This window comes from Dasypus novemcinctus, chromosome 12, assembly GCF_030445035.2.
Source record: "Dasypus novemcinctus isolate mDasNov1 chromosome 12, mDasNov1.1.hap2, whole genome shotgun sequence".
NCBI classification, from domain to species: domain Eukaryota; kingdom Metazoa; phylum Chordata; class Mammalia; order Cingulata; family Dasypodidae; genus Dasypus; species Dasypus novemcinctus.
In genome coordinates, this window is record NC_080684.1 from 49,573,166 (window position 1) to 49,645,254 (window position 72,089).

The following is a 72,089-nucleotide window of genomic DNA, read 5'->3' on the forward strand; positions in this document are numbered from 1 at the left end:
TCTCATTTGGGAATATTCATGAGGAAATGCCTGTGTGGTGCCAGAGCTTGCTGAGTAGGGCCCACCCACCATTCACGTCCTCTCAGAACCTCAGAATGAGACCTTGTTTGGAAATAGAGTCTTTGCAGATATAAGTAGTTAAGATGAGGTCCTATAGTATTAGGGTGGGCCCTAAATCCAGTATGACTGGTGTCCTTATAAGAAGAAGGAAATCTGGACACAGACACATGGAGGGAAATGCCATATAACTACAGATGCAGAGCCAAGGAACACCTGGGGCCCACTGCAGCTGGAAGAGGCAGGGGAGGATCCTCTGCTAGAGGCTTCAGAGAGAACATGGCCTGGGTGGTACCTTGATGTCAAACTTCTAGCTTCCAGAACTAAAGAGATACATTTCTGTTGCTTCAAGGCACCCAGTTTACGGTAATTCATTATGGCAGCCCTGGGAGACAAATACAGGGACTTTAGAGAAGTTAAGTACAAGAGAATGGTTAAGAATGCTATTTTGATAACTTGTTAGGGGTGAGTTGTTTAACCTCGCTCTGTCTCCATTTTCTCATTTATAAAATAATAATAGTTAGCTACCTCATAGAGTTGCTGTGAGAATTAAATGAGATACCTTAGCCTTGCTCAGTTCATTATTAGTCCTCAATCCTTGTTAACTATTTAATCTATGGCTCTAACAATTTATAGCTAAAATTATAATAATTTGCCTACAGATATGTAGCAAGAAAAAGTCCTAGTTAATATTTGGACCCAGAGCTGCCTCTTTGCATTTGAGCACATAGGTTCTGAGCGCTGGCTGTACCTACACTTACCTGAGAAGCTGCACACGGATCAAGGAAGGTGAAGACTCCCTAACCCCAATCCTCTACCTTTGAAAATTATGAAGTCAATGATGACCTTTGCCAGCAGGTCTCTGGAGGGTGGAATGCACAGTGGAGAGTTTGAGAAGTGAATGGGACTTGAGTTGAGGGAGTTAAATACTAAGGGTAAACTTTCAGTTTTCTCAGGGAAGAAAGAAGAGGATATAGTAGCTAGAGTGGGATATGGGTAAGGATGGAAATTTAAGACAGACCAAAAGCCTTAACACGCATATAGCCTGCAAGAGCAGAGCAGGAAGAAAGGATGACATTTAACAGGCAGAGAAGACATTACCAGATGAGGTCCCAAATCTGCAGCCAGCAGGTCAGCATTGGGCAGGAGTAGAGAGGGGTCACCTCATCCACTGAGGGCTGGGGAAGGAGATGGGAATACATGCAGAGGTATTGGTACATTGGTGCAGGGCTTTAAAGGGGTTAAGTGTCTAAAAACCTAGTTTTTCAGTAGTCAGAGCTGAGGTTATGTGGAGAGGAGAAGAGGCAGGGCAGGGCTGGAATAATCATAGGGAGGCGTGGGAAAGTACATTGAACCAGAACACGTAGAAGGATGTAAAATCTGGGACTCAAAGACTTAGCTTGTGGCGGCCCCAATCTGCATTGTTTCATGATTTCCACCAGTCTTGCTTAAGAGCCTAATTGAAAAATCAGCAGAGGAGACCTAGTTTTCTTTGTATTCTGTGATATTTCTAAGATATAGCCACTGTTTAAAAAACTTTTTCATAAACAAAAATCTACTGTTTTGCAGGATGATATGCCATACAGACAGTTTATAACACTTCCCTGATGAAAGGCCAAAATTTGAACCTTTTCTTTGCATAAGTGAAATCTAGAAGGTTCTCCAACATGTGTCTTTGACCTCTATCAGTCATCTTTCTTCCAAATTAAAAATGCAACTCAATTCGTAATTAGGTCTCTGTCCAAAACTTTTATTCCATTATTAAGAGATGCAATGAGTTACCTCAGAGAGAATATTGATTACATTTAGATTTGACTAAGAAAAAATTCTTGCCAAAGTATATCTAAAGTGAGTTCCAGAACTAGGTCACCATCCCTCATGAGAAAGCCCTTAGAAACCAAGATAAGGAAGAGAGAAGAAAGTGAGTTCAGGATAAGAAGCAAGGGTCCAGGGAGGTCCTCAGTAGAGGAGAATGAGATTGACAGCTGCTGCTAGAGAAAGTGAAAAAGGTGCAGGGCTCACAGTACTGAGTAGGTTAAGGGGTGGAAAGCTCTGAAAAAAAAAAACTATGAAAGGAATTCTGCAAAGCTCAATCAGATGCTGAAACAGATGACTCATTTTTGAAAACTCAGGGGCTTAGGGACAGAGTGTCTGCTCATTGCTTCCATTTGTTCTATGTGCCTCAAAGTGTTTTCCCTGTGTGGAACCTGCCACTACTCACCAACATGTTGAATTTCGTTCCTTGGTTCTCCATTCATGACAGTTTCTCTCATCTCCACTACGTCATAGCTAGAATACACTGCAATATCCATGCCCGTCATTAATCTGCACATCGCTGTAAAGGCGAGCAGCACCTAGGGGTGTCTCTGTGCATGTACATGGGCTGTACACAGGCAGCGCTCCCCTGTTTCTGAATCTAAAGGACTGGAGGAGGGGAGGCTGGATCAGGTTTTTCCTTCCCTTTATAAACCTGCTTGACTACCAGCAAGGGGCTAACAGATTGCATACTGCCATCATTTAATCTTAAGGCTAAAATTCAATTTTCCTTTCTCAGGATCAGAATTGGGAGCAGGGGGAAGGGTGGTGGTGAACAAAATACCCCGAAGACACAAGGTGACCTGTCTCAGTGGGGTGACCTAGTGCTCACGCCAGCTAATGATGCCCGTCTGTCAGCTGGGCCCCGGGAGCCTGAGCCAGAGGGAGAGGAGAGGATCCTGACAGATGGCGGCGGCTTTGCTGATTACACAGCTCAGTTGGCCTGAAGCTCTATTTTATTCCCTGCACCAAGGTCCCAGTGGAATATGGGCTGTTTACTTAAAACATATTCACTCCTGTGTCTGTTCATCAGATTCGTAGGGTAAAAATGAATAAGGGCAGCTGTTGAATTTTTGTGACCAACTATTCAATTCTGTTCTGTGTTAAGGGAAATGCATAATCCATTTTACCCCATATAATTCTTTGTAAGTGAGAAATCAAATCGGAAGTGGCAACAGAAAGTAGATGCCGGGGAGAGGAAATTCAAACGCACATTGCCTTTGGTTAATGCTATTTCTCTGCATGGGAAATTCAGACTGTTGCATTACCCTGCTAAAAAAAAGAAACCACAACCAAATTTAGTAAGCTGGGGTTTTCAAGCACAAAAGAATGTCAGCCCAGGAGCTTGGCCCTTGCTCTGCCTTGTGCTTGAGAAGTCTCAGCTTTCCTTCCAGGACTAATGAAAAATTGGTGTCAGGATATTAGGCCCCTGAAGTCACATAAATATATATATATGTACATATAAACATTCAAGACTAGGGGGGGCAAATGGCCAGTAGTACATGGACAAGAAGGGTCATGACGAAGGAAAGCAATACTTGAAAAGAATCACAAGCCTCTGCTACCCCAAACCTCAGGGAACAAAAATGTTGTTCCAGACAGCAGCTGTAAATCACAGCATGCCCAAGAACTACCTCAGGCCCCTTCAGGCCAGGCCTCATGCTGTTTGGAAAAGTGACAGGGGTTATATTTTCACACCCAGCTGCTGCTTTCTGGCTTAGTAGGCAAGAAGTTGTGGAAGCTTCTCTAGCTGCCCAGCACTGTGACTTACTTAGAACTCCTGTGGAAGCAAGATCAGAGCAGTGTGCCGAGGTTACTGAAGGAAAGGTGATAGGGCAGGTGTGCTCGGCAGACACATATCTGGAACAAGTTAAAGGGATGCGGTGGGGTATGAGACATAGTCTCATGATCCAAGGAGGAGGCTGGATAATCTGTTGGCCAGCTGTCTTGGTAGCTTCAGATGGCTGCTCCTTTTTGCATAGCCTAGAAAAACAGCCTTTCCATTTTTAAGGATTGCAGAAGGAAAGGCAGAGGAGAGGAAGGAGGGAGCTGCCCTCCAACTTCTTTTCCTAATTGTCATATAGCATAGGCTTTTGTAGATTACGAATGTCCAATAAATCGCATGGTTTCACGGAGAGAGCACTGGAGAGGGAATTTGGAAATCCATATTTTATTCTTGGCTCTGCCATTAACTGTGTGACTTTGGAAACCTTACTTTATCTCTTTGGTCCTCACTTTCAGCAACCGTCAAAAAAGAGAACTGTAGTAGATAATGTCTATTATCTACTAGTTAGGGGTTAGTCTTTCTTGATTCTTTGGTTTATTAATAACAGGGGTTTCCAGCTAACAGAGAAGAAATTAGTGATCCATCTCTAGGCACTAATGATTAATTCCAGAATTAATGGACCTAGAAATCTGTAATTCTGAGGATCTGCCTAGACTGAGAAACTCTGTATTAGGTAACTGCTATTAGGTAACTGTATTAGGTAACGCCATACTTCTTAGAAATAAAGTGTGCACACTTCCCAAATGCAACTGCAGACAGAAAGCCTGTATAGTGGAAATTGTCCTTATATTTCAACATCAATAGCATAACAGAGATCTAGCCAGCATGGTCCAATAGAACTTTCTGTGAAGATGGAAACGTTCAATATCTGCACTGTCCAATCAATAGCCACTTTCCATGCATGATTATTGAGCATTTATATAATCAATATACCTAATGTGGCTAATATGACTGAGGGGCTGAATTTTCAATTTTGTTTAATTTTAATCCACTTAAATTTAAATAGCCACATGTGACTAGTAGCTACCATATTGGACAGAATAACTTCTACTATATTTTACTGCGATAAATTAGCAAGTGGTTTGATACGGTAAAATGAAAAGCTAAACAATGAATAAGGCAGAAAATGTATGTAGTAGAAATTACTCTTTCAAATCTCTTTAATAAGAGAATTTGGGAGGGGTGTTTTATGAAGAGATATGCTGACCTGATTCATTGCTGAAGAAATAACCTGAGTATCAGATAGCTTCAAGGCAAGAATGGAGAAAACTCTGTTTGAAAACAAATACCTGCTTTCTGTTTTATTGCAAGAAAACTAACTAGAAGATTCACAGCATGCAGGCTGCAGGATTATTTTTCATTTAACTTCAAGATACACTTCTTGAAATTTTACAAGCATACAAGATGCTGTCTTTGAGAATGATTAGGTGTATTTCAGCATTTGTTCATTTCTTAATTCAATAGTTAAGTTTTCAAGACAGAGCTGTATTTCAGAGTATAATTCAGTGGTTTTTCAACTACTAGTAGTGTATTTATCTGGATTGTCAGAGCTAATATTTTCTTACTCCTTATCCTTTCAGAAACCAGCTTCTACAAACCTCGACTAGAGATCTGACAAATGCATCCACTGAATGAATGAAATTAATAGTGAGATTTATATAGTATTTTAAATATTCAGTAGAACATTAGAAAGACATCAATGAGTTCTTCACCAATCTATCACCATATGAAGCAGCCGACATTGAACAAGTAATGGGTCTTTCTTGATTGCAGAATCTCTTTGATACATCTCATCAGAGAGTAGGATATCATACTATGCCCCTTTAGAGAACATGTCGCTGGGGAAATATCCTTGAATCCTAACTCTTTATAAGTTAAAAAACTAAAGACCTTTTTTTCCCATCAATCAACAAATATATCCTGACCATATGCATTGGGTAAAGCATTAGTTGGCACTTCTTTTGAGAACAAAAGAGAGTTTGTGTAACCACTCTGTACACTTGAGTGGTTACAGAAGTTTAATATAACCATGAGAATAATACATGTCCTAATAAATTAGGAAAATAGATTATTGATGATTTTGCCCAAGCAGAATCAATTGGTTAGACTTTCCTCTTTCCTTCTTATCCCTGACATTTATTTTTTCAAAATATTTAAACAGAAAGCGATGAAAATATTAGTGGATTTCAACCTTCCATGATTCACTTCAATTAATTAGCCCTCAAGATCTTAATTTTAATTTCCAGGGATTCTTCTGAGATAAGATTCAATCTTCTCATTACTCTACCTAGGAAATGAAATAGCTTAATACTTGAAGTAATTTTTTGACATGTAACCTTGAAAACCTTGAGTAAGTTCACCCCCCAAAGGAAATCGTTGAAGTTGAGATATATGCCCTTGCATATGTATGTTTGTTAATTTATGTGTGTGTGTGTGTGTATGTGTATATATATAGTCAGTAGTTTAGTGTGGATTGATTTTATTCACTTATTTAAATGGTATAACATTAGGTATTTTCTAAAATTTGCTTTTACTTTAAACAGAATGTCTTTGAGACCTTTCAATGTGAGTATACATATGGATATACTTTATTCTCTCATCTAGTATGCAATATTCCATATTCGGATATGCCATAATTTGGTTCCTGGTTCTAGCATTGATGAAGAGTGCTCCTGATATTTCATTAATCAAGTAATCATGAAGTGAGCCTCCTTGTACATGCCTCCTTTTGTACACATACAAATACTTCTCAAGGTAAATGTACATGTTATGCACACCCAAACACACACACCCTTCTTTAATCCACTGAGAATTTATTTTCATGAATGGATAATCAGTTATCCCAACACCATTACTGAGCTGATCATTCCTTCCCCACTGAATTGAAACTCTATTGCTATTGTTTACTAAAATATGTAGTGTAATCCTCTATGTAGGACTGAATTGTATGTATACGTAGTTATATATATGCATCCAACTGGACTTAGTCTGTTTCATGGTTCTATTTATTTAATTTTATGTCAAAAGCACATTGTTTCTCATTACTATATAATACCAGACTTTGAAAACCATCTTAAAAATTTTGTACTTCTATGAGAAATGCTGTAGAAATTTTTATTAGGATTGCATTGCATTTGTAGGTAAGTTTGGAAAGAACTTAACTTACATTTTTACAATATTGAGTCTTTACATCACCATTCTGTTTCTACATTTATTTGAAACCTACTTTTACATCCTTCAACATAATTTTATAGTTTTCTTTATGAAGGTATATCTATTGTTAAGTTTATCTTTGGATATACTTTTTGTTGCTGTGGCTGTTGTGAATTGGAACCCTGGTTTAAAAATTACGTTTTCTAATGCTTATTGCTGCTGTATGGGAAAGCTGCTGCTTTACTGGATGTTGACTGTACATGATACCTCTTTGATGAACACTTTTAAATTGTAATAGCAAGTAAGGTGATTCTCTTAGATTTTCAAGTAGACAATCATATCTTCTGCCAGTTTTGTATCTTCTTCTCCAGTAATTCTATCATTTCTCTTGTCCTATTTTGTTGATGAGGGCCATCAGGACTATGTTAAGTAATAGCATGAGGGCTAACATTGCTGTTTTAAACAAAAATGTTTCTAATATTTCCTTCTTAAGAATTAAGTTTTCTAGAGATGTTTGATATATATATATGTATATATACAGATACACACATATATATGTATATCCAATATTAAGTCAAGGAAATTTCCTTATGGTTCTAGTTCCTAAGTTTTTCCCCTCCCTCCCAAGAATGAGTTTCATATAGGATCCAATACTGTTTTCAGCTTTTCCTAGGACAATCACCTGGTTTTCCTCTTTTAATCCAGTGAATTGCCTTGATATATTTGTTAATGTTGAGGCATGATGTACTTGATAGTGATTTCATAATGTCCTGCTGGATTCAATTTACTTTGTGTTTTTTCTAGGATTTTTACACTAGCCTTTGTACTTTTTAAATAAATGAAGTTGTTTTCTGCCCCAGGGCCTATGTCCTTGCTGGTCCCTCAGCTAAAATGCTCTTCCCTCTATTAAGTTCCTGGTTCCTTCTCTCCATTTAGTTCTTAGTTCAGATCTTGTCTTCTTGCTATCACACTTTACCTTACTGTTTACTACTTCCCCTATCCCTCATTATTCCTTTACATAACTCCTGATTTTTGGAGGGAGAACATTTTTACATTGTAACTCCAGTGATACAATGACAACATTCAAAATCTGAACTCCTGACTCTTTTACGAGTTTATGTTTTTACAGAATGGCTCCTTTTTTAAAGTATTATGCTAAAACACATGCTACTTCATGAGCATTTTCTAACTCCAGCCTTAAGGACTGAATTGTAAAAAAGGACATGGAATTCTGAAATAATTCAACAGATGATCCCCAAATGATTTATTACCACGATTGACAATCTAAGTTGCTCTTTTAAATGTATCGATTCAGAGCCAATTATATATTTCTAGCTGGATAGTCATCTTCAAAGTTGCCTTGAGGGGTCTGAGCACCCCCAGGTTGCCAAGATGCAGGAGATATTTTGATCTTGATTTTCCTGTTTTCTTTCATTCGGTGCCACCTGTTGAGCTCAAGGCTGTACACATGGTCCTAAGTTGCTCCTGGAGGGCAAATTACATTATAATTACTAGCATATTACTGGAAAGTAACTAAGAGCCTAGGTATGGAGTTAAAATACGTCCATAAAGTGACATCACCGTCACACCTTTCTGAATTTAGTGCCTCTTGTCATTGCTTGAAACTCTTAGAAGCATTTGTCTCATACTTTCCAATGGCACAGCTATGCCATAGCTGATCCTAGTGAAAATTAACCATGTGTCAGTTTTCACCAAATGTGCACACACACAAATATGTGATCCTGACTGTCTTTCTACAGGCTGAACAACTGTGCTGGTGCTAAGCTACTTATGTAGGTTGTATTTCAAAAGTGTAAATTGTGCAATCTCTCAGTTTAAGAGATATTTATTTGGAATTAAGGTTTTAAATTGTCTTGAATTGAGGCCCCTTAAAATAGAAACTTCAGCAGCTAATATAGGTCAAGAAACCAGATTGGTTAGGCAATGAAATATTTATAGCGTTTCTCTCCTGTATGAATTCTTGCCTGTTGAAAAAGGTGATGATTGTGGCTGAAGGCTTTCCCACATTTATTACTTTTATAAGGTTTCCTCCAGTGTAAATCTGAATTACATCATGGGAAAACTAGTTTCATGATTCCTTTGGACTATTTGTGGTCTTGAATATGGAAAGTCAATTATTCTATAGCTTATAGCATAATAATCAAGAAAACTGTGTGAAATTTCTTTGCAAACTTTAAAGTGTTACATAAATGTAAGATATTATTGTACAGAATACTATCTTAGCCTGTGAACATGTTCAGGGACAGAACGATGTCTTATTATTCTTTGTACCAGCTCTAGTGCCTTGCACAACATAGGAACCATAAATGTTTTTATATGAAAAAATAAATATTGGAAGTAGTATGGTGATATGTAAAGCTAAAAGAATGCTTAGGAACAACAATTAAAACAAAGGAAGCGTATGTGTCCTAAAAATTTTGTCCATTGAAACTGAGGCTTGGTGCATGGAGAGAATGGATCAGATAGAGAGAACAGGAGGTCCTATAGAGTAGAAAGACATAGTCAGAGGAGACCAAAGTATCAGGTCACTGATGGAGGGTAATCGGTTAATATTCACTTGGTGTCAAGAGATCTAGCAGGAGGGTGGCGGACTTGGCCCAGTGGTTAGGGCGTCCATCTACTACATGGGAGGTCCGCAGTTCAAACCCCAGGCCTCCTTGACCCGTGTGGAGCTGGCCCACGCGCAGTGCTGATGCGCGCAAGGAGTGCAGTGCCACGCAAGGGTGTCCCCGCGTAAGGGAGCCCCACGCGCAAGAAGCGCACCCCGTAAGGAGAGCTGCCCAGCGTGAAAGAAAGTGCAGCCTGCCTAGGAATGGCGCCGCCCACACTAGAAGAAACACAAATTCCCGTGCTGCTGACAACAACAGAAGCAGACAAAGGAGACGCAGCAAATAGACACAGAGAACAGACAACCGGGGTGGAAAAGGGAGAGAAAGAAATAAAATAAATAAATCTAAAAAAAAAGAAAAAATTCAAAAAGAGATCCAGCAGGAGGCTGTGGGGCTTCAGTCAAGGGATCTGAGTTTGGGAGATGTTTACTGTCTCTGAAATGAATAGGAGGGCAAAGCCTGTTCCCAGGTCTCGAAGAACTCACTAATGACCAACAAACCAACACAAGGCAAGTAGAGAGACACAAGACAGAGAGCCAGTGTTTGAACCACCACATAATGGGACTGATTTCCTACAAACCTGCTTCATAAGTTATAGGATGGACGGATGTGCCCCTACCCTAGAAAAAACAGAAATAATGGCAACCGAGAAGTATTCATTCCCTGTGAGAAAGCCCTGAGAACAATGGCTGGAACCTCAGGACCTATAAAGGCCCTCAGTAGGAAGTGCACAGACAACTTGTCTAGTCTTCACTTGTTTCTCAATCTATGGATCTTATATGAACTGTCAGAGTCACCCAGAAGACAGGAAATAGCAAGTGCGAATCTCCCACTGTTGTATTATTAAAAGGCACCAAGCAAAGAACTGATAGATATTTTCCCTTTTATTCATGTATCATTCAGAAGAGTCTCATATTCTGGAATTCCAAATCTCTCAACAATTGCGTTCAAATGCACACCATTTAATAGCATGACATATAAAGTGGTGATAGCTTTGTTTTTTGTTTTTTTTTACTTAAATCAACCTTTGACCTCCTGAGACAACTGACTGTTGGTAGAAGTGCAGAGACTTGTTTTTAAAACTTTTCCATCTCATTTGATTTATGACACAAAAACAAAAGCAGTTCTCTGAGCCAATTGGGATAGAGTTAATATAAGGCATGGTAGCAACTGCTCCTCTCTTCCTGCCAAGTTTATGTGTCCAATAGAGCAAGAGCTGTTACATCATTTATCATATGGAATTATACAAGTAAGAGCATCATCTGGGGACAACGACATGGAACAAATATTTCCCACTTCGGAAATAAATTTCTTGTATTTGCTTGGATGAGTGTGTTGATAAATGATTTTGGACTGTCTAAGGATTTCCCTGCTGATGGGAGGCATTACTTCTTGACAACATTCAATATCATTGACATCATCCCTTGATACCAAGGCATTTGTGTTCTGTGGCAGCCCAGACACTGAAAGTGTGAAGGCACGAGTCACACTCACAACGCCAGTGCAGTTAACCTCTTCAGAGCTTTGCCCTCCTGGAATACTTCTATTCTTAACTACTCATCAGAATTTAATTACTAGAAGGCACTTCATCCTGAAAGTTGCCACAACCAGCTAATTTTAAGAATATAGGAAGCCCTGGCATCATTCAAGAAGGTCATTTAACACAAAGTACTTAAAATAGCTGCAAGATTCTCATATGAATATTCATAGCAAGAGAAAACAGTTCATGGCAACAGTTAAAAGTGGAACCCTGGGAAGCAGACTTGACCCAGTGGTTAGGGCATCCATCTACCACATGGGAGGTTCATGGTTCAAACCCTGGGCCTCCTTGACACAAGTGGAGCTGGCCCATGCGCAGTGCTGATGCGCACAAGGAGTGCCGTGCCACGCAGGGGTGTCCCCTGCGTAGGGGAGCCCCACGGGCAAGGAGTGTGCCCCGTAAGGAGAGCCACCCAGTGCAAAAGAAAGTGCAGCCTGCCCAGGAATGGCACCACACACACAGAGAGCTGACACAACAAGATGACACAACAAAAAGAAACACAGATTCCCATGCCGCTGACAACAATAGAAGCGGACAAAGAAGAATACGCAGCAAATAGACACAGAGAGCAGACAACTGGGGGGGGGGGGAAGGAGGGGAGAGAAATAAATAAAGAAATGTTTAAAAATAAGTAAATAAATAAAAAGTGGAACCCTGAAACCAGCCTCTTGTCCTTGGCACATGATAGCTGTGTGGAAGAGAATGGATGGCTCTTTCTCTCCATTTTGAAAATACTTAGTGCCTGATTACACAGGACTCTTTTTCAGGCTCCAGGTTACAAAGTGCTGGTGGAATAAATGAAAGAATCACTTCCTGACATATTAGGAAGCACCTCAGTTTCACAGGACAGGCTACTGTTGAGACTTATTTCTCCTCTCCAGCAGGACTGTCTCTGTATTGCCTCCCAAAACATACCTTATATTCTCATTTCAGAACATTTGCTTATTTTTATTTCTGCCAAATAAAATGCTTGCTCTGTCACCACCCGACCTTCACCTTTCTAAACCTTACCAACTCTTTGAGTCTCCCATCATGCCTAGCTCCTTCTGAATACCACCACGCAAAGTGTTTGCTTCCCTTTTACGAATACCTCAAGTTCCTATCAACTGGCACCCCCTATGTGATGACTTAGGCCACCATTTGTTCACAGACACAGGCAGTTATCAAGAGTGCTAGCATGGGAAAGTGAAATGTGTACTGTGAAAAGTGTCCTGAGCTCTTGTTTCAATTCTACCACATGTATTACCTTAGGAAACTCATTTAATGTCACCAGGCTTTAGCTCATCTTTAAAATGTGATGATTGGACCAGATAATCTCTTTTTTCCCTTCTAACTTTCGGGTGACATGAATTAGATTTATTAAAGACAAGGAATGCTTTTATCCTCTTATTGTTGCTACAACCCATAATGCTTAATGGTAATCGTTTACATACAGAATGCTTAAAAAATAGCACCTACTATGTGCCAGGCCCTGTTCCTATCCAGTTATACCTTCCAATATTCACTAACTCTTCTCCCCTGTATTATATGTGTTTATTTATTGAAGAGATAGGATGAGTTAAGCTAATATAGAACAACGTTCTGGAGGAATTGAGTTTTGAGATGATTTGTAAGGTAAGATTTGTCAGAGAGGAGTAGGAGACAGGATATCTTCAAAGGAAGGGATGAGCCAATCATATGCTGGGGGACAGACAGCATGCAGACTGGATGGACAGTAGGAGTGAAGGCTGGGGATTTGACAAACACTTTGAATGTCAGGCTACAGAGAGCCTCTTAAGTTTGGAAGGTAAGGGAATAAATATATTTTAAGAATCAGTTACCCCATCACATGATGGAATATCTATTGGAGTGGAAGAGACTAAGGAAGGAAGATGAGATACAAGAATCATGCATAATATATGGACCAAAGAAAACAATGGAAGAGAAGCCGAAGGGAGCATCTCCCAATGAAGCTCACTGTTCCAGGGATACTGATAGGTATTCTACAAAATGAACAAAGGCAACAAAAAAGTTATGTGGGCAATTCTGTGGTAAAATATTAGTTTGAGAAACAAATATTTTGTTTGTTTATTGGATTTTAGGGGATGGTAGGATACCTAACTGGAGGTGTCATTCCTGATTTTTTTTTAACTTTTTAGGTTGAAATAATTTCACGTTTACAGGACAGTTGCAAAAATAATGCAAACCTCATATAGAGAAGTCCAACTCGCCACCTTTCCCATATCATTCTACCCATCATCTCTCTCTCTATATATATGTATATGCATATATATGTATATGAATACACTTCTTATTCCTTAAACATATAATACATATATATTTCCTACAAACAAGGATATTCACTTACGCAATCACCTTAAGTGAAGTTCCCAAGTTCAAGAGATTTAACATTGTTATAAAGCTGGCATTCCATATTCCAATTTTTTTTTATATCCTAATAATTTCATTTTGAGCCTTTTCATGTCTATTCTTAGATCCCATCCAGTATCATGTGTTGCATTTAATTGTCATTATCTCTTTAGTTTCAATTTATTTCTTTTCTAATTGTATAAACTTATGTACAACATAAATCTTACCATACCAACCCCTCCCAAGCATACCACTCAGTAGGATTCACGATGTTACAGTACCCTCACCACCATCCATTACTAGAAATTTCCCTTCACCCTAAACAGAAACAGTATACTCATTTTGCTTACATTTTCAATTGCACCTGCTCCCTACCCCTGGTAACCTGTACTCTATTTTCTGTCTCTGTGAGTTTGCATATTCTCTGGTATTTTCTTTGTGGTTACTATAATGGGACCTAAATTTAACATCCTAAATCTGTAACAATCTTGCTTGCTTTGATTCCAACTTAATAACTTCAAAAGCGTACATAAATTATGTTCCTACATTCCTCTGCTCCCCCACCTTTATATAATGCTTGTCAAAAATTATGTGTTTATACATTATGATTCCAAAACCATTGATTTATCATTACATGCTATACATTTGCCTCTTAGATCCTATAGGAAGTAAAAAGTAGAGTTACAAATGAAAATTACAATAGTACTGGTACTTACATTTACCCATGTCTTTAATTTTACTGGAAAGATTTATTTTTTCATGTGAATTCAGTCAGTTGTCTAGTGTCCTTTCATGTCAACCTGCAGAACTTCCTTCAGCATTTCTTGAAGGGCTGATCTAGTGGTGACAAATTTCCTCAGTTTTTGTTTACCTGGGAATATCTTAATACTTACCTGCTTTTTGAAAGACTGTTTTGCTGAATGTAAAATTCTTGTTGGCAATTTGTTGCTTTCAGCACTATCATCCCACTTCCTTCTTTTTCTCCATAATTTCTGATGAGAAATTGGCATCTAATCTTATTGAGGCTCCCTTTTATTTGACATGCTGTTTCTCTCTTGAGGTCTTGAGAATTTCATCTTTATTTTTGGCATTTGACAGTTTGAGTATAACTTGGTTCAGTGTGGATCTATTTGGGTTTATCCTATTTGGAGTTTGTTGAGCATCTTGGATGTGTATATTCGTGTCTTTCATTAAATTTGGGAAGCTTTCAATCATTATTTCTTTGACTATTCTCTCTGCTCCTTTCTCTCTTTCTTCTCCTCTGGGACTTCCACAAAGCATATTTTAGTATGCCTGATAGTGCCACAGGTTCCTGAGGTTCTGTTCACTTTTCTTCATTCTGTCCTCTTTCTGCTCCTCAGACTGGTTGGTTTCAACTGGCTTCCCCTCAAGTTCACTGTTTCTTTCTTCTGTCAATCCCAAGCTGCTGTTGAGCCCTTCCAGGGAATTTTAAATTTGTGTTATTGTGGTTTTAAGTTCTCTTTCATTCCTTTGATAATTTCTCTCTCCTGATATTCCTTTGTGTTCATCTATCATTTTCCTGATTTCCTTTAGTTTTTAAATCCATGTTAACCTTTAGCTCTTTGAGCATATTTAGGACCATTCTTTGTCTGGAATGTTTCAGGTCTGATCTACTTCATTTATAGTTTCTAATGTGTTAATCTTCTTCTTTGCCTGGGCCAACATCACCTGCTTTTTAATCTTTTGATAAAACCTGGTCATTTTGATATTTTAGTGTGTTACTGCTGGAATTTGGCTCTGAGGTGTCTGTTCCTTAAACTTGTATCCAGCTAGTGTTATGACAGGAAAAAAAAAAAAAACAATGGAAAGAAAACACCTTTCCTAGTCTTTACAGATTGATCTGTATGAGTGCTTCTTTCAGGGTTTAAATACACTACTGAGTTTGGAGAATAACTCCAGGGCAAAATGCAAGAGTCTCCCTGATACTTGTGCACATGCCTCTTATTTTGGGCATGTGCATGTGGCCCCAGGAACTCCTCTGTTTACATGGATAAAAATGTCCTCTCTTCCCCAGGAAACAATTTTCTCATGGTCCCAGGCACTGCACTGTTTGTCCTACAAAAACAATCCCTTGCTTCAGGCAGCACGACTTGGCTTCCCTCCCACTGCATTCTGTGAGAGAGCTCTGTGAGCTGCCTCTACATGCAGGACAAGTTTTGGGATGGTGAGTCCCTCAAGCCAACACCAGATAGATCGGGTCAGATATACATGCTCCTGAAATGTGCATGTATGAGGGTAACTCTGTTTTCTCCAGCATTAGGACAAGAAATCCTTAGGCCAGCTCCCTGCCTAGTCAGTAAAGTAGTGGGAGAGGGACAAGCCAGGGTGCCAGGAAATACTACAGCCTTTTTTTTCCCTACAGTTTTTAAGTGTCCTTTATCTTGATTCTTTGCTTGCTCAGTTATTGAAATCCTTTAAGTGTTTTTTGGAGCTTTTAGAAAGATATTTTGCCACTTCTTGCTGGCTTTTTCTCTCTCCTGCTTTTAAAAACACTATTGTGAAGTTCATACATTGTAACAAGGTTTATAAGGGCACTTATGATCTGACCTGCCCACATTGCCAGCGCCATCTGAAGCTTCCTTTCCTCCTTACCTTCTTTGTTCCTGTCTTCTTGACTACATTCAGATTTTGAAGAACTGAATGTCATGTAGTGCTATTGCTTTGCTGGATTCCTGTCTACAACATGCCTCTGCAACCCTCTTTTCCAGCCATCTTCAGATTTTAACTTAGATATTTCTTTCTCCAGGAAGCCTCCCTACTTCCTCTCTCAGGAAACCACCAAGTCCCAGCTGACCTCTCCTACTGTTGCTGGAATTCTCACTGTCGCTGGAATTCCCATCGCACTCCATTACAGCTGCCCCTTTGCCTTTCCATAGTTGGTAAGCTCTTGAGGGTGGAGTGTGCCTAGGAGAGTGGACTGCTCTTAGTCACACCTTCATCACCAAAGCCCATAACAAGTGCCTGACACACATAGGAAGCACCTGATAAATGTAATTGAATGAATGAATGAATGAGTCCTCTCATGGAACACTTCTGACAAGTTACTCCAATTATATAGTGTGATGAAATGGGGCCCGATCACCCTAACCCCAATAAAGAGTTTAGTTCTGATAAGATTATATGATGATGGGAGAGAGTGTTGCTGTGGGGGGAGTGGGGGGCGGGGGCAGTGGGGTTGAATGGGACCTCATATTTTTCATAATGTAATTTTAAAAAAAAATAATAAACAATAATCAAATCTGAAAAAAAAAAAGGTTATGCACATAAAGAAAAAAAAAACATTAACCTCTTAATTTTAACTAATGTATCATGTTTAGGTGTGGGTGACAGATATACAGAAATTCTCTACTATCTTTGCAACTTTTCTGTAAATCTAAAGTAAATCTAAAATTCCAAAATAAAAAGTTTATTTATTTAAAAAAAAAAAAAAGATTCTATGAGCTTCTATCAAAGGACTTACTTTTTCCCCTCTCTTATTAGGCTCCTTAGGGATCACGGTCCTTCAACTGTTTATAATTCAAAAGATATTCTGTTATAGTGAGGGGAATATTAAAATACAAATAATATGCACACAGATTGACTCATCCATTCATCTCCTAGCACATAAGCTCCATGAGGCCAAGGCGTTTTATTTCTTTAGTTCAATGCTGTATTAAGTGTCCTAGTTTGCCAAAAGCTGCCCATGTAAAAATACCAGAAATGTGTTGGCGTTTATAAAGGGGATTTACCTGAGGTAAAAGCATACTTTTCTGAGGCTGTGAAAATGTCCAAATCAAGCATCTTCAGAGATGCTTTCCTAAAAGGTCTCCTAGAGATCCTGGAGCCCTGCCATGTAGCGAGGCAAGATGACAAGTCTGCCGGTCTCTCTCTACTTTCTCCTGGAGCTCAGCTGTGGGTGATCAGACATCTCTACCTGTACCTCATCTCTTTGAATGTCTCAGGGCTTCTCTAGCCTTCTGCGGCTGTAGATGAACTTGGAGTCCTCTCTCTCACATGGCAAGGACAAAGTGGCTGATCGCCCTTATCTGCGTGTCTCTCCTTTCTCTCTGTGTGTTCTGAGTTTATATAAGACCCAGCAAGAGGATGGAGACCCAGTCTCAGTCAAGCCTCACTGATGTAGTCCAATCAAAAGTGATCTAATTAAATGATCTAATCAAAACCCCTTAATTGAATTTAATGCAATCAGTGGATCTCCCATGCACAGGAATGGATTAGTTCAAAAACATAATCTTTTCTAGGATTCACAAAAGAACTTAGGACCATCACAATCAGCATTTAGAACAGTTCTTGGCATGCAGTGGGTATTAAGGTATAGTGGATGATGTGGTGTGCAGCCCTGATTCCTACCACACCTCCTTTCAGGACAGTTGTGAGTGCTAGTGGCTGACTATTCACAGCTGAGACCCCCTCCAGGAATTGCCCTGACCAGCCAAAGGTCACACCCCTTTTCCAGGGGCAGCCATATACAATGACCTGTTGATATGGGAGGTGTGAAAAACTGCCCCCTTGTTTCAAGGTGGGACAACTACGAAAGGCCATCCCAGCTCCTGAATTTCCTGTGGAATTGACCAAAGCTTTATTGTAATTGCATCAAGGTTCAACTCTTCGCTCTGTCCAATCCTACATCCTTCACTGTCTACCCCAAGGGTTCTCTCCTCAGGAAACTCTCTATCTGAGAGTCTGTTTCCTAGGGAATCTGACTTAAGACCTGAATAAATGAATGGATTAACAATTTTTTATTGAGAACCTTCCACATACCTGGCACTTTCCTTGGTGCTGGGTATAGAGATGTGAACAAAACAAACAGTATCTCTGATCTCGGGTAGTTTTCATTTCAAGAGAGGGCAATGAACAAATATAATTTCAGGTTCCAATGAGGGCAATGAAAAATAACATGACAGAGGGGTATTAAAAGTGGAAGAGTTTTTTCAAATGGGGTTAGAAAAGGCCTCTCTGAATGCTATTTGAGCTGAAACTTGAATAACAAGGAGTTGGACTTAAGAAGGTCTGGGGTAGGAGTGTCTCAGGTAGAGGACCGCTAGTGCAAGGTCCCTGAAGCAGGAACGAGCTTACCCTTTTGAGGAACATAGCACACTTGGAGCAATGAATGAGTTGAAGAGTGGTAAAAGATAATGCTGGGGAGTTAGGTCAAAAACTGATCACTTAGGGCCTTGCAGACTAGTAAAAAATTTTTTCAACTGTCAGGATACAACTTCATTATATAATAGGTTTTTTAAGGACAAGGTTTTATAACTATCACCTTTTTCACTTTGTAGATCTTCATTTCTATCCCTAGTTTAGATAAAAATCTTTTTTAGTGCTTTTTCTTTGAGTCTGTAGTATATTCAGACATCACTTAATATGTTATATCTCCATAGGGGCTTCTGATACACACACATATTCCATCGGATGAGTCCATACATGGCTGAACCCTAACTGAGGACAGAGTTGAAGCTCCACATGTGGCTGGACTGGAGGTGGAGGGTGGTGACGAGTTTGCATGGCAGGGTACAAACCGCAGCTCAATAAGGGCCTCCACTACAATTATGTACCCATGGTATTTCAAATAAAAAGAAGAAAGTGAGGAGGAACCAGGGAAAGATAATTTTATCAAGAATCAGAAATTAGAGTATGTCCACAATTAAGCACTAAATTAATTCTGAGCTAATGAATACCCAAGGTAAAAGAACAGGGTCATGAGATCTTTTTGTCTAGTAAAGGGAAAGATATGCATTTTTAAGGAGAGAAAAACTTTTTTACAGTCTCTTAAATCAAGGACAAATTATGCAACTTTCACAAATCCAATGGAAGGATGATATCTGTTTAGAAAAAAAACTTTACACATGTAAATTACATGATCATTTCTTATACTGACTATTCTTTAAAGATAATTGAGATCATAGTATACAATTGTGGTCAAGTGAGGACATTCCGATGAGGATTAGGCTTACCAAATGTATTATATTTGTTGACCAGGATATGAGCAGAAAGACAGTATTCTCTTTGGTTATCTGCGAATAATATTCATTTTAATCAAGGGTTTTGATGGTAGATTAAGATTGAAGCTTCCAGCAAGTACTTCACATGAAGAAGGTCCATCTTATTGGTTAAAAGAGATGTGTAGAATTTTCAGATACCAAATGGTTTAGTCACACCTGAAAATAAAATACCTCACTACATCAACTCACAAAAACTTCTCTGAACATGCTTCCTCCCTTCTGGACATATATTTAGATTCAGGACACTTTCTCTGCTCCCTTGGACTTACTGCTCTTGTCATTTTATCTAAATAAAATTCTTTTATTGTTAACCCCTAAACTTCTAACTTATACTATGTCCTGTAAAGTCATAAATCTGGCATTACTTTTATATACCTGCCTGACCTTATTATCTCCTTCCAGTCAAATTAACATTATATTACCAAGAGGAGACATGAGGATGTATAATATAACTTCCGGCAGAAGGAAGAGAAAAGAGATTTTCGGTAGGACAATAAAAATCACATTAAAACCATGTGTTAAAGCCCTCCTCCCTTTAAAAAATGTTTGCTCTGTGGGAGCAGATATGGCTCGAGCAGTTGGGCTCCTGCCTCCCACATGGGAGGTCCCCAGTTTGGTTCCTGGTGCCTCCTAAAGAAGATGTGCAGATGCAACAAGGAGAGACAACAAGCAGACACAATGAGAGAGACATTTGGAGAGGGAGGGATAAATAAATAAATAAAATAATGTCTGCCCTGTAATAGTGCTATGCAATAGAAATATAACACAAGCCTTATATGTAAATTAAAATTTTTCTAGTAGCCATTTTTAAAAGTAAAAAGAAACCAGAGAAATTAATTAACCTGACATATGCAGACTACTATCATTTCAACATATAATCAAAGTTTTAAAAAATTATTCATGACATAACTCATAATCCTGTGTATTTGATGCTTTCAGCTCATTTCAATTAATTCTAGCCACATCACAACTGCTCAGTAGCCATATGTGGCTCATGGCCACCATATTGAACTGCACATTTTCATAGTATAGTATGTGTCTCTCGGGAGACTTTCCTAAGTAAATCTCAGCCTGTGGTCCTGAAAAATATTATGAATGACAGAGCAATTGCTAAGGAGTCAATATTTAAATTTGAAGTAATATCTAGAATGCATTTACTTAGAGAATTAATTAAAGTATTGATCGATTATGTTATTCACTCAGCAAATATTTATTGAGTTCCTAAAATATGCTATGCAAGTTAAGATGTTTCTAGAATCTTTAAAGAATACAGTCAACAGTTACTTCCTGATTGTTTTACTAAATAGCGATTAGCTTTGCCTTTTAGAAAGGAGGAAAGGAAGGATCAGAAGGAACTAGAGTGTGTAGGGTGGCACTTTGGAAGAAGCATGTGAGAGAGGCAAAGTGATAATTCCAAATGCTGTAATGCCCTGAAAGGCTGCGGGAACACCTTGGTTGAGGCAGTCCTCGGAGGGCCAGGTCGACAACAACAAGCTATTTTAAAATGACTGTATTTTTAGTTGTGTGAAAAATAGCACATGACTTGGAAATTACAGAAAAATTAAAGAAAAGCTATTACTTCAACAACTTATTTGTACTTTCATGCCACATTTTGATGCATTTCCTTTCATCTAGTGTTTTTGACCACACCCACTTCCCACCACCATGTTCCAGGTGTCACAAGCATGAGGCGTGTGAGAATGTTATACTTGATTTTTCTACCTAAATTGCCATGAACTAAGCCCCTTACCCAGATTCCTTCCAGCTCAGTGCCCAGGAATTAGCTGTCTTCAAAGGGTCTCCTGCTGGTTTCCCAGGCAGGTCTCATGCTGCCTCAGGCTTCTCCAAGCTGACTTCCTGCCTTGCCACCTCACTGTGCCTCACTGCCCACCCTCCTCATGAAACCACTGATCTCCAGGGGCACCTGTCTGAGGAGTTCCTGCAGGTTCCACCCTAAGTTCCTACTAGATGTGAAGACTCTCAGAGTCTTCAGAGTTCAACTCACTGCCAGACTCCTTCCTCCTTGAGATGGGGTGAACTCAGCTTCAACCCACCAGAACTCTCTAGGCCTTTCTATACCTTAGAGTATGGACCTAACCTAAGAGCTAGATGGAGACTGCCTCATTTTCTGATCCAGTATTAGCCCTTCCAGGATGGCTGACAGTGGGGACATGGTTTCCCTTCAGAGAAACATCACTCTCACACACAAGCATAGGGTCTAGCAGTCCAAACATGTGCTTCTCAAGGTCTAGGATAGAATCTTCTTATTTTCTTTCTTTCTTTTTCTCTTTCTGCCTTTGTCCCTCTCTCTCTCCTCCATCTCTCTTTCTGTCAGTTTTCTATTTATTTTGACTGTCTAAAATAGTAATCAACAATATTTTCCCTGTTAAAAGGTATAATATTTGACTTATCATAAAAACTGAGAAAATCCAGATAAACAAAAAACACAGACTCATGAACTTACCATTTCAGAGCTAACCACCTTGATATATCTTAAGAAGACTCCTTTTTTTAATTAAAAATTTTTAAACTATATATTTTTTTAAAGATACATAGATTACAAAAAATGTTACATTAAAAAATATAAGAGGCTGCCATAACCCATACCCCAACCCCTCTACTCCTCCCACATCAACAACCTCTTTCATAATTGTGGTACATTCATTGCATTTAGTAAATACATTTTGGAGCACTACTGCACTGCATGGATTATAATTTACATTGTAGTTTATTCTCTCCATTCAGTGTGTTATGGCAGGATACATATATAATGTCTATCATCTGTCCCTGCAATATCATTTAAGACAACTTCAAGTCCCAAAAATGCCCCCACCTCACAATTCTTCTTCCGTTTCCCTGCCCTCAGCAGCTATCATGGCCACTATCTCCACATCAATGATACAATTTCTCTTCATAAGACTCTTAAAGCTAAGATAACTTTAAGTACTATAGCCCTGGCCTTACCCAAAAGGAAGTTGCTTCTCATATGGAATTAAAAATAGATTGCATTACTATGAACCAAATATATTGTGTAACATATTGTATGATTCAAAATAAAATAAAATAAAAAATTTGTATGTATCCAGTATATTTAAATGAGAAATGTATGTTTTTATTCAACTATGCTTCCTTTTTAGTTTTTAATTATCTCTATTTTCAATTATCAAATGTACAAATAAAGTTTAAAAAATTGAAAATAATAGATAAGGGGACAGAAGCAGAGTGGGCATCACCATCCCCAAATCCTCATGACTGAGGAATGAACAAACATAAGGGAGGAATGCAACTATGGACCAAAGTAGACTTACTATTCTAGTAATGGAAGAACCTGAAATATTGGTATAAAGGCAGTGGTCACCAGAAGTTCTGAGAGGAGAGAAACAGAAGAAGAGGTGTAACATGGGGCATTTTTGGGACATTGGAATTGCCCTGCATGATATTGCAATGATGGATACAGGCCATTATACATTTTGCAAAGCCTGTAAAATTGTGCAGTGGAAAGTACAAACCATAATGCAAACTATAGACCATGGTTAGTAGTAATGCTTCAATATGTAGTCATCAATTGTAACATTAGTACCACACTAATAAAAGATGTTGTTAATGGGAGAAAGTGGGGGAGGGGGAGAGAGTGAGGTATATGGGAATCTCCTATATTTTCAATGTAACATTTATGTAATCAAAAGCTTTAAAAATAAATGGAGGATTGTGGGAAGATCACAATGGACTAACAGGTACAGTTGAATGTTCTCACAAAAACAATGGAGGAAGAGCCAAAAGATGTCTGAGGGACTTGCTTTGGGGGTCAGGAGACCAGGACAGTACTGCACAGCTCCTAGGAGGGTGAGAGCAGAGAGATGAAGAAGCTGAAACAAGAAGTCCCAGGGCAGCTGGGAAGCGCCCCCTTCCCCATCCCAAGATATTAAGCTAGAGTAAAACCCCTGTCTCACTGCAGCTGACTGAAGGGGAATAGACACCTTCCTCCCTGTCACCAGCCTCAAGGGAAAAGGGAGGGAGGCTGGGTGCTTTGCTTCAGGAATCCAGACAGCAGAGCTGTCTTTGAATCTTTGATCTATAGAGTCAACAAAGGAACACAGGAAATCCAAGACTGAAACATCTCCATGAAAAAGGTGTGCTGACTAGCACCATCTACTGGCCAGTCTTGAAATTGCATGGACAAAAACAATTCACACACTCTGTAGCCAACCCTTGGAAGAAAATCTGCACCCCACTAGTGAGTCACTGGCCTGATTTTGAAAACTTAAGCTTTGCAGTTTTAAAGAGTGAGACTAAGTTGAACCAAATATCAAAGAAGAGCTATGGGGGAAAAAAGCAGTAAGCAAGAGAGAGAAATTTGCCATGAGAGTAAATTCACCAACATATTCAGATGCTAGATATCAGCAAAAAATTACAAGCCATACCAGGAAACAAGAAGAGATGGCCCAGCTAAAAGAACAAAACAAGAATCCTGAAATGATACAGGATTTAAAACAATCAATCAGTTATAATCACACTACTCTCTTAAATCACTTCTAAGAATTTAAAGAAAATATGACTAAAGAAATAAGGGATCTTAAGAAGACACTGGGGGAAACGGACTTGGCCCAGTGGTTAGGGCATCCGTCTACCACATGGGAGGTCCGCGGTTCAAACCCTGGGCCTCCTTGACCCGTGTGGAGCTGGCCCATGCGCAGTGCTGATGCGCGCAAGGAGTGCCCTGCCATGCAGGGGTGTCCCCCGCGTAGGGGAGCCCCATGCGCAAGGAGTGCGCCCTGTAAGGAGAGCCGCCCAGCGTGAAAAGAAAGTGCAGCCTGCCCAGGAATGGCGCTGTTCACACGTCCCATGCCGCTGACGACAACAGAAGCGGACAAAGAAACAAGACGCAGCAAATAGACACAGAGAACAGACAACCGGGGGAAGGGGGGAAATTAAATAAATAAATAAATCTTTAAAAAAAAAAAAAGAAGACACTGGGAGAGCATAAAAAACAACCTGAAAGCCTGCAAAGAAAAGTGATAGGCCTTATGGGAATGAAAGACATTATAAATGAGATTAAAAATACATTAGAGGCACATAAGAGCAGATTAAAATTGCTTGAAGACAGAATTAATGTAAGAGAACATCTGAACTGGAAAAGACAGGAGAACAGAAAGAAAAGAAAATGAGAAAAATGAAACAGAGTCTCAGGGAATTGAATAACAAGGCAAAACTTTCAAGCATTTGTATTGTTGGTGTCCCAGATGGAGCAGAGAATGGAAAAGGGGCAGAAAGAATATTTGAAGGAATAATGACCAAAAACTTCCCAACCCTTATGAAGGGTATAAATATCAGTATCCAAGAAGGACAATGCACCCCAAACAGAATAAATCTGATAGACCTTCCCCCAAGACAACTACTATTCAGAATGACAAATATCAGAGACAGAGGATTCTGAAAACAGCTAGAGAAAAGCAAAGCATCACATGTAAGGAAAACTCGATGCGATTAAGTGCCATCCTCTCACCAGAAACCATAAAGGAGAGAAGAAAGTGGTATGATATATTTAAGGTACCGAAAGAGAAAAACTTCCAGCCAAGAATTCTGTATCTGACAAAGTTGTCCTTCAAAAATGAGGGTAAATTCAAAGTCTTCACAAACAAACAAAAACTGATAGAATATATTACCAAAAGACCAGATTTGCAAGAGACACTAATGGGGGTGCTGCAGCCTGAAAGGAAAAAACAAGGACAAGAGATTTGGAGAAGAGTTTAGAAATGAAGATTATTAGAAAGGGTAAATTAAAGCATAAGAAGATAGACAATAGAATGAAATGACAACAAAGAGCTGAAGGACAAAATGGATTAAGTAATGCCTTTTCAGTAATAACGCTGAGTGTTAATGGATTGAACTCCCCAATCAAAAGACATAGACTGATAGAAGAGATTAAAAAATATGCGCTGTCTATATGTTGTCCACAAGAGACCCACCTCAGAGGTAAGGACACTAGGATAAAAAGTAAAAGGTTGGGAAAAGGTATCCCATGCAAACAGTAACCAAAAAAGAGCCAGAGTAGACCAGATAAATGTAAAATAGCAGCATTATATATTGCTATTTTGTATATGAACAATAATTATTCAGTGCAACTGGCAAATACTGTGATCAGTATTCTGTAATTTTTTTCATACAAAATAAACACTTGCATTTAATTGAGGAGGGCTTGAGAAGAGATATATTTTTGGATACTTCATTTTTCTTTAACCCTCTTATTCATACTCTTCAATTAAAATAATCTATCTGGATCAATAATGATTTAGCGTGACTATTGTTGAATAAGATTTTGAGTTTTTCTGCTTCATAAAATGATGAGTTGTGAAGAATTCCTAAATAGGAATTTGATAGAATTATGGCCTAAATGGGAATTAAATAACTAAACCAATAATTTATTTCATTCTTAGAGACTATTATGTCCAATAGTTAGAGCTGTAATATAAAAATTAGAATTGTTATAATTAATTTCTATTATTGAATAATTGAATTATTATTTACATTTATAAATGTTGCTATATTACCTATTTTTAATAATTGATTATATTAAATCTAACCTGGCCTTTCATTGTCATTTAAAATTTGTAATATCTTTCAATCCATTTTTCTGTTTATTTTACAATTTTACAATAAATAACTTGTTAACAGTTTAAACAAGAACATTTACTATACATTTTGGATAGATATACGGTATGTGAATATATCTCGATAAAACTGCTTAATAAACAAATAAATAATTGTGCAAAAATAGCCAGAAATAGCAGCTATGTACAACAGGGGGAAAAGAGAGCTTGAAATGTGAGGAATTTTCTTGTTTGTCTGTTTTATTATTATTATTGAAATAATGAATATGCTTTGATAATGACTGAGGTGACAAACATACAACTATGTGATCATACCAAATACCATTGAATGTACACCTTGGATAAATTATATGCTTTATTAATATGTATCAATAAAATTGATTTGTTTAAAAAATAAAGAAAAAATAGAGGGGAATTCTAATAAAAACCTGGGGAAAAATTAAGGGCTAAATTAAGCTCTGTTTCAAAATAAGATATCTGAAATGAAATAACTTTGAAACACTAAATTCACTGTGTAATTGGGTAAGCCAATTCTTTATTTTATATGTCTCCTGTTGGTTCTGTTCTTCTGGAAAACCCTGGCTGACTAATATAGGAGCTCTCAGCCTATCACCAATTGCAAGTATCTCCTACTATTTTCTCACTCCTCGCTCTACTCTGTATTTATCTACCTAGTGACTTTCCATGTTAGATGGTATGATGGTGGATATGATACAATTCATAGGGTTCCAAAAGCCACTTGTTCATTCCCTGCCTCCCACCTCTTCTTTATCTCTCTCATTTGTATTGAAGATATCACACTCTCAGAACAAACTAAGTTAAGAGTCTTGATTTTAAATGCATATTTAAGATGAAAGGAAAGTCCATTAGTTGTCAGAACCAGATGTTGAATGTATTTACCAAACAACCTATTTAGCTAACTTGAAAGAATGGAAGTTTGTTCAAGAACATTGTGATTGTGAGGAAATTGAGGAGAAAACAGGTATGAATAGTGGGGCATTCCCAAGTAGAGAGTCTTTGGGGATGCTTCAGGGTAGCTATGCCAAGCCCCAGTACCTGAGGCAGCCTTAGGACATTGAACATCTTGAGATGAGAGAGGAACAGAGAGTTCAAACCCACACATCTAACAATCAACAATCATCCGACAGTTCAACCAGAAGTGTAAGCAACTTTATTGTAAGGGAAAAATTTGAAGTGTCAGGGGGCTTGGGATAACCTAGATTTTACTCATCTTGCATTTTCTTTATGACAGAAACTTCTGAACACTATTAAGATTTTGAGTACACAATTAATGACCCATCAATCTAGTACTTAAAAAGCGATTCTCAGAGAGGCCAAGTGGAGGCATAGAAGCTGAACCAAAGAGAAAAGTTTAAAATTCTTCCAGGCAGAATAGCGTGAATACCAGTAGGTGGGTAGTAAGAGAATAAAAAGAAGAGAGGAAAGGCAGACAAATTATAATGTATAAATCCCTTCTTTCTCCAGGGTTATTAATATAAACAATAGAAGATAATCAAGAATATCAAAAATTAAACTGGACATTAAATGGGAAAGCAAATCACCAACGCAAATATGCAGTTTGGGGATGTCATGGCTTCACTCACTTTTACCTCATGACTAATATTTGTGGGCTGATTATTGCTATGGAGATCCTAGTTCTTTTTATTTATTTATTTATTTATGTTTGTTTGTTTTTTACTTTATCTTCTTTTTTTATTGTTGTTATTTTGTAATTTCGTTGGGTTCTTTTCTCAGTATCAGTTGACAGTGCCTCTTCCTTTCTCCACCCATAGTTGTTATCACCTCCTGTTGTCTTGCTCACCCTTGCCTAATACTCCACCCATCCACCCATATCCATACAAGAACACATACACTTATGCACACAGATGTGCAAACACACACATGCACACACAAACACAAGACCTAGGATGCTTGCTTCAGATTGCTGCTCTTCATAGCCAGTACCGCCTCTGGGAACCTGGTTCTTCACGGTAGGGAAAACAAGCTAAATGAAGCCCTCCCATCTTCAGTGGGAGAAATCACATGGTTCCTAATAAGGGTATATTTCTTGGGTCTAGAACACTAAAGTTCTGAGATACCGTCAAATGCAATTCAGGAGAATTTCCAGAAAACAAGAACATAGATAACCAATTTGATTTATCAAAACCAAGACAAAATACAGTAATGAACTTGAAGCAACAGCAGGACAAGTCAGATGGGAAAACACCATGCACCTCTTTTCCTCTCCCATGTGACCATCTTGCTGACAGAGTAAGGGATTATTATCTTGGGACTGTACTAAGAATGAGAGAAAATGAAGGAGAGCCAAACTGTCAGGGGGTAAATTATCTGACAGATCTGCATGGAAGTGCTGCTTATAAAAGTGTGGTTGAAGGTTGTGCCTGGGTAGATGAGGCATAATGAAGATTTTTGGTTTTCACCTCATCCATTAGCTGCAAGCCTAGATTCATATGAAGGTAAATCACATTGCAAAATCTTGTGTCCAGATTAATCTCATCTGAGAAAATTCAGGAGATACAATATATAAAAAACTTGCTGAGACACTGGAAAAATCTCTCATAAAGCCTCCATGTCTCACCCAAAGCCTGCTTTTCAGCCATCGTCAAACATGTATTCCATGCATGCTGAGTGTAAGACACTGTACCAGCTGATTTGGGGGTATGAATCAGCTGTGTCCCCATACTACAGAAGTTCACAATAGAGGAAGGAGATGAGCACATATACAAATGAATACACTATAAAGTTGAAAATGATAGGAGCCCAAGGAAAAGCATAGAGAAGAGACAATGAAAACCACAGACAGGGATCATTTCAGAGTAGGAAAGGCTCCTTGAAGGAGGTAGGCTGAGCCCTGAAGGAGATGGAGCCCTGCACCTCAGAAAGAAGAAGCGATTGAGCAAAAGACAGCCCACAGACCACTTGTCTATGTAAAAGCAGCTCAGCCTGGCTAGAGAAAATGGCACTGGAAAGGGTCCTGAGGAATTAGAGCTGGGGTACAGTTTGGGGATAGATTTGAAGTGCCTTGAATGGTAGTTGAGGATGTTTGTACATCACTCCGAGGGCTATGGAGGCCAATGAGGGTCTAGAAGACCAAGGGCAAGGCCAGGATATGAGAGTAAAAGGTAACAGAGTGGTTAATGTGGAGAAGGGCAGACCATCCAGAGACTGTTGCAGAAGTCCAGGCAGAAAGAGTGAGGGCCTGTTCGAGGGAGGAGTGGCGGCAAGGAAGAGAGCAAAGACTGAGGAGACGAATGTTTACCGGCACAAGTCCTTGGCCTGATGTTGCATGGTTCACAGACGTGCACAGCAGCAGAAGCCAGCGTGGAAGGTTTTCTCCACATCTCCTGATGCTTTCCAACACACTAAAACCAGCAACAGAGAGATCGGTGACTCAGGATGATTTGCCACACCTGGAACTTTTCTTTTGTTCCAAACAGGCAATGTGTAACTGCTTGCAAGAGGTGGAGATGAGCAAAGCAAAGGGTGATTCTAATCTCAGAGGAAAAATAATTAAGTTTGGTAGAAAACATAGTAAATTTTATTTGAAAGAATAATATATATATATATATACACACATAATTTGCAAAGTGCATCTCAAAAAACCTTCGACAATGGGCATATTTCAATCACAGAATATTACTTACATGGATTCCACCTTAATGACTAAAGCTCCTTTTTGGGGGGTTTCTCAACCATACCAGCAAAACACACATAGCGCCAGGACCTGGAGTCTGGGGAAGTTTAAAAGATCCATAGCTAGACCTGCAGAACTGAGGTAGTTTAATAACAGAGGCCACGATGGGAGATGCTGATTTTAAGCATCATTTGTGTGTACAATGACTATTGGAAAATAGATCCCTAAACAAGGTTGGTTTCTAGACTAGTTGTCACCTGCAGCTGAGAAAAAACAGCTACTATGCTGAATGAAGGATCTTGGTATTTCTTGGTGGTATGAATGGTTGAAGAAGAAACTTACCTCTTGGATATCCCTGTCAGCTAGATACCCATGGAAAGGCAAGTTTTTGTTTTGCTCTCCCAGGCAGATCAGTTATCGTGCTTAGTTCAAACCAAAAACCTAGAGAACAAGGTTCATGAGGATGAGGTATCAAATCAGATGTTTAATCTCCAAAAAAGTAAACGTGGGGAATGTTTTGAAATCCTGTTTCATAGCCATTATTCTCACATCCTTGTTTTGTATATTCCTATAGGCTTTTGGTCTCATGAAGCAAATATGGAATTTAATGAGTTCTATACATGGTGATGGTCAGAGCCTCTTCCCAGGGTGTCTGCTTTGACTTGATGCTGAACATTTTGGGAGTCAATTGATGCCAGCGTAGAACCCCTTTGACATTGCGGAGCACATGCATATTAAGGATGTCACTATTGTGTGACTAAATCCAGTTTTGTATGCTACTATTTCTGAATGCCTAGTATGTGTTAAGTTTATATACATAATCATATGTAATCTTCACAGCACTCTACGTGGAAGCATTATCACCCCATTCCTGCTAATGAGGAGAAAAAATGAGACGGAGATGTGCAAAAGGCCGAGCTGCGGTTTGGTGCCTCCACCTCCTTGCAGTCAGCAGTGCTGATTCCCGCCGCCCCCCCCCCCCCGCCCCCCCCCCCCCCCCGCCTTCTTGGGCAATATGCTCCTCCTCCTTTTCTGATTGATCCATTCTTTTCTTTCTTTTCTTAGCCTGTTCTCTAAGTGCAAGTGTTCTTCATTAAAAGGCCCCATGTGGCAAAGACCTGTGCCTACCTCATCAGGCTTGCTTCACTTCCTCCTCTCTCATTATATCCCCCAAAGAATTAGCTTCTTGTTGTTTCCTGAATACCCAAGCCCTTTTATACCTTTGTTCCTTTGCTATGATATTTCCCTTTTCCAGAACCACAACATTGTTCCAGCTCCATGTCATCTCTTATTTCCTCTTACTGCCATATACCAAGAAGAATTAACCACACCCTCCTCTATATACCTCGTGCCTGCTCCTATGGTTGCATTTATCGCTCTATATTGTAACGGGATATTTGTGTGCTTATGTCTGTTTCCTACCGAGCTGTCAGCCCCTTGAGGGTAAATGTCTACCTGAATCCTCTCTGTATCCCTAACACTAAGATGCTCCCAGATGCTGGTCCTATTTAGAAGCCATAGAAATGTTTCTCCAACTGCCCCTCCCCACAATCTAGGGGAATTGTACAATGAACACACAGTGTTCATAGACTGGTATGAACACAGCCAGTGAAAGAATGTGTCCTTCACGCAAGGATGGAGTTAGAAAAGAAGTATCAATGTGTATTAGTCAGCCAAAGGGGTGCTGATGCAAAATACCAGAAATTGGTTGGTTTTTATAAAGGGTATTTATTTGGGGTAGGAGCTTACAGTTACCAGACCATAAAGCATAAGTTACTTCCCTCACCAAAGTCTATTTTCAAGTGTTGGAGCAAGATGACTGCTGACGTCTGCAAGGATTCAGGCTTCCCAGGTTCCTCTCTTCCAGGGTCTTGCTTCTCTCTGGGTTCAAGGTTCTTTGCTTCCCAGGGCAGGTTCTTTTCTTTCCAGGGTTCCTCCCTTCCTGGGGCTTGCTTCTCTTTCCTCTATGTGCTTACGTCCTGGGGCTCCCGCTTAAAGCTTCAACGTCAAACTCTATCATCAAAACTCCAACATCAAAAACCCTTAACTCTGTCCATTGCCGTGCCTTTTATTTGTGAGTCTCCACCCACCAAAGGGCCCTACTGGCACAAGAGATTTACATAATTACTTAATAAGTAAGCCTATGGATCCAATAAAATCGAATATGCCCAGAGGAAAATATCAGTTTACAAACATAACCTTTTTGGAATTCATCAATAATATCAAACTGCTACACCATGAAAGTATGAAAAGGGGAAAATAGGAGTGGCAGCACCTATCCAAGAATTTTCTCAAGTTATTAAGCTTTGAATATTCCTAGGCACACTAGAAAATTATTCTCAAGAGCTGGATGTTTCAGAAGAATATCGTCGCTCCTTGCCATGGAACTTTTGTTCCACCTGGCTCCTTTTGTTTTCATTCGCTTCTGCATCTCTCTACTGACCGAGAATATGGTGGTAGTGAGAACTCCACGTTTCCAGTTTTCGAGTAGTGATCTCCCATGGTAAGCAGGTGATGTGGCTGTGGATTATGTTTGGCACCCATGCAGCCTGATGACAGGGAGAGAAGGCTTCCATTGTGTCGCGGTGAGAATTTCTGGTCTGTTTGACAGATGCACCTGTCAATGCAAATTAATAAACTGGCATTCTGGTAGCTCCTCCCATCTCCCATAGGTTTTGGTTAGAGTGAACTAGTGAGTCTGGTTAATCTTGGTTTGCATATGCTAAAGTAAATCATATGAGCTGCTGAAACAGAAAACTTCCTAAATACTAGTGTCTTAGCAAGAAAAGTTAATTTCTCACCCATGTCCTCATGTCATTGTCCATTGCAGGGTGGGGGTGGGTGGGGACTCCTCTCCACATAATAATATCAGTCCTGTGTCCTCACTGTGTCTTTTTATTAAGCTAGCAATTGTGGAAAGAAAGCAATTTTACTCTTAAGTAGAAGATAAAAATGGGCTGACAGACTTCTCTGGGCCGGGCTGGAAGAGGCACACATGATGAGCACCCTCGTGCCAATGGCCAGAGTTTGGTCACAGGCTGTACCAGTATGAGGTAGGCTGGGAAAGATGGTCCTGCCAAATGTAAGGAAAAAGAGAAGGATTTGGAAATTAGTCAGTCCAAGTGCTCTCCGCCACACACAACCAGAGACTCAGGACCTTTCCTTGGTCAATACCATTGCCACTTCTAAGATTCTCTGTCCTTTACCCCGATTGCTACACCAACTCTAAGAAGGTGTCAGTGCACATCCATTGAACAAGTAAATGAATGTCACCTTCCCTTTTCTTTCTCTTTTTCTCTCTGTTTACATTATGGCTTTAGTAATCACCTGTAAGTGGATGGGATCCCAAATACTTTCATCTCTCTTCTCTTTCCTGAGCCCCAGTCTTATATTCCCAACTCTTTGCCAGACACCTTCACATGAGGTTCAACCACCCCTTTAAATTCAACACACCACACATGAACTCTGCAGATGCTTTCCTTCCTAAACTCTTCTTTTCTGTGCCCAGGGCCCAACCCAGGACCCTTGTTGACTCCTTCTCTATCCCCCTAAGCATCTAGCATGACAACTTGCACACTGTTGGCTCTCAAGAAATGTCTTTTGAGTGAATGTTTCTATTGCAGCCATGATATTTAAACTACACTGCCCTTGGATGTGCAAAAAAAAAAAAAAAAGGAGTTTCTATGTTTTTCCAAAGCTTATCTGATCTGCCTCACACATATCTTCCACTCTGATAATCCAATCCGATTGTAAACATAGTTGAGTAAATTAATTTCATGCCACTTTGGATAACTATCTTGTTTTGGCTATTCAGTCTGTCAGACACCCCCTACCCCTGCTCCCCTGCAAGATCTGTGTCTCTGGCTGTGCCTCCGTTGGAACCCTAAGTCAGGCAGTCTGGCTTGACGTTCTCAATTCACTATTTATTCTCACCCAGCAACAACTCTAGTAAATTTAGCTAATTTCTGCTGGCATACCCCAAGGTCCTAGGGACTTCTGGGTGCCCAAATGGAGTAGAGGGAGAATTTGGGGAACTCAGTGTAGACCTCCCTTGACCTAACCATTCCACAGCTGCTAGGTTTACTCTGTTATAACCCCCCGATGTCAATGTGTGTGTGAGCAGGAGGGGCATCCAAGAGACCAAGTCCCCTCACAGTCCCCAACTGGAAGAGGAGAAACCTACTTTGCTCTCTGCTTGCCTTTAACCTGAGTTCTTCTATTGGCAGAAGGGGCAAGCTCTGTCAAAAATCTCAGTGCCTGCTTCCCCTCTTTCTTCCTGCAGTCTGCTAGGGTCTGTTTTTTTTTTTTTTTTTTGCTCTCACTAACAAGTCCACTATTCAATTTCTACTGCTTTCTCCAGGTGGCATTTGCTTGCCAGCTTACTCTAGGTAAATGGTGGAATCACTTTTGAATATTGTGGCATGAAATAAAGAAAAATGAAAAAACATCATAGTTTAAAATATGTTAAAATATAATAAATATTTATTAGATACTACTTATTAGACACTATTCTAAGAGGTTTTCAAATATGGATTCACTTAATCCTATGATAACCTGCTCTGGGTGCTATTACCATGCCCATTTTACAGATGATGAAGGTGAGGCAAAGAATACAGAGCTTAGGATCATAGGTACATAGGACAGAGAGCTGAGGTTCAAACTCAGGCAGGAGGGATCTAGAAACTATATTCTTAATCACTGTGCTAAGCTTCCTCTCACATTGCTTTGTATTTCCAAAATATTACTCCTAGTTAAGCTTATAACTAAAATGACATTAAATTGTTTGTCATATTTTCTTAGATATGGTAAATCCAAGACGTCAAGTAAAGACTTCTCTGTAGCATGGGACAAAAATCCAGAGTCCATACCTTATTCCCATGGTTTATGATAATCTGGAAACTTAAAACCCATAAAATAGGAAGTAGGGAGTTTTGAAACAACTGCAGTCTCTGAAATTCTCTCTACAATTAAAGATTTGAGGGAAAGTGTGATTTATTTTCCCCTCTTGGAATTCTCCTTCCAGCCCTCCAGTCCAGCACTTGCACATATGTGTAAACTTGTGCACACACTTCTGTGCACACATGCACACATACATTCGTTGGCACTGAAAGCCCATTGGAATCCTATAAATCTATTCCAGGATCTTCCAAGTCATCCATCATCCCCCGCAAGGCATATTGGATTGTGAGGCTCAATGATAAGATGTTGTTTCAAACGATAAGTTATCAACATTTGTGAATCAATATTTCATATTTTAGAGATGATTGTGAGGGATTCTCCCTCTTAAATAGTAGAGACTGGAGAATTCCAATCAGGGAGATGATAATTGCACAAATCCTGCAGCCCGTCTATGCCACAGCTAATAATAAGCAACTTCTACTGCTACTGCTATATGATTTATAGTGTCAAGGATTAAATTATTTTTCTGTTAAAATTTGTTAGGCTAACCTCCCTACCAAGAATGTGGACTTTGGTGAGACTGCCCAGTTAGTTTCTTGAAAGGGAGTTTTAGCCTAGTGTAAGTGTGTGCACCTTAGACATAAAAGCTGATGGATTAACTGATCCCATTAGACTTTACCAAAGTCGATGGTTCATGGAACTATGTAGGCCCATAAGAAAGGTTTTTGTGATCACATAAACTCAGGAAACTCTGTATATTGCTTTTCTCCCTTGAAGTTTGACACTATGCCTCATCTTATTAAAACTATGAAGAAGCTCTACAAAATGAAACCTGATTAATTTTACATACCCTAGTATTCTCCATACTAATATTTGATCAGGAAACTCCTCACTATGCATATTATTATACCACAGAACTAGTGACTCAATGAATGTTGAGAAATCTTGCTATTAATTTTTGAAAGAGACTCTCTTTTATCCTGAGGATTTCTCTATAGCCTTTAAAAAGCCTTTAAAAATACTGTCATATTGTATAGACCTCGAGACACAGTTTGTACTTGTCTTTTGGGTTGCTAAGCTGGTAACCACCCAACCCATAGAAGAAAATGAGGAAACTGCACAAGCAGGAATTTCTCATGTGACTGATATGCAGAGAAGAAACAGAAGCTTCCAGCCATTCAAACATCTTGCTGCTCAAGAATTCACCTCCAATTCCATGAAGCAATAAAGAAGATCCTAAATGAAGACCTTAGCTCCAAATTTTGCCATTTATTCTGCACCCCTCTCCTCCAAGGTAAGTTATTATCACTGTTACTGATGAAGACATGACAAAGAATGAAAGGGTCTGCCTGCCACTTCTCGTCACAGAGCTGTGTGGTGTCAGATGAATTGAAAGGCTTCTAAACTGAGAGTGGAGAAAACCTTGTCAGCACCGTGACAATGTCAAGTTGGGGCAATACTCCTGTTTCTGTTCCTTGGTAAGAATGCCCTTGCCAACATGGACCAAAATAATAACTGAAAACAGGATTTTTCCAGCACAGGGGATTAACTGAACTGTTGCTGAGAAAACCGGAGGAAGGTTTGGCATGGCATTGCCATTTTGAATTTTTTCTTCCAAGGAATTCTGCAAGAAGTATTATTCTATGAAGGGTTTAAAGACTTACTTTTCCTCACATTGGCCATGGACAGAATTAGGACTTTAATTGTTGATCCAATTTATACTGCCATTTCATCCTGTAACTGCTGGACAGAACTTCATCGCTCATGGAAGTTATCTCCTGCCAGATCAAACGCTCCCAGAGCCAAAGTCACAGGATTCTGATTTTAGGTGCTCTGTTCTGTCTCCAGTCATTTTGCAGGTTAGGTTGTCATGAACTTTCTGAATAAGGAGGCCATCCACCATGCACCCTAACTGCCTGCTATGAGGTTAATATTCACTGCAGTTAGGTTCCTACAAGGACTTTCTTCATGAAGATTTTCCAAGTGGAACTGAGGTAGTAACTTATATTCTTTCTCTTCTTAGCCTATTCATTCACACCTTGGAACAAAATCTGAAAGCTTAATTTTGTATCGGGAAACATTACACCAAGTGGTATTTGGTAAAGTGCAACTTTTGATTTTAGTTTTTGAAAAGGGGTGTGTGCATGCATGAGTGTTTATTTAGAACTCATATATGACAAAACTTCTTCTTTGAGAAATGTTTTGTGAAGTGTTTATATTTTGATATTATCTCAGATTAACAATTTCTACAGTGCTGAATAAGTATCTTTTTTTTTAGGAGATACTGGGGATTGAGCCCAGTACCTTATACATGGGAAGCAGGTGCTCAACCACTTGAGTTACATCTACTCCCCTGAATAGGTGTCTTTAAATCGAATATGTCCTGGATTCAGGTAGACACTACCTCTAACTTCACTATATAAACATATTTAAAAAGATGATCCAGAACACAAGGCGATCGGTCTTTCCCCTCACAGTCTAGTCCAGTAGCCTTGCTATTTCCACTACATCAAAGGTACTTCTTAAATAAATCTCCCATAGTACCTTGATCAATCCTCATCAAAGCAGTTCTCATTTTTTGTTGTAATTATTTATATAGCTGGTTCTCCTCACTTGAATGTCAACTCATTGAGGGCAGAGGCCATGGTTTTTATTTTTATAGCCCTAGTAGTAACAAACTCATTGTTTGGAATATAGAATATATTCAGTAACTATTTTCAGTGAAGGTTTCTGATCACTTTGTATTCAAATGAGGTTTATTTAAAAGATAGAAATAACAGCAAGTTTTATATATTATTAAATCCACCTATGGTTCCCTTTGCATGGATCTCAAAGTGGATGGCTAATTTTCATGATTCACATATCAAAGGCTACTCCCCTGACCATTCTATCTAAAATATTACTGTCTACAGGTCTTCACAGCACTATTAATATCTCATATTATTCTTTTTATTTATTGTCTGATTCCCTTGGCTAGAATATAAACTACAACTGCAAGGACTCATTTGTCTTTATCATTAGTACATCCCTACAACCTATAGGGTATAATGGTGTATAATATGAGTATCATAAATATTTTTTAATGAATGAATGAACAAATCCATATGTTTACTAAAATTATACCACTTGTTACAAACAAAATGTTCTGCAGTACCTTAAATGTATGCAAGGAATATCATTACTTTTGGTGGCTAAAATAATTCCGGCCATGATTGAGCTGAATGGTGGCATCATTTTTTAATTTTAAAAAGTTTTTATTAGATAAGTTGTAGGTTACTGAAAAATCATGTACAAAAGACAGATTCCCATATACCACCCTATTATTAACACCTTGCATTAGTGTGGTGCATTTATTGCAATTGGTGAAAGAACATTTTTATAATTGTGCTATTAACTATGGTCTGTGGTTTACTTTAGGGCTCACTGTGTTATACAGACCTGTGTTTGAGTCTTTTGTGGACCCCAGAAAATTCTGCTTTTAAACCTAATCCATTCCTGTGCATGTTAACCTATTGTAGGTGGGAATTTTTGATTAAATTGCTTCAGTTAAGGGCCTTTGATTAGATTGTATGTCTCAGGTGGTCTTAATCCTCCTATTGGAGTCCTTTTATGGAAGAGTAAGAAGCCACAGACAGAGAAAAAAGCTACAGAGACAGAGAGGAACCCAGAAGCTGAGAGAGAAAGCCCCTGGAGCAAGGAGGTGAAATCAATGAAACACAGAAGATGAGCAGTCACAAATGGAACAGCTAGAAATGGAAGGCAAAGAAGCCAGGAGGAGAAGGCGGGGACGGGAAGAGCTGCCATTATGCCCTGCTGTGTGGCAGGAGTCCAGGATGGCCAGCAGCTGACCTTCGGGGAGAGAGCGTCACCTGAAGCCTTGATTTGGACATTTTTCTCAGCCTCAGAACTGTAAGCTTATATGTTAATAAATCCCATTGTAAAGCTAACTCATTTCTGGTACATTGTTTTGGCAGCATTTAGCAAACTAAAAAGTTTCTACTCTAATAACTTACATACAATCTAAAATTTTACCTTTTAACCACATTCAAATATATATAATCCAGTGTTGCTAATAATATTCACAATGTTGTGCTGCAATCACTGTCATCAATTACCAAAACTTTTCTATCATCCTGAAGATAAACTCTGTACAATTTAAGCATTAATCTCCCAATTCCTTCTCCCCATCCTTACCCCTGGTAACCTATATTTTAGGTTCTGATTATGAATTTGCTTATTCTATTTCATGTCATTGATATTGTACAATATTTGTCCTTTTGTTTCTGGCTTATTTCACTCAACGTGATGTCTTTAAGTTTCATTCATGTTGTCACATATATCAGAATATCATTCCTTTTTACAGGTGAATGATATTCCATTGTATGTATGTATACCACATTTTCCTTATCCATTCATTGGTTGATAGACACTTGGGTTGTTTCCATCTTTTGGCAATTGTGAAAAATTCTGCCATAAGCATCGATGTGTGGTGACATTGCTTTTTCTGGGGCAATGCAGCTCCAATCCTATAATAAGATGTTCCAGTGTTGCCTTGGACTGAACTCCACACTGCAATCCCTTGGCCTTGTTGGCTAAGGCATTCTCTACTCATGGGCAGCTTCAATGTCTTCCTCCCAGAGCCCTCTCCAGGGCCCCAGGGTAGTCATCCTTCCTATTGACCACTCTTGGCTCTAGTCAAGTCTCTTCAGGGAGGCCCTCCTGATCAATTCTGTGGACCCCACCACTCCAAAGACACTGTGCTTTTTCATAAGGCTGACCCTTTGTACATGGCTCATTTCCACCTGGGCAGTAGGTGATATTGGACCTTCTTTCACCCTCTCTCTGCCCTTCTTCTGCCTCTTTGTGATCTCCTAGAGCAACTTCACCCAAAAAGTCTTTCCCGAGACTCCTCCCGTCTGAGAAATTTTGCTCTCAGGAAGAAAGTGGTACAGTTTAGGTGGGTCAATTTGTTTTGTAAATAAAATGATACTAATTTTATTATCGCTCACGCACTTCCAAAAATTATGTGAAGCAGAAAAATGTCAATATTGAACACCAAAAAAGTAAAATCCCTTTGGAGGAAAGATCATTATAATTTGTTTAATTTCTGACAAATACTAGTATCAATGGTGAATGTGAAGACAAGGTAGAAGGGGAATGACTAGAGGGGAATTACTGACATATTTAATTTTTTAAGACATCATTAATTCTAAATAAATTAAGAGAATAAGTCTTTGGAAAATTAAAATGAAGAATAATAGTAATAAGTATCAAACATACCCACTTTTACAGATGAAAGTACTACAGAGAAGTCAAAGAATTCACCCAGCATCACAAGATGAGCAAATGATAGAGTTTGGATTCAAATGCAAGATTTCTGTCTCCATATTTTTTGGATTTTTCTGCTCCTGAGTTGATCTAAGTGTTGATGAGGAAACTGGAAGATTTGAAAATAGGAGGTGTTTTCATTTGCAAAAGTCCACCAAAGCAATAAATGAGCTGGTTTTTACGGTGGAGATTTATTAACTCATAAGCTTACAGTTATAAGGCTGAGAAAAATGTCTAAATCAAGGGATCAGCCCCAAAGAAATGGCTGCCGACAATCTTGGACTCCTGTCACATGACAGGGCATAATGGTGGCATCCGTCAGTCTCTGCCTTCTCCTCCAAGCTCCATTGCTTTCAGCTTCTGGCTGTTCCCTCTGTCACTTTCTCCCAGTTTCCACTGATTTCAGCTTCTTGCTCTGGTAGCTTTCTCTCTCATCATCTGTGGGTCCTCTCTGAGCTCCTGAATCTTTTCTCTCTCTCTGTCTCTTCAAATTCATCCTGTTTATAAAGGACCCCAGTAAGAGGATCAAGACCCACCCTGGGACATGCCTTACCAAAGTAGTCTAATTGAAGGTCCTTAAAAGAAGTAATCTAATCAAAATGTCCCACCTACAATAGGTTCACACCACAGGAATGAATTAATTTAAGAATGTAGTTTTCTGGAGTCCTCAAAATCCTCTTAACTACTGCAGGGGGCATGAAGCAATGCCAGAGCTGGAGAAGAACAGAGGTGTGAGGAAGAGCATGGTCCTGAGAGGCAGAGTAGTTTTGTGTAATTTAATAATCAAGTACAACAGTGACTCAAAGTTGACTATACCCCCAAATGTTTCAATCATTGAGAAATTTGCCAATTAAAAAAAATTAAATGGAAAAACATTCATGTCTGTTTTATTTTCAAACTGGGGCTATTATGAGATCATCTAAAATATCAATCACACACAATTCATATCAGAGAATGAGTGTTAGGGGGAAAAAGTCCCCAGTAAAACATTCTTGTAACTCTGAAACTTATCAGTCTCAACTATCTCCCTGAAACTATTCAATAGCTATTTTCAGGGAAGTTTTCTGAACTAGAATTAGAAGGGAGCTATTTTAAAAACAAATGGAACAAATCTGAATTAAGCCCTGAATTAAATGACTTTTCAACTAAATTCAATGGACACATTTATTTTGAGCTCATATTTGTCTACATAATGAATGCAGTGTTATTTATGATGACAACCAGAAGAGCAGCTATCAGGAGTTACCCTTAATACAGTACTTTAATTAAAATTAATTTGCCATTATTCCCTTCAGTTATTCTCTAGTTTTTCCCTAAAGATTTTTAAGTGCACATACACGTGCACAGATATACACACACACCTTCCAGAGAAAAACTGAGAGAAATATTTTTACTCCCATCATATCTTATCTCTGAGAAAAGGAGCAACATTTAGTTTTGCAGATACGAAGGAATAAAATACACAGGTCTCACTTGTTGTGCCAGGTAAAATATGTGGTCAAGTCCTAGGAAATGATAGTGTCCATGTTTTCCAGATATTCAGTCCAGAGGGCTCTTTTGTACTTAAGAAGTTTGGGGGCCATGACAGGTAGGGAAGAAAAGCATTTGGAGACATAAATTTTCCATTCTTATGTTTTATACTATAAGAAAACATATGACTCAACTCTCTGTTGGGAGCAGTCAATACGAGTATACACTGAGTTCAGCAATGCCGGCAACATGTACACCAGAGCAGAGCCCACGTCCTTGTTCTTCTCCCTCCCTGCTCCTTTGTTCTCTGTTTCCTGCCAATGCCCAGACTGATAAGATAATGCGCAGGCGCAAGACGTGAAACTGAAGTCAGCCTTCTACCTCAGCAACAGAAGTAGCCAATCCCTAGCTTCCACCTCCACCCACTGCCCTTCCCCTTCCCAAGAGTATATATGCTTTGTCCCATCAATAAAAATTCTGCAGCTTGATCAGAACACTGTCTTGCTGTCATTCTTCGTGTCTCTTGTCCCACCATTCTTTCTCGGCAGGTTTCAAGCCCTCGTTACCTTCCCGCAGGCCGGGACAACTCTCAATGTCAAGAGATAACATTTCGATTTAAATAGAGACTTAAAAATAGAGACCTCTTTACTTCCATTCCAAGTGGAATGTTGAAATTTGCGTACTCTTTTCCCATTTACTGGAAGTCTGGCATCAAAAATTCAGAATCCACTCTAACTTCTTGCCATCTATTCCAATAACACATTTTAAAAAACAGTGAATGTATAGACTGTGTGGTGGGGAGAACATTTTGTTTAAGTGAGGAGTCATCCTTCACCTGGTACGATATAAAATAATGCTGAATTCTGTTTCATAGTCAAGAAAACTGATGCTGCTGCACTGTGTGTATGGGGATTAGCCTTGGTTATTCTTATTTGCCAAGCCAAGAAATCATTCTAAACCTACACTGACCCCACAGATAGAACCATACTTAAATTCATTAAGAAAAGGATTTACAAACTTCTTTTCTAATTATCAGAATATATCTGAAGAGAGTTGCCTCAGGAGACAAAAAGGGTCTAATGGAATAATTGAAATTATAATTAAATACAATCAAGTCATCCCAGGCCTACTTAACTATGTAATTCCCTCAAGGGTTATTGTATCATTTAGGGTATGGGGAATGAAGAAATCATTTTTCAAGATCTTCCAGTATGAGGAAATTCTCCAAACCATTTCAAAGTCTGAGAAAAAGGCAAGAAGAAATAAACACCAGGGCAGGTGAGACCAACATCACACCCCTCACCAGTCGGTCCTAGTTCACCAATGACGGCTGTATGCCAAGGAAATTGCCTTCATCTTCAATTTCCATAGCTCCAAAATTACTGGGATAATAACAACATGCATCAGTGGGTTGTTATAAGGATTAAATGATATCATTTATAAGAAGTGCTGCAGGCATCTTTTGTATTTCGTATCACTATAAATACAAGAAATACACCAAATGGGGAAAAAAGAGTGTTCCAGAACAGCTGAAGAAGATGACTCTGGGAAATGCATTATGCTGGACATCAATAGTGGAAGAGTTTCTAAGCAGAGTTGGAAGTTAAAATTAGGATGGCTTCCATGTAAACTGAGTATGGGACTCTGGGAATGGAAAGAGCAGGTGAGCCCTTTCGCAGCCTCTTCTCTTTCCTATTAAGTGAAGACTGCAGAAAGCCAACTCACATAAGGAATAGGGAAATGAAAATGAAGGGAAGTCTAACAATGAAAGGGGTTTCTTCTTTTAGGCCACCTAACCCACTTTCCCAGCTTAGAAAATGACTCAAGATTTCTAGTTCCACATTATTTTTCAGTGTTTAAAAATGAATAGGCATCACAATGAGATACCAATTCACCCCTATTAGAATGATTATAATTAAAAAAAGACAGACAATAGCAAGTATTGACAAGGATCTGAAAAAATTGAATATCCCATGTATTGCTGGTGGAAATGTAAAATGTTGTAGCCACTTTGGAAACTCAAATAGTTAAATACATAGTTGCCATATACTCAACAACTCCATTCCTATGTATGTACCTTGAAGAAAAAAAGCATACAACATGTGTTCACACAGAAATTTGTATACAAATGCTGATAGTGTTATACATAGTTGTCAAAAGATGGGCATGTGGATAAATTAAATGGTATATCCAAGTGGCTTGAAGCTATATGGACCCCAGAAAAGTCTGTTCTTAAGGCTAATCTATTCTTGTCGGTGTAAAACTATTGTAAATAGGGCCTTTTGATTAGGTTACTTCTATTAAGGACTTTTTGAATAGGTTATGTCAGCAAGACATGGCCCAGTGTGGGTCTTAATCCTCTTAATAGAGTCCTTTATAAGAGAATGTAATTCAGAGAAAGAAGAGGCAAAAGCCATGGAAGCGTGGAAAGGTCGTCACCTGAGTAGTGGGTTCCCCAGAAGAGGGGCCATGGCACCCCATCATCTTTTCTGACAGCTCTCCCCTTTTGCTACTGCCTTTTGTTTTTTCACTATCCTTCATTTTTTCGTATTCTACACTTCAAACTATATTTTGTGTTAATCTTGCTTCTCTTTTTTTTTTCATATTGAAAATATGACATTGCCCCAAGAGCCAAAAATAAACAGGAATTGAAAATAAATAAATAAATAAAGAAGCTGAAAGCAACAAAACCTGGAAGAGAAGGGAAAGACCAGCAGATCCCACCATGTGCTTTGCCATGTGACAGAGGAGTCCAGGATCACAGTCAGCCAGAAAGCATTGCCTTGATGATTCCTCAATTTGGACATTTTCAAGGCCTCAGAACTGTAATCTTGTAAATCAACCCCTATCTAGTATATTGCATTTTGGCAGCCTCACAGAATAAAACACCATACAAATATTATTCAACCAAAAAAATTAATGAAGTCCTGATAAGTACTATAACATGGATAAACCTTGAAAACATTATGCTACATGAAAGAAGACAGACACTAAAAAGCTACATATTGCATGATTCCATTTATATGAAGTGTCCAGAATAGGCAAATTCATAGAAATTCTTGGAAAGCAAATTAGTGGTTCCAGAGGCAGGGAAAGGGGATAAGGGAGATTGACTACTAATGGATATGGGGTTTCTTTTGGGAGTATGAAAATGTTTGAGAATTAGAGAATGGTTATGGTTGCACTACCTTGTGAATATACTAAAAAACCTCTGAACTGTATGCTTTAACTGTGAATTATGTGGTATGTGATTTGGACCTTAATTTAAATAATGTATGGAAAATATCAATAATTGATTTAACAAATTATGCTATATTAAATGGAAGGCAAATAAGGGCCAAGCTTTTACCAATGCTTTAGCGAACCTACATGAGTCATATAATTGCTTTCTGTTTCCTCATTTTCCTAGTCTAGAAGAAAAAAGGAACAACACCTGCCACCCACATTTGTGATAAGACCTGATTATACTTTGGAAAAACCTGTGTTTTCCAGGGAAAGGTGATATGTAAATACAAGGTATTGTAATTATGAAACAGGTCACACTGAACACCAGGTAGCTTTAAATAGAGTCACAAGGCAGCAGTTGAATCTAAAACATATGTGTTGATGATTGTTTCTCACAGCAAGGGTGTGACCCATTTGAGGCATGCTTGTTCCACGTGGGTGGTCCAGAGGGCAAGGCCTGGGACTCACGTGTGTGCGCACATGGACATGCACACACACAAACTGCTTTGAGATTCGAGTTCCCGGTTTTAATCCCAGTTATCATGGTTGAATTCTGATTCTACAGTAGATGGATGTTCTTGACAAAATTTCTCAACTCTGACAACTCTTTTAAAAAATAATGCAGAACAGTCTTTATCTTCCTGGGAAGGAAAATGGCTCTTGATAGGTAATACCCAAATTACTCTTGGATCTCAATCAAAAGGATCTCAATCCTCTTCCTTAAGAGATTTCTTTTAAGATAGTAGTCAGGGAGAATAAAATTCTGAAATGAGGAAAGGATATCCTACCCCATTTTCTGACAGTAAACATTGTTCATTTAACCTGTGAGTTGAGTCCTGAGTTCCAAATAACCGTCAAAAAATTTGGTTGCCTACCTTTAATTCACCATAAAATAAATGCATTTGTAACCAACCTTATTTTCCTGCCGCTTTTTCATGATTTATACAAATGAGTCCAGATTCACAAAGCATAAACCCCAAACCAGGGCGGAGGAACCACAGTCTATTCTCCCCATACCTCTTCTTTGTCCCACCCCTACCTACCCGTGGGAGATGCTTACGGGAGAGAGCATGTGTACTGCCATATTGTGGAGAAACACATGCCTTCTTATGGCATCCTCCAGTCTCTCCTCAGAGCCACTGGTTAAAGAGACGTAAAGCTGAATTTCATGTTGGATTGCAAGGCCTCAGATCTAGTGACTCATTTCTCCACTCCAGCCCTTCCTTCCCTTTAAAACATCTAAGGAAGTAAAAACTAAAGGCAGGCTAAGACTAAATGTGGAAATCTAAACAAACATGATGAAGTTGAGGATTTGTGTCTTTAGGGAAACTTTCTCTTCTTCTTCCATCATTCCTCTCTCATCCCACAGAAAAAGGAATTTTCACCTACACTTCTACTGTCTGAGAAGTACAATAAAAGAAATATCCGTCCTTCTCTTTTCTCTGTTTGGACAATTTACCTCAAATCAGGTGGCAGAATCTGCTGCCTTCTTGGATATCTTTGTTCAGTGATGATGGATTCCCTGTGCTTTCAACTTCATGTGATAAGTAGACCAAGCACTGGACTTACTACTTAGCGAGATACAAAGCTACAAAAAGGACAGAAATAGGGAAAGGGGATAAGAGGTGTGAAAAAGACAGGGTGAAGTTGTTCTTGATTATGTGACTTTACATGGTTTATAACAGCTAGATTAGGTTCAGCTGTATTTTAAAAAATTACAGTGGTTTAAACAAGATAGAAGTTTGTCGGGACTTGGAGTTGTTCTAACTGATATGGCAGGGACAGATGCTGGACATTATATATCCTCCCATAACCCACTGAATGGACTAGGGAAGAGTGTAAACTACAATGTAAACTATAATCCATGTGGTACAGCATGCTCCAAAATGTATTCACCAAATGCAATGAATGTGCCACAATGATGAAAGAGGTTGTTGATGTGGGAGGAGTGGGTGGGATGTGGGGTATGTGGGAACCTCTTATATTTTTTAATGTAACATTTTTTGTGATCTATGTACCTTCTGAAAAAGATAATTTAATAATAAAAAAAATTTACAGTGGTTTAAACAAGAAAGAAGTTTGTTTTCTCCTGCAAAAATAAGTTTGGAGATAGGTAAGCCATACCTAGTTGCAAGATAGGTGCTGCAGCTCCAGCCATAGCATTTGTGTCCCAGGCAATAGGAAAGATGGCAGCACCAGAACAAAGGACTTACCTCTCAGATCAATCAGAGTTTTCCTGGAAACCTCACCCAACAACTTCTACTTAACATCTCATTTTGTACCTCTAGCTGCACAGGTACTTTCAATATATATAGTCTTATTATTGGACATATTGCTGGCTTGAGTAAAATCATATGGGATCACAGTGTATTAATAGGAGAATGGCTGTTGCAACTAGCAGTCTTTGTGTCAGGGACCAATCAGATTAGGCACATCTACTATGGGGAAGAGTAAGTGAAGAATGGAAAGAGAAGTTAAAACTCAATCCTCAGTATGAGAGCAAAAGAATCAGCAAAATTGTCTTGCTCCGTGAACTAAAGGTAATAGAAGATTGAGGGCTTTCTCTGAATAAAATAAGACCGCACACACACATAAACACACACACATGCAAACACTGGCCCATTTTTCAAGGGTAAATGCAAGGGCAGAACATGCTTAGGGAAGAAAATATTTCCCTGTATAGCTCAATCTTCCTGTGAAATATTGTACAAGTGTGCATGTATGTGTGTGTAGGTATATGCATGTGTGTGTAACAGGGTGGTGGTCTTCTTTTATGCAGAGAAAGTCGTCAGTTTTCTCCTAATTTTCACATGTATCAATACAGTCTAACCTAACTGAGATCCCATGATAAAAAATAATAACCAAAGTTAGGACACAGTTTGTCCCTATACGAGGATATTCCCAGTGTTTCCTCTAGGGTCTGTCTCTAAGTTAGCTCTCAGCATGAGTGCATGTGGTCTGAGCCAGTCCACCACTGTGCCTGGTGATACAGTGGAGGCCAAGCTTTAGGGAACAATGGGGTAAAGATGGACAAGACAGGACAGGCCGACCAGAGCCCTGCCAGCAAAATTCCCACCGCCTCTGCCGACTCCTGAACTGCCTGTGTAGGGGGATGTCTACTGTTGCTCAGTCAGCTGGCTTACCTTCCCCAGGTGGCTGGTTGAGAGGAGACTGTTTAGGTGCCAGCCAGATCAGCTTCTCAGACCGCTGACAAGCAGCTTTTTATGAAACAGCAGCTGTCATAAAAATAAAGTTGAAAAAATAACATTAACGCTTGGACTATTGGCTATCCATTTCAGGAAAATGATGGATCTGATTATAAACAAGGACTAACAAAGTTTTTTTGGAGGAAAATGTAGCAGAGAAGTTGGCATGGAACACTTTGTGTGATTAAAACCTCCTTCTGACCTTTGTCCCAGAATGGAGGGACGATTGCTTTGTAACTCTGTTAATATAGACATAACTAAATTGTCGTTATTGGAAGCAGACACAGTAAATTTCATCACATGAGGTGACGGGTACATACAAATGCATGCACACCTACATATGCACACAAAAAAACCCTGTTTCGAAATAGGCAAAAGCGAGGTCCAAAGAGTTTGATTATAGTTCCATAAATAGATGATGGTTTAGAATGGTATAAGCACTTAAATCTAACAGTGATTTCATAAGAAATATAATCAGTTGCTGAGTTTTAAAATTGTATGTATTATCCCCATTAATTTTCTACAACTTTTAATCTGGGTGTCTTTAGAGTTCAGCTTTTGAACTCAAGGTTTTCATCATTAAGGGCATAATTATGAAAGATCTGCTGTTACATGTACGTCAGGGTCCTAGGAGACCAAGTGTCAATATAAATTTTTTTAAAAAGTACAAAATTTCCAGTGCCACCCATCAACACCCGATGCTGATAAAAAGTGTAATCAAATCCATTTGCAAAATGTTTGTTCTGGAAATAATTCCCTAACAAGGTTCTGCAATCAGCTATCTTTTAATGGCACTTAGCAAAGGGTTAAATTCCATCTGTCTTGTTGAGCCTGTCAGTGACAACCACAACAAGCCTCTTATGGGGTCTCAAAGGCTCCTGTAAATTAAGGATCAGAAGTTCTGTGACATTAGTTTCTGGGGTTGTCTCAGGGTTGAACTTGGCTGACCGGACTCAGGCCCTGGCGCTTTCTTAACTTTTCTCTCTAGGCTGGCAAGAATCAGTGCTCTCAAGTTTCATGTTTCATTCTGGTTACACCCAAGATTGTCCTCAGGCATAAATTAGCTAGGCAGAGTAAAAGATCAAGAGTGTCAGAACTTTTCTTCTTGCATTTGGCTAAATCCCAACTGCCCATTTGCAAAAGGAGTGGTTCACGCAAATACAATCCAATGCATCATACCAGTAAATTGATTACTTTTAGAAACCCCACCTCTGAAACTCCTGCTCAGGGAACTCAGGAATGCTAGCTAAGGGGCATGGTGAGAGTAAGACACAGGAAATTGAGTTCAATTTGTAGACATTTGCTTTCTGATACAGGAGTGCCAAGAAGATGCCTCAGGGTAGCATGGAGGCACCTGAGATTGTGTCAGAAATCTAACTCTTCTGTATCCCTAGGAAATGAGTTGTCACAGCCAGTTCAGAGCACCCAAGTGAGAAAAAATACCATCGTCTTTTCTTTTTAATATAAAAATTAAATATAACAAGTAATGTTGTAGGAAAAATTTTAAAATGTTTGTTTCTCTGGGGCTGAGATAATCGGGATTTACTCAAATGGGCAAGAAGCAGGGGTCAGCACACTTATTACTGATTTCACCACTTACTGTGTGAATCTGATAGAGTTTCTTTTTTTTTTTTTTATTGACTTTGTAATAATATTACATTAAAAATATATATGTGAGGTCCCATTCAACCCCACCCCCCCACCCCCCCTCTCCCCCCCCCCCCCAACAACACTCGTTCCCATCATCATGACACATCCATTGGATTTGGTAAGTACATCTTTGGGCACCTCTGCACCTCATATACATTGGTTCACATCATGGCCCATACTCTCCTCTATTCCATCATGTAGGCCCTGTGGGGATTTACAATGTCAGGTGATTACCTCTGAAGCACCATCCAGGGCAGCTCCATGTCCCGAAGACGCCTCCACCTCTCATCTCTTCCTGCCTTTCCCCATAACCTTTGTCCATTATGTCCACTTTTCCCAATCCAATGCCACCTCTTCTATGTGGACACTGGATTGGTTGTGTCCATTGCACCTTTATGTCAAGAGGAGGCTCAGATTCCACCTGGATGCTGGATGCAATCCTCCCATTTTCAGTTGTAATCACTCTAGGCTCCATGGTGTGGTGGTTGTCCTTCTTCACCTCCATCTTAGCTGAGTGTGGTAAGTCCAATAAATCAGATTGTAGGTGCTGGAGTCTGTTGAGGCTCAGGATCTGGCTATCACATTGTCAGTCCAGAGATTCAAATCCCCTAAATATATCTTAAACCCCAACATTAACTGCACCTCCAGCACATTAGCATGAAAGTCTTATGAAGGGAGATCCCATCTGAGTCCAGATTCATCACACATAAACACCATTTCCAAAGAGGGGCCATCTGCCCTGGTAGTTAACCCCATCGGCCATGACCATAACTCCCATGGGTCTCTTTAGCCCTCAAAGGAACCAATATCTGGGGGTTGTATCTGCTTTATCTGTCTCTCTGACTCTGCTCAGTTGTGCATGAGGGCAAACCTTCTGCCAGCCTCCAGACTCTTTTTTAGAAACTCGTAGCCATATAAACTCATTTCTCCTTTCCATTTCCCCCTTACTTTAGGTCAAACAGCATTTTAAAGTCATGGTATTTTATGTAGACATGGATATTCTGCTGATCCGCATTGAACCTTCCGTATAAGGTCATTTTCCAGTTGCATCTCCTAAGCTTATGTTTTCTTATCTCTAACATGGGATTCATGGGAGTATTGCAATTTTTGAAAAAATGATGTATATGCAGTTCTAGAACAAACAGTAGGTTGCCTAATAAATGTTATTGTTTCCCTTAGAAGGAACAGTCATGAGTAAATCAGAAGGATAATATTAGTAATTATAGCATGCCCTCTAAGGCCAAGTTTTACCTCTGACCGTCAAATAGCTTATAAAATGGTTCTTAAACCAGAATCACTTGGAGACCTTGTTAACACATTGCCCAGAGGAAAGAGAGAGGAATTGAGCAGGGACCACTAAGGAGTAAGGGGTTTTTGTTTTTTTTTTTGAGTAATGAAAATGCTCTAATATTGATCGTGGTGATGAATACACAACTCTGTGATTATACCAAATGCCATTAATTACATACTTTAGATGGATTATATGGTTTATGAATAGGTTCCAATTTGGTAGCTTTGGCATATAATCCATATTTTAACAACCTTAGATATATCAAAGTACACCAAAGTTTGAAACCCATTATGTTGGAGCTCTCTGTCAATATAATGACAGAAAATAATTACTTTGATTGACTCTAATAACTTTAAAATTTCTGGTGAAAAATACATCCGGATCAGTTAATAAAATTTTTAAAACCTAGATTTTTAAACACCATGTAACCATTGCCTAAATTCCTCTGTGCTTCAATTTAGCTAAGCCATGAAGCAGATATTGTATAGCAGCCCAACTTTTCCCAGATGGTAAAATTCTAGTTCAAATGTCACACCTATCTGTGAAATCTCTCTGATAATCTCATCCTCCCTTGTGGGACTGACCCAGTCTTCCTCTGGGTTCCTGGCTCTTGGCAAACTCTATTTAGAGTCAGTGCATACCTGGCCCCACTGATGGTGAGCTTCTAGTACTAGGCCCATAGTAAGCAATAAATAAAGATGTGCCAAATTTCATAACATTATAAGTTTCTTAAAATAATTTATGGTTATTTTAGAAAATTAAGCTCCTATAGAAAATGTAGAAGTAACCATGGGTGACATTTTGAAATATTTGTTTGAATTTTCAAGCACATTAAACTCTTTAAGAAAAGATGTTTCTTAATTTCAAGTTATTTCCCTCAGGAAGGAAGAGTGCAGTAATTTGCTTTAAAAACTTACCATCCATTGCAATGTTGATTTAGTGTCTCTTACAAACACACTCCCCTCTGCTTTAAAAGCAGTGTAACTGATTTTAAATGGATTGGCAATAAATGAATCATAAGCAACTCCTTTTACAAACACTTGGAGACACCATCCAAAAAAAATGACTCCACATATCAATGCGCTCTTCATTATTCTTTTTAAAACATGCAATACTATAAAACACAAAACACATCCAATTCACCTCCTGCTGAAATGACAAGAGAGATGGCTGTAGAGAAGTGCTTGGGGGAACTGGTGAACACATGCTTCTACCAGGGGAAGGTCCCTAAGCATCCAAGAGGTAGCAGTAGCAGGAGAGTGTTGGGAAGTGGCTTCCTGAAATGAATGGTACCTGTCCTCAGGAAATTCATAATCTGTGGGGTACAAGGACCATGCATGGTGAAAAATGTCACATGAAGAATGTAGAGCTATTCTATAGGAATGGAGAGAAAGGAGGGACTGCCTGGGGTTGTTGGAAAGGGAACATTTGATCTGAGTCTTGAAGGATGAATAGGAGTTCACCCAAATGTATTCCTGAAGCCAGGTATTATGGTTATTGAGACTTCTTTTCAGATAGTTCAGGTCAGCACCTTTAAAAGTAGGTTCTAAAATTTAAATAAATAAATAAATATGTATGTATGTATATGAACTGATGGGACTTGGGTGAGTAGACTTAGGTTTCATCAAGTGCTGACTGCCCAACCAGTGCATTCAGGCCATGGAAAATCCAGTTGTGCTAATGAAAATGAAGGCTGCAGGATTTCCAATTTAATAGGAGAGAAAAAAGAAAGGACATTTTAAAAAATTAAGGATTTAATTATTTTTCCCAATAACGACTAAGCCCCTCCATGCACTCTTGTTAAGTCATGAACTTTGCAATTCATATACCAAGGCTTCATCCTGATGTTTTGAAAAACCTGTTTCAGATAATCTGCGGGCTTTTATTTGGGCCACGCGCAGCTTAATTTTTATTTCTGCCTCCCTCAGCTCAGTGTCTACTCATTCTTCAGTATAAACTGGGTATTTAATTAGATTACATAGCGGCACCTAGTGGCAGAGATTAGAACCAAAGTCCATTTTAACAGTGGAATTTGTCCCTCTTTATCCTCACACTTTGGTTCAAGAAAGCCCGCATATTTCAAGCTCTGTTTTCAACCCATCTCATCCTAATAATACTAAAGCAAGACCATGAGAGCAATTCAGCCTGAAAAACAATTTATTAGAGAGATGAAAGGAGAAAGAGGAGGGCAAGAAGGAGGGAGAAAGGGAAGGAGACAACTGATTGCAGGTGGGTGGGAATTGCAGCGGAGTCAAGATCAGCGATAAAGGAAATGAGGAGAAAGGTAAGTCTACCTCTTCAGATAGGAAATGTGAGGAGGACCTGTGGTAGTCTGAAGAATGGCTCAATTGCTATTTTGTTTCTGTCATTTGCATGCAGCTTTGAATAGGATAAATATGTTCGAGAGGATTTTGAAGTCCAAGATACATGAGAATTTAGACATTCTTTAAACAAAAAAAGACAAAGTACTGATTTCACCAATTATAAAATACCTTTCCCACTTCTTGATTTCTGTTCCCCTTTCCTTCTCTGTTCACCTTAGTGGGTCACCTTGTTTTTCCACTAAAGAGATCTATTGAGATGGCGGCATTAACCTGCAGGGGGGAATATGATTTCACGCACTCTGAAAATAAGGTGGTGGTGTACTACCCCCAGGATGTACTGCAGCAAAACCAACCAATCAACCAAAAAAATAACAGCAACAAACCCACAAAATAACCATATTACTTAATAAATTAATTAAAAATAAACTATCACAAAAATACTAGGATACAGTATGAGTGCAGCTTTAAATAAGTTGAGGGAACCAAACCAAGACAAAATTCCAAGGAATCTAAAGGAAATCACACATGAAACCACTACCATAAATCTCTGACAAAACAAAGGGAAGCAATGATGCTAAAAGACTGGACTCAATTTAAAAATATAATAAAATTGATTTTGAAGAACTGCAGGTCAATGAGCTTTGCCTCAACCCCTAGCATGATTCTAGAGCAGCTAATTTAGCAGAGTTTTGCTCACCAAGTATAAGTTGAGCCCCTTATAGCTCTGGCCCTTTAGGGACATTATCTGAAACATAAAAAGCTACTTGCCTCCTGGAGGTGAAATTCAGAGATGGTGTTATACAGAGCTGCTCTGATGCTGATGCCTGAATTCCTACTGGGCTCCCAGTCTCCAGGCATGATGCTAGCCGGTCAGTCTTCACCCATCTGTTGTTTTGCAAATGCTTTTCGCTCTGCCTGCATTGTTCACATAAGACAATGCTTTTCACCTTCAAGATGCCAGTTACTACCACCTCCTTTGGGAACACTTCTCTAACCTTTTCCAATTATTCATTCATTCTGTCTATTGTATCCATAGTATGTACAGATCTCTACCATCCCAATGCATGATAATAATTTTTTTTCATGCCTGTCTTCTACATTAAACCATGACCTCTGTGAGTGGAATTACACCACCTACTACTCGTCCATCACCAGTTCACCAGTTCAGCCCATTTAACTAGTAATTAAATATGTAGTGTACCATGCACTAAGCTGGCCTTGGGGATAAAATGATATCCCCATTTTATGAATGATGAGTAAGACACAGGTCCTGCTATTCTATGGTGGAAAAGACAGGCAAGGGCATGAATCAATTTGATATGTTCTAGGAAATGTCAGAACCGGGAAAAGTGTAGAGTACTGGGGACCATAGAATAGAGCCACTCAGTTTACAAAAAATCCTGGGAAGGTTTCCTGGAGGTGAAGGGGCTGGGAAAGGAGCACGAGAAGGGTATGCCAGGCAGCGCATGGGCACAAAGGCATGAACCAGCACAGCATGTGCTGTAATATAAGAGGTCTGCTGTTCTCCCTGCCCCTGGCCCCTCCCTGCAGAATGTTCTACTTAGCAGGCATACATGTGTAAATTAGGAATATCTCTCCCTGTTCAAGCTTCTTTAATGACTTCCCATTACCAGTAAGAAAATTCCAAGTCCTTATTAACTCAGCCTGCATGCCTGCCCCAGTACAGTACCTGGGATGCAATACATCTTTTTGGATGAACAAATAAACTAATAATAATTTTAGTAAATTGATAGATAAATTGCATGAGAAAGAAGGTAAGGGAGGAATAAAAAATGTTTATTTTGTTTTTGTGGTCCATAATCCTCCCATGTATCATCCCCACAGAGCTTTGTCAAGCTGAATACTTTTGAGTAGCAAATATGAAAAAAAAACAATGAATTAAAGTACATTTAAAATTATTTATAACATTTTATTTTAGAAATTTTTTAATTTTTAATTTTTAAAAAGATATTTAAAACATTATTTACATAAATGTTACATAAAAAATATAGGGCATTTTTAAACACTATATGCCCTACTCCCCACACTGCCCACATTTACCCACATTAACAACATCCTTCATTAGTGTGGTACATTCATTGCAATTGATGAACACATTTGGAGCATTGCCACTAAGCATGGATTATAGTTTACTTTGTAGTTTACTCTCTCTCCCACACAATTCTGAAAGTTATGGTAAGATGTATACTGGCCTGTCATTACAATACATTCAGGACAATTCCCAAGTCCCAAAAATGCCCCCATATTATACTTGTTTTCCCTCTCCCTGACCTCAGAACCTCCAGTGGCCACTGCCTCCACATCAATGATATAATTTCTTCCATTGCTAGAATCACAGTAAGTCTATAGTAGAATAACAGTAAGTCCATTCTAGTCCATATTTCCTTCCCCAATCCTGAGGATTCTGGGATGGTGATGCCTACTTCACCTCTGATTGAGAGGGGGCATCAGTCGCATATGGCTGATGGATGGGACTCTCTTGGTTCCTTGGTGTTGTGGTTGTCCATCCTCACCTCCTTGTTAGTTGTCCTGGGTGAGTCCAATGAACTGGAGAGTAGGTGTTGCAACTCCATTGAGGCTCAGAGCCTAGAAATGATTTTAAGTGCCTGGATTAATTTTAATGCTTCTAACTTTCATTTGAAATGTCTATTGCTGGAGTGCTTGCTATGCAACATAATACAATAGGCACTTTTCATGCATTATCTTAGTAAAAAAATCATAAACCCACAATAAGGAAAGTGCTATGGAACCTCATATTTAAGATGAGGAAACTGAAATTTAGAGAGGTTATGTGACTAGCAAAATGTCACTCAGCTAAGAAGTAGAAGAGCCAAGGTTTTATACCAGCACTGTACAGCTGCCACATCCATGTTCCTAAATACTCTAGGTATTCTAAACAGATTAATTTAGTCCAGAGTCTTACATGGATTAGAGGAGAAGGAAGAAACTAAGACTGTTTAGGTTGTGATATGTAGGACTTACCCTCAAGGTGACAGCAACTAGAAATCCAATTTCTACTGTCCCAGATGGTGCCTCACAACCTCAGGTTCAATTCAAATTAGCACCAGCATCTATATTCAAGAGAATGCAAACCAGTGTCTGGGGAGCAGGATGGAAGGCAGATCAGTAAAATGTCCTCAAGCTCATACAGTACTTGGGTGATGGTTTCAAGTGATCTATCTATGAAGTGGCATCTCCAAGCACACAGGGATTATGAAACTCAGCATCTGGCCAACTGACACAGAAGGAACAGGCAAGGGACTGCTAGAGTGGCAGCACCTGCCTCCTATCATTATCATCAAGCAGACTTAGAGTCAAAGAACTAGAGCACTAGGCAGAAAAGTGATATGAGAGTTCATTTCACATAGACACCAAGTGTATGGGGGTTGGCAGAAGACTGATTCAGTGGACACCCAGGTGAACCCAAGTCATTCCAGGATGCCAAGACACCAAGCCTGTGGCAGCAAAGCAAATTCTAACTTCTATTCATTGATGGGTTGTGGTGTCTACTTGTCTCCCTGTCCTGATCAGTTATTCCTGAAGAATGAGATAGGGCTGAGTTTGAGCTAACAGTGAAGGATACAGCACCTACAGCTGAAAAAGGCTGAGGAAGGCAGAGAATGAAAATAAAGATTCTTTCATTTTACCCAGGATCTCCCAAAAAGCCATGCAACATGACAGTGGGATTTCAGGCAAGTGTAGGAGATATTCGGGAGGCAGGAGAACTACTTCACATTCTCTTGAATAATACTTAGGCAAAGGCCCTAATTTAATGAAAATCCTCTGTTACTTCTATGGTACAGCCATATTACCTTAGAGCACCATAGCCAGAGGGAATAAATTATGACTTCTTCTTTTTTCATTTATAAGGACAAAACTTTACATGTATATTACTTCAATATATTATTCTGGGTAGCACAATTTTTGCCTTTTAGGTATTCATATTCTGGTAGCTTTTATTCATATCACACTTGCCTGTAAAATATTAAAAGGCAGAACACAAATTTGCCCTTTAATTCAATGACATCTCTTTTATTAGTAGTAAAAATTAATCAGGTAATATGACACCACATAAATAAAATTTTGAGTCAGATTAAATTTGTATCCTTTACTTTTATGAGTACTACAGAACAGAGACCTTATTCTTTTTCTTTTTTTAATTTTTTACTATTCTATAGATATACATACTATCTATATCTAGGACCTATTGTAAACTTGCAAGCCACATTTGTGGTTTCAAATGTGAAAAATCAGATGCAATTATTACTTAATGATCTGACTTTCACTGGTGCTTTTTCCTAAATGATATTGGACAAGTAATAATCTTTTATTATCTAATTTTCGGTCAAAAGATTAATATTTTCAAGTTTTATTTTAAGTGTAACTAAAGGTTAAAATAAAATAGACATTATATTACGTATAGATTTTAACAACAACACTTAAATCTCCTTACCAGCAAAAGATAAAATTGTTTTACTTTCCTCAGAAAAGAGTCTGACCTATGTTGTATTTTCCTATGGAATTACTGTGAATGAAAACTTCCTTAGCTGAATGACAAGATGTAGCTGAGGTATTTTGTCATCATAAATATTAATAATAGCAGTAGCTTTTATTAAAGTCAATGTTTAAATATGCCATGAATGGTATCAAAAATAAGATGGATTGTTGGGTCACTGTGGGAATGAAGAGATGCAGAGGTATGTGACAATGTAAGTAGAGTAAAATGTTCCTGGTGGACTCTGGGAGATGGGTACCTGGGTGTTTAAAGCTCTTTCAACTATGCTGTATGGTTTTTAAATTTTCATAATAAAATGCCAGAAAAAAATCATGAGGAACTAAATAAAATAATTGTGTGATTACAAAAGGGATTTCTTTTAAAAAATTTACCAGATATTTATTCTTTACAATGTAAATAAAAATCAAGAAGAGGTCATTCATAATCTTGAAAACAAACCAAAACAAGATGATATTATTTTAATGGCAAAGAAAAAGAGACATTTATTTTAAGATCTTAAGTTAATTCAGGACAGAATATATTATTTGTATTTCCATATAAATTATGTTTCATATATATACATATATTTACATGTATGTATATGAAGATGTAAGAATGAAGAGGAGTTCGAGAATAAGAGAAACGAACCATGAGAAAGACTGCCTAACATTTAAGCAGGTCTGAGAGATGAGGTCTGTCCATTTTTGTTTAGAAAGCAACAATAAATATTGCGCCTAAAATATCGAAGAAAATCCAGGATGGATTGTTTTGTAACTATGACTAACACATGCAAAATGAATATTAACATGTAAGTCCCATGTTTCCACAAGACAGGCTTGTTGGGACCAGAGCTATTTAATATTGATTTTTTTAAAGCTGACTATATCCAGGAAAACCGGTGAAACTAGAAAATAAATATATACCAATGCTATAGTGTCTGCCTCCTCTAGAAGTCTGAATCAGTAAGTCTGGGATGAGGCTTGGGCATCGGTATTTTTTTTTTTTTTCACAAGAGGTGATTCCCATGCACAGCTGGTTTTGAACACTATTTCCTTGCCCCTTAACATACAGACAGCAAATTATTTCTCAGTCTTGAGATCAAACCTGAAAGTTTCTCTTTAAATTATTAGCCCTTACAATGCTCTTCTCCCATTTTGTTCATCTAAGTTCTGTTAGTTGAAAGGATATCATTTTCTCCAAGGTACCAATACACTGTCATTTCATACTTGAAAAAAACACATTTATAGGATCTAATTGTGGGCTTTGTTTTTGTTTTCAAAGATGAAGTGGGAGGGAAGCAGATGAAGCAATTAGGCTCTGGTCTACCATATAAGAGGTCCAGGGATCGATGCCCACGGCCTCCTGGTGAAGGAAAGCTGGCCCATGGCTAACTGGCCCATGCGGAGTACTGGCCTGAGCAGAGTACTGCCCCACACAGCAGTGCTGCCCCGCACAGGAGTGCTGCCCAGCACAGGAGTGCTGGCCCACATGGAGAGCTGGTGCAGCAAGATGGCGCAACAAAAAGAGACACAGAGAAGAGATAATAAGAGACAAAGCAGATCAGGGAGCTGAGGTGGCACAAGAGAATGATCATCACTCTTCCACTCCAGCAGTTCCCAGGATTGGTTCCCAGAGCTGCCCAATGAGAATAAAAGCAGACACCGAAGAACACACAGCACATGGACACAGAGAGCAGACAACGGGGAAAGGCGGGAAAAGTAAAGACATAAATCTTAAAAAAAAAATGAAGTGGGAAAGAGGAAATTGGTCTAACAGGGTTTACAAAGGAGATTGGAAGAGGACATGCAGGGAAAGGAGAGAGTAGGGTAGGGTTCAAAAACCCAACCCTGGTGTAACACGTGTGCCCATTACCATTTTCTAAGAGTCCTTCAAGGAATTGAGGTAGAATAGCATCAGCTAGTCAAGGTAATTAGGGTAAAAAGCTCATGCATCTCAGTGCACCTGGGAGAGCCCTGGTTTGTGTCTAGTGTCCTGGCATAATTAACCATATCTCCCTTTCACTCTCAAAATTACCCAGGACTTTAGACAATATACTAGAGGGTCACCCTACAGTTAAGGGAGAGTATTTTGGAATCAGATTATAAATACAGACTTTGGCAAGTTTCTTCACCTCACTGAGTCTCTGTACCTTCATTTGTAAATCGAGAATGATATCTTGAAGGTTGTTGTGAGGGTTGAATTAAACAATCAAGGTGAAGTGTCAGGACTTGAGACCCGAAGTAAGTGGTGGCACAGTTAACAATAGTGGTTAATAACATGATTAATTGCACAAGTTTGGAAGCCAGCCTGTCTGGATTTAAATCAAGACTTCACCACTTAGCAGTATGGCTTGGGACAATTTTCTTGTCTCCTCTATACCTCAGTTTTCTTATCTGTGAAATGGATATGAGGAGAGTCTCTGCCTAACAGGGCTTGTTGTAAGGGTAAAATGCACTAGGATATAGATAAGTGCTTTGAACAAAACCTGGCACATAATTAGTACTCAACAAATGTTATCTATTAATATTAATTCAAGGAAATTTAGATTTTTAATCTCACCTTGTGGATAAAATGATATCTCACTTATAGAGGTATAAAAATACTTAGGATAAAAGATAAGCTTCCATTTTGGTCTTGCCATTCTATTACTTAAATATACTCACCACAGCTATTTCTTCTTCTTTTTTTTTTTATGAGTGCTCAGAACCTGTACCAGTTTGTTCTTTTTCTATATGACTGTCCATCTTGAAAAAGTGGGACCTTATAGGGCTACATTTTGGCATTGACCTATCTTCTTGATAAAATAAAGGGTTGGGGAAGGAACACGGACCAAATGTTAAACAAGAATCTGTGCCATAAGCTAAAGAGACTTTTGACAGCAAAGCACGTGATTTAATCAAAGATTTTAGCCCTAAGGAGCTAGAAAGAAATGCAGCATCTAGGTACCAGGCTTGGGATGATTGGGTAGAGACGGTAGTAGGTACAGACCATTTGTCATGAAAACTTCTATAGTAGGTGTTCATAACTAATATTCCCATTCCTTTGTGTGAGTAAAATAAGATGGTAGGTTAATATTAAAGATAGGAGCAATGTTTGATTTATCTTGTAGCTTTATGTTTAGATGCAGGGTCAAATGGAAAACCAATAAAGTGAAATACTGCCATGCAATATTTAACTTGTCAAGCAAAGAATTTTTAAAATTGTTTTCTTAGCTCACACTGAACTATCCATATGGCTAATCCTACTCAATCAAAGAAACATGTGGAACCTGTAACCAGTTTATTGATTGAGTTGACCTTGGAAGGATGCAAGCAGGGAGCAACTTTTATTTTTTTTAACTACTCTCTCAACTTGCTCTTTCCCATCCCTGGAAGAAATCTCTCAGATAATAAATCTTAAGTTTCTTTTTCAACACAATAAAAATAAAATCCAGCCAGTATAATATTAAAATTTCAAGCTCTCATCCAATTTAGAATTTTCTCCTCCCTTGATCTGGAAACTGCATTAGGCTTGAAAACCTGCTGAAGGAGATGTAGGGCATATACAGCATGTTAATTAGAGTTCTGTCACAGGTAAACCCTGAAATATCAGTGGCCTAACATGATGGTAATTTATCTTTTGCTCATAAATAGTGGAAGAGCTGGTAGTGGACAGAGGGCGCTGTGATGGTGGTGGGGCTCGGGTCCACCCAAGACATTCAAAGAGCCAAGATGTCTGAGGCTCAACTACCTTCAATTATGCGGATTCTAAAGTTGCCCTCATCTTGGTTTGGATTTCCCCAGAAGCAGACCCTGGAAAAAGGATTTGAATATAAGCAGTTTTTATTTGGGAGGCAATCACACAAACAACTAGGGAGTAGGGAAGTGAGATGAGAATGTGAGATGGGGAAGTGAAAGGGTATACAAATGACCACTGAGGGCAAGTGGAACTTAATCCTGCTGGGAACAGTATGGAATATGTGCCTCAGGTTTAGTGACAAGAGAAAACTCTCAGGCAAAGAAATTCAGATGCTGGCAATTAGGATACGGTTAGTGTCCACTTAAATAATAAGGGCCAAGCATACATGGATAAGGCATCTATAGTGTCTGCTACACCCTGCACATCAATATCAAGCTGGCAGGAGAAAGAAAGAGCGAGCATGGAAAATTTTATTGGAGGCTAATGTGGATCAGAATAGGGAGTAACATACATCCCTTCACCCACATTCCATTGGGCAGAACTAAAAATCTCATGCCCCCACATAGATGCAAAGGTCAATGACCTTGGAAAAGGTAACTCTTTGGAGGTAGGTACTTCTCAGCATGATTATACTTATGGAAAAGGAGCACAATCCAACTGACTGCTTCTTGTCCATATACTCATCTTGCTCTTCTACTTTTTATCCCCAGTCATGCATCTTCACTGAATTCTTCAGAGTTTGAATTAAAGGAAACAGAGGAGATATGAGGTAAAATTTCTAATCTGATCCATTCATCTAAAATTTGATATTAGTGCTCTTTGGATGTGGCAGTGCTAAACACCAGCTCCTCTAATTGGTCTAATCCCTGCCCAAGCTCCTGGTTGCTGGTGGTCCCTCTTCTGTTGAGGTTTATCTTGCACAAACCAGCATTGTTTTGAGAAAAGCCCCTCTTAAGTTAAACTATCCATTTCCCTTCCATGTGATCCATGTTAGGCCCTCAAGTATCTGGACCTATAGATCATTCTCAACACTGCCTCTCCTTGGCTCTAAAGAGCAGCTACAGCCACGAGTTTATATTTTTTCAGGTATCCCAGTGTTCCTCAAGGTCTAGGTACCACATATCAAACTCTTTAAGTGTTTCTCTTGAAGCCCTTCTCAATTGTCCTAAGGTAAAGGGACACTCTCCTTTCCCTTGCCATTCTCTTGGGGAAATAAAGTGGAAACTCAGAGCACACTGGCAACTCTAGCCAAAGACAATCTCTCATCAGCTGCTTCAACATCTCGTACAGTCTGGAGGGATGAAGAGCTTTTGCAGAAATACTTGACTCTGGACTCCATTCTCTGCATGCCCAGCAGGGTTGGTCTGTTCCTTCCTTTAGAAGGTGGGGAAGCATGTGACCAGTTGCTCTTGGCCTTTTGGATCTCTGTGGATGCCGCAAGACAATAGGGAAACCTGAATTACACATCCTGTTATACATGCTAAGGACTTTCTCCCAGTGTCTACATTTCTAGGTAATCCTGGTAGTTACACAGCCAAAAAAGAGAACTCTAGAAATTATTAGGCTTGATCCTTAGATTTTAGGAAGATAAATTTCAAACAAGAAAGGGAAAACCTTTGGTTTGATCCTATGGCAAGAGACAAGAGCTCTTAAGATGGGATCTTAAAGGAAGACACAGCTTAAAGGTTATAAAATAAGTGAAATTCTCAATATGTAGTCTAAATGAAAAATTAAATGAAGATGGCAGGGAGGAGCATTTAAGTAGAGGACCTGTTTTAAAGAGATTTTAATTCTCATAACACTGCTAGGTAACTATAACATTTTATAGTTGAAGAAATAGGTTCTGAGAGGTAAAGCAACCTGCCCAGGATCATACATACGGCAAGCGAGAGAAGATGTAGTCCCTTCCAGGTGTATCAGTGCACAACCTCTGCACCTATCTATCCACTATTAAGCTGCCTCTCCAAGAAATGTGGGAGTGATTTAAGCATGATTTTTTTAACCTTGAGCGCATAGAGAACAAAGTGCTCTGAAGGGGCATGACAGAATAGCACAGCAAATTACAAAGATAATTCTTTTCCTTTTCACTAGAATTTTTTTTTCTTTATTTTCTTTTAAATGTTATATTCAAAAAATATGAGGTCCCCATACACCCCCCACCCCCACTCACGCCACTCCTCCCACATCAACAATCTCAAAGAGAATCCTTAAAAGTACTTTTAAACAATTGTAATATTTCTGCTCAAGAGGTTTCAGCTCAACAAAACATGTTCCTTAAACCATTACAGTGTCAATAGAGATGCTACTGCGATGATAAAGATTAACAGAAGCAAAATCTTACACTTAAAAAAATAAGGATTCTTATATTAGGGATTGGTCTTAGTTTGCCAGAACTGCTATGACAAATGCTGCACAATATGTTGGCTTAAACAGCAAGCACCTATTGTCTCATGTTTTCAAAGGCCAGAAGTCCAAAATCAAAATGTTGGCAAGGCCGTGCTTTCCCCTGGAGCCACTAGCGTTCTGGTGAAGGCAGCCCTCCATCACATGGCAATCTCTCTCTTCTCTCTTGCTTCTTCTTCTGACTTCTGGTTTCTCCTGCTCAGTTCTCCGAATTTCCTCTCTTTATAACGTGGATGAAGGTCCACCCTGATTCAAATTTGGCCATACCTAAAGAGGATCTCTCAAGGTACTATTCACAAATGAGTCCACACACTGACTTATCTTAACATATTCAAACTTACTATTTACAAATGGGTTCACCCCCACAGGAACTCAGATTAACTCTTGAACTTGCCATTTGTAGGGTGCCCAATTCAATCCCCAACAGGATTTCTATTTTGCTATACAGAAAAAAAGCTTAGTTTCATCAATGTTGAGAGTAAAAGCAGACAAGCAAGTAATCTTTGTGAAGCTGTTTGCCTAATATTAACCAAAGTTTATGTAGTGTTTATTATCAACAGTGGTAGAGGTAGATAGTTATACACATAAAATTTGTACTTTCTTTTCCAGAGTGCAGAGTTGTTTCTTGGCCCTGGATTATGTGACTACTTTTCTCCAATGGGACATGAGCAGAAGTGATGTGCATCACTTCTAGGTTTCATACTCTCATTTCCCATCCATTGGTTGGACATGAGGCTATCAAACCCCTGGAGACCTAGGATGGAAGGAGTGTAAAATCTTATAGAGGAAAGCTGTCCACCAACCAGGACACTTATCAGACTATTACATAGGAATAAGTTACATGTTAGGATTTATCTGTTATAGCAACTAGTGCAATTCTAAACAATACATAAAGCATTCTACACCTTAACATAGAATGCTACTACAATAAGAACCATAAATAAATCACATTGGTTCAGAGGTCAAGTGTGGGCAGTGAAGAACCAGATAGCACAAGCAGAAAAACAAGGAAAACAATACTATATAGAGGCAAAATATTTCATAAACCCGCCACCTGTCATAACATGGACTGACTGTATTCTTCTTGATCCTGTGGTTTTAGGAGAAGGTGGAAAGAATATTCACATATAGTGACTTTCCTTGCTGCTTTTTGCAAGGTATTTTTAAAAATAGCCTTAGGCAAAAATTTTGCTGACTTGGAATCAGTTGAAAATATAGGTTCTCACAGGGATGGAAAAGCTAACTCTTCTAGAATCTAAGAAATAAAAGACTAGAAAAAATCTTAGAGAAACAGACACCTATTAAGATTTCTCAGGTAAATAAAGTGATTCAGTCTTGTAGCAAAAATCAGCGCAAGGATATTGCAGTCTGCCTGAGCCTATTTTTTCAGATGCAACCAAGGTAGCTGCTATTATGCAGAAAGTTAGAGACACAGGAGAGAGGAAACAAAAAAAGCAGACATTGAAGTTACCTTTAGGAAAGAATTCGAGATGGGATTATTGGCTCATGGAATTGACTGGAAACATTCACACAACAGAGTACTATGCAGGTATGAAAAAGGCTGCTGAATATCTCTAGGAACTGATATGGAGTGATTTCCAGGGCATATTGTTAAGTGAAAAGAGAAAAGTGCAAAAGAATAAATATAGCATGCTAACTTTTGTGCAACAGAAATAAGAAATAAAATGTACTTACAAAAAGAAACATAAGAAGGGTAAACCAGAAACTGAAGAGATTTGTTTCCCATTGTAAAGGTAGACTGTCTTAAAATTTATTTGCTCTACTTTCAGTATAGTGACTTTGCCTTAATTTTGTTAGCATTAGCTTTGTATCTCTTTCTCCATCATATGAATTTCAGCATAGAGGTGCACTGCTCAGATCGCTACAGGGAGATGACTGCTTCCTGTCGCCACATCTTCAGTTCCACCACAATGTTTCCACTGAAGCCAGGCTTCCCCTGGGCTGCTCTCAGCCAATCATTGAGGACAGCAGGGGCACAGATGACTGGCCGTTTCTGCTCAATGTGGGACTGCTCTAGTCTTTGCTTATGGCCTCCCCATTGGTCTGGCGGTGACCAACTCAGAACTGTGCTGTTTTAAGAGGTTTTCCTACTCATCCTCCTTTTTTCCCCTCTCACCTTTTACGGGTGTCAGCCTGCCTCACTGTCTGAAAGCTCTCTTCTCCTTTTCTTTCTCCCTTCACAGGCATTACCCTAATAAATCTCTTACACATCAAATTCCTTCTTGGCAATACTTCTCAGGAAACCAGAACTGATGTGCTGTAAAGGCATTCTCTGTCTTTTATTTTAGGCCTTCCCTTTGTTAAAACTATTTATATCTTGATTTTAAAATCTAACAATCTTTTAACTCTCTATCATGGTTTATTTACATTCATTGTGGTTATTGATTGTGATTTTGACTAGTTTCTATCCTTTAGCACTTTGATTTTTATGTATCCTGCTTTTTCTGGGATTTATTAATTCCCTCTCCCCCCCCCCCCTTTTTTTTTGCCTTTTTCTATCTAGTGTTAGAAAATTGTATATGCTATTTCCAGTGGCTTCACTTTATGTTTTACACTGTATCTTTAACTTAAGGTCTAAAATTAAACATGCTTTAACCCCCTTCCTAAGTAATATGAGAATCTTGAAACTCTTTACATCTTCTCATTCCCATCCCACTCCCACTTTGCATACTGTTCTCATCCAATACTTGAGTTTGGCATTTTAATCCTTCACATTAAATGCAATATATTTTTGAAATTTGTATCTAAATTCGTTTCTTTGCTCACCCTTTTTTCTTGTATCTCAGACTTTCCTCCTGGGATCATTTTCATTCCTCCTAGACTACTTCTTTGTTAAAGTGTCTGCTAGGCATAAAAAATTGTACCCCCAAGATTTCCACATCCTAGTCCCCAGACCCTGTGAATATGTTACCTTACATGACAAAAGGACTTTTCAGATGTGATTAAATAAAAAAATTTGAGAGAGGGAGATTATCTTGGATTATCTGGGTGGGTCTAATGTAATTATAAGAGTCCTTAACAATGAGAAGGAAGCAAGAGGATTAGTAAGAGAGTTGTTTGAAAAATTCTACACTTTTCCATGAACCAAAGAACATAGGTTGAGCCTCATTATTTGATTCCCTTCTGTTCTGGGAGGAGTCAGCATGTTAACTTGTATATAGACCCTACCTTCTACAAGTTCTAGTATGTTTTATCTAATATATTGTTGTTTTGTAGCAGATGGGTGCCCTAGAGAATGTAGTTTTCCCTACCTTTAAAGTGGAAGTTCTCAGGTACTTACTAACCTTTCTGGACTTTTCTATTCTTTTCCATGGTAAAGAGTTAATTTAAGAGTTCCATTTATTGCCACAGAATTGCATGTGGACATATTTTTTTAATACAGTTATACCTTGGAACTCGACCACTACGAAACTCATTGAATTTGATACTTGATGCGTTTTGACACAAAAATTTTGTCCTAGTACTCATGTTTGTTTGGTACTCCACACATAAGCTAGACCTTGTTGGTGTCTCTCGCTACCCTTTCCAGTCAAGACAAAGGGTCATGCATTAGTCACGCAGTAGCTTTTGCCCTGTGCACATCCAATTGTTTTGGGTTTTTTTTAATGTTACATTAAAAAAATATGAGGTCCCCATATACCCCCCCACCCCCCTCACCCCACTCCTCCCCCCATAACAACAACCTCCTCCATTAGCATGAGACATTCATTGCACTTGGTGAATACATCTCTGAGCACCGCTGCACCTCATGGTCAATAGTCCACACCATAGCCCCCATTGTGGTCTTATCTTAGCTTCTGTTTTCATTTGTATATTTTTGCATGTTTTTTTTTTTTTCTCATCATGGGTTCTAAGAAAGTGAGCAGTGATAGTGCTGAGCAAAAAAGAAATTTACTTTGCATCACCATTGAGGAAAAAAAGAAATAATAGGTAAATATGAGAGTGGTATTCTCATTATTGATCTTGTAGGGAATATGGTGATGCCTAGAACAACATCTCCACCATCAAGAATAAAGAAGCAATAGAAAAGGCTGATGTTGTGATAGGAAAAGGAGTAACACAGCAGTGTTCCCAAACACTTGAGGAAGTGGGAAAGCTCTTATTAATTTGGGTAAACGAGAAGCAGTTAGCAGGTGACAGTGAGAAAGAAGTCATGATATGTGAAGAAAAGTGTCACATCCTGATCTTTTGAAAAACAAATCAGAACCGAGAGATGAGAGTATTGAAGTTTTTAAGGTCAGCCACAGCTGGTTTGATAATTTTAAGAGGACTGGCATGAATTTGGCATGGAAGAATTTGTAGCCAAAGATGTGACTCAGAGAGGCTTCAAACGGTTTGAGGCTGGCCCCAAACCTATAGGTACAGAGGGTACAGTTTTGCAGGCTATTGTGTCTTTGGGCCAATTCATGGGTCTGGAGGTTGATGCTGCTGATGTTGAGGAGTTAGTGGAGGAACATCATGAAGAGCTCAGCACTGAGCAGCTGCAGGAACTACAGAAGGAGTAGCAACAAGAGGTGGCTGAAGAGACTTCTTCAGGCGAGGAGAAGATAAGGGAGGATGTCCCCAGTTCCTTAATTAAAGAAATGTATGCAAAATGGGCAGAAGTTCAAAACTTTGTGGAGAAGTACCATCTGGACAAAGCTCTGACAAGCAGAAATGTCAATTTATTGAATGACCAATTTCACACTTTCAAGGAATTCTGAAAAGAAGACGGAAGCAGTCCTCACTGGATAAGTTTTAGTGAAGGTGACAAAGAGTGTGTCAGAGCCTGTGGTGCAGGCTGAAAAAGGCAGAAAAGAGAAAGAACACCTGAAGTGCAAGTGCCTGATGTTCTATTGGAAGGAGACTCTCCTTCGAAGTAACACTCCATGTAACCTCTTCTCCTCACCACTCTCCTCCCACCATCCCATTAGGCCATGGACTCTTCTCAGTACAGGTAAAGTGAAGTTTCTATTTTATTTAATCTAAGTATTTATTGTTTTTTAGGTCTATTTCTTATGTAAAGTAATGATATACAACCCTATCTTTTTACATATTGCCTTAAAATGTGTATTGTCTTTGGTTTGGGAATGCATTAAATTTATTTACATTATTCTTTATGGGAAAAATTTGTTTGGTACTCATCGATTTTGGCACTCATTGTGCCTCCTGGAATCAATTAACAATGAGCACCGAGGTACCACTGTACTTTTGATTTTGTTAAATCTGTAATATATCTCTTGTTTTTTATCTTTCCTATTTTTTATCTAATTTTTCCTTAATCAAACTTACAAGGGGTTAATCTATTTTACTGACCTTTCAGAAAACCAGACTTTGGATAATTTCATATTTAAAAAATAATAATTTTGGCTTTTATTTCTAATTCTTAAAATGATTGTAAATTTCCTTTATTTTCACATTTCTTTAATAATGAAGGCATTTTTAATGCTACAAAATTTCCTCTGGATACAGTTTTTGCTTTGTTCCACTACCTTTGGTATGGAACACCTTTTTATTTTTTATGATTTAGATTGTGTAAGAGTTACATCAAAAATATAGGGGATTCCCATACCTTACCTCCTCCCCTTCCCCCACTTTCCCCCACTTAGAACATCTTACATTAGTGTGATACATTTGTTACAATTGATGAATATATATTGAAGTACTACTACTAACCATGGTCTATACTTTCCATTATGGTTTAAACTTTCTACCACACAATTTTATAGGCTTTGACAAAATATATAATGGCTTGTATCTGTCATTACAGTGTCATGCGATGTCCCAAAAATGTCCCATGTTACGCCTATTTTTCCCTCTCCCTCCCTTCAGAACCTCTGGTGACCACTGTCTTTATATCAATGATAAAAGCTCTTCCATTACTAGAATAATAAGTCTACTTTGGTCCTTAGTTGCATTCTCCCCTTCTATTTGTTCATTTCTCAATCTTGAGGATTTGGGAATGGTGATGCCCATTCTGCTTTAGATAGAGAGGGGCCCTAGATCCCATGGGGCAGATGGATGGAACTGCCTTGCTTGCAGTTGCAGATACTCTTTGGAACAGCTTTTATTAATTGCTATGCTGATAGATTTTTCGTTTTACTTTTGATTACTTCTTTGATATGAAGGTTATCCAGAAGTACATGTGTTTAGTTCTAAGTACTCAAGATTTTGCATACATTTTAAATATTTATTTCTAGATTTTTAAAAAATAAAGCAGAGACAGTATATATCGTATGTTGAAAACTTTTAGGATTTTCTTTATAGCCAAGCGCATGTCCAACATTTTTCAATGTTCCAAAAACAGAGTAACAAAATGTATTGTCACATATTTGATTTATTGGTTGCCATTGCACTCTACATTCTTATTCTTTGTTAGAGCTAATTTTGAATATGATATATTGAAATCTTATAATTGCATTTTTGTCATACACTCTATGTGCATATAAGGATTTTTCTTCAGATATTTAGCTGTTAAGTTGGTTTTTAGCATGCGAGTTTATAAATATTTAATCCTCACAAAAGCACTTTTAAAAATCACTATAGGAAGTCCTTCTTTATTCTTTTTAGAACTTTAACCATAAGCTCTAACTCGCATGATATTAATACTTCTATCCTTGTTTCTTACAACCAGATAATATATTTCTCTTCTGTTGTTTGAAAATGAGATACCAACATTTCCCCTGCTTCTCTCTCAGCACTTCTATAAAATGAGATTTCTGTTTTAGAATACTATCACTTTCCCCTTCTCCCTAATGATTAACTCTTGGATTGGCTAATTAATTTAGTTGTTATAGATTCAGGCTCTTAGAATTTTCCTTGAAGTTTGTCCCTCAAAATTCAGGAGTTCTTACTTAGTACTTATATTACACATATTCAGATAGTCTATCATTATCCATTTGTTTTTAATGGAATTTCATTTTTCATCATTAAGCCAACCCTAAACATTTGTGCGATTCAGGAGAAGAGTACAAATGGAGATGCACACATCTTATATACAAACATATGAAAGGTATGACTCAAGATAGCAATCCTTTCAATAAAACATGTTCTTTTCTACAATGTTGAGAATATTTAACTGCAAAATGGTAACAAAATCAGAAATTATTACTAAAGATTTGGTTTTTAAAGGACTGAAAGTTAGCCAACTATAAAAAACAACTGAATACAAATTATTATTGCACAGATCTAAGAGTTTAGTTGATGAACCAATACTGTTTAGATTGATACAAAATAAAGACATATACAAATCACAAAGTATTATATATTTAATTCATAAAATTTTCTTCTTGCTATCATTTAAGCAAAATTACTAATTATGTTATAATAAAAGTCTAAAAGAATAAAAATAAATGTAATTTCCAAATTAAAAAGTGAATAGAACTTCATCAAAAATTAAAATAAATTAAAGATAATCTAAAATTCTGTTTAGTTTTCAAAAAATATTTTCTTCAAATATATTCAAAATTATCTATTAAAATATAAATTATGATAATTGTCAAATTTTTGAATCAGGCTAACTTTCTATTTAATTGTCAAGCATTTAGAAAATTTTATTTCCTGTTTTTACAAAAATTAAACTCTTTTCAATTTTAGTGTTCAATATATTGTATTAGTCAGCCAAAGGGGTGCTGACGCAAAATACCAGAAATCTGTTGGCTTTTATAACGGTATTTATTTGGGGTAGGAGCTTACAGTTACCAGGCCATAAAGCTTAAGTTACTTCCCTCACCAAAGTCTATTGCCACCATGTTGGGGCAAGATGGCTGCCAACATCTGCTAAGAGTTCAGGCTTCTTGGGTTCCTCTCTTCCCGGGGTTCCATTTCTCTCCAGGCTCAACCGTTGTCCTCTCTGGTCTCTGCAGTTGCAAACAATCAGGCAAATGGCTCATCTCTCTTCCCTGGGCCTTCTGTCTTTCCTCACAATCAAGCTCCTCTGGGTACTTACTTCATATGACTCCAGCTCAAGACTCCACCCTCCTTTCTCTGTAAGTCACCACCCACAAGGGGGCAGGGATGCAATGCCCTGCTGCCATGGCCCAACCAAAGCCTTAATCATTAATCAAGTAAAAGTAAAAGCTCTGAATCCAATATACTCTAATATGCCCAGAAGAAAAGACCAGTTTACAAATATAACCCAATATTTCTTTTTGGAATTCATCAATAACAACAAAATATCCACCTAGGGTTACTGATGTGAAAATTAATGTCATGCTTCATACATGTTATGTCACTCTATATATGTACAAATTAAAGAGTAATATGCCTTCTTAATACTGCAAAGTGTTTTTCAGCAGCTGTTTTAGTTTGCTAGTAGCTGCTGGGAGCAATATACAAGAAATAGGTTGGCTTTTATAATGGGAACTGATTAGGTTAAAAACTTTCTATTCTGAGGCTGTGAAAAATCAAGGCATCATCAGAAATGTTGTCTCACCAAAGGTCAGCTGCTGGCAATCCTGAACTCCTGGCATGTGGCAAGACACAAT